Source organism: Coregonus clupeaformis, chromosome 21, assembly GCF_020615455.1.
Source record: "Coregonus clupeaformis isolate EN_2021a chromosome 21, ASM2061545v1, whole genome shotgun sequence".
Taxonomy (NCBI): domain Eukaryota; kingdom Metazoa; phylum Chordata; class Actinopteri; order Salmoniformes; family Salmonidae; genus Coregonus; species Coregonus clupeaformis.
In genome coordinates, this window is record NC_059212.1 from 54695806 (window position 1) to 54765945 (window position 70140).

The window sequence follows — 70140 nt, forward strand, 5'->3', positions numbered from 1 at the left end:
CTATTCTCTATGTAGGGCACTACTCTGGACCAGAAACCTATGGGCCTTGTTCAAAAGTAGTGCACTAAATTAGGGAATAGGGCCCTGGTCAAAAGTAGTGCACTAAATTAGGGAATAGGGCCCTGGTCAAAAGTAGTGCACTAAATTAGGGAATAGGGCCCTGGTCAAAAGTAGTGCACTAAATTAGGAAATAGGGCTCAAAAGTAGTGCACTAAATTAGGGAAAGTGTCCATGTCTAACCGACCCGATAATTCCCATTGTCATCCACTCACCTCTCCATTGAGATACAGAAGGTCGAAGGCATACACACACACTTGGACCTTGATATCAGCTGCATCGACATCCTGCAGAACATACAGCACAGATCACTCAACACCATCACCTACCCACCCACCCACACAGTAAAAGATCACTCAAACCTAGATCTTTTGGTCCCTGTACTCAGTATATTGTCACAATGAGAGTGCTATTCCGGGGGGAGGTCGAACCAAAACAGACTGGTCGAGGGGTTAGACAAAGAAGTCCACCTCTTGATCATAGAGCCTGGTAGGAAAACGATCTATGACCACCTGGGCTAATCACCCATCCAGCTGTTATGAAAATGATTAGAGAAACTGAAACCATGGATACTCAGCAGGAGGCACCCTCATTTCTTTCCTGTCACCTTTCTCTTCCGTGTGGTTAAAACCTGGAATGGTTGGATCTGTTGCTTCTCTCTGTCCCAAGCTACTGCCTCAGAGTCCAACACACAGGATACCACCGACTGCTTCTTTACCTGAGAGACAGAGAGAGAGAGACAAAGATGGAAAGAGAGACAGAGAGAGAGATATAGAGAGACAGATGGAAAGAGAGAGAGGGAGAGAGACATAGGGAATGAGATGGAAAGAGAGAGATGGAAAGAGAGAGATAGAAAGAGAGAGACAGAGAGGGAGAGAGACAGAGAGGGAGAGGGAGAGAGACAGAGAGGGAGAGAGACAGAGAGGGAGAGAGACAGAGAGGGAGAGAGACAGAGAGGGAGAGAGACAGAGAGGGAGAGAGACAGAGAGGGAGAGAGACAGAGAGGGAGAGATATGGAAAGAGAGAGACAGAGGGAGAGAGACAGAGAGGGAGAGAGACAGAGAGGGAGAGAGACAGAGAGGGAGAGAGACAGAGAGGGAGAGATATGGAAAGAGAGAGATATGGAAAGAGAGAGACAGAGATAATGGTATTATTCATACAGTGTGAAATGTGCTTATGTCCATGATAAAGGGGCTAAGATGCTCTCTGAGTTTGTCCCAAATGGTCCCCTATTCTCTATGTAGTGTACTCTGGACAATGGTAGTGCACTATATAGGGAATAGGTTGTCATTTGGGATGCACATTGAGTGTGCTAGTGTTGAAAGGGTCATTGTTACCGTAGGAATGCGAGAGATGATGTCAGGATATTTGGTTGTATTATCCTCCTGGTTGCGACTGAAAATACGCACTTCTCCGTTCTCCAAGATATGGATCTGCACAGAACATACAACTATCATTAGATGCCATTCAACCATTCAACAGTGAGTTTCCTATTGTATGTAGAGAGCAGAGCTGTGTGGCTCAGTTGGTAGAGCACGGCACCTAAAGACGCCAGGATAGTCGGTTCAATTCCCGCAGGGGCCACTGACACGAAAACGTATGCACACGCTACTGTACGTAGCTTTGAATAAGCATCTGCTAACCGTCATAATACATGTTATATTAGACAGAAACATGCAGGGTCCAACTGTAAAGATGGAACACAAGCTCCACGAGCCAGATGCACTTTAGAGCGCCATCTGGTGGCCATTTCAGGAGTCAGACAGCAGCTTAAATGGCCCAGAGGACGACACGTCACACAGTTCTCTGCAGCCTCCACTGGGAGGGCCTCGCATGGCTCTCTACAGCCGGAGGCACGATAGCATCATGTCTGCTTCCTAACCAGGACACACACACACACGGATGTAAGAAACATGAAGCTGACATATGTACAGTACACACAAAAGTGACCACGCACACACACACACACCTGTGCTCGTTCTCCGTCATACTTGTACTCGCAGGTGAAGGCGGCTTCATCGAACCTCTTCATCACCTCTCCTACACCTTTGGTGGGGTGAGCCAGCATGGGCCTCAGCGGTACACCTGAGGAAGAGGGAGGGGTCAGAAATACCACACTGAAACAATAACACTCTTTCCCCCACACACACACAGTATCTCATCTACTCGTGAATGGCTGTAATTTGTGCTTTGGGATTCTTTGTGTAATGAAAGCGCTATAAAAGTGAAATAAATTATTATTATTATTACCTGGAGTGAGTTTGCAGTGGTTGGGTAGTTCATCAATCCCCTCCTTCAGAATGACTGGGATGATGACATCATAGTTGGGCATCTCACTTGATGGGATAAAACAGAACTAAACCAGTAAGAAAATCTAATTCACATTTGTCCCAAATGGCACTACATTCCCTGCATAGTGCACTACATTGTGCAGAACCATATAGGCCCGGTCAAAAGTAGTGCACTATATAGTGAATAGGGTGCCATTTGGGACTCACCCAGTCAGAGTAATGAACACACTGACTCTAGCTGTATTTAGCAGGTTAGTACCAGTAAGTCTGTTTGAGGATAAGGCTTTTCTCTTCTATCCAAGCTTTCTGTTTTTCTGCACTCATTCCTTTCCCAGCGTCAATCACCGCCGGAGGGAAGTCTGGAATAAACATACAAAGGTCTCAGTTGCATCAAAGGCAGACAATGATAATAATAATAATAATAAGCCATTTAGCAGACGCTTTTATCCAAAGCGACTTACAGTCGTACAGTCGTGTATGCAGGGGTTACGTTGTGAAAAAACACGGTGATAATGTTGGGGGCACTGTTGTGAAAATGCCGTGACGATGTTGTGGTAATGTGAAAGTGATATTGAAGTAATGTTGTGAAAATGTTGGGGGTAATTTTGTGATAGTATTGTGAGAATGTGGTAAAAACTTTGAGGTAACATTGTGAAAACGTGATAAAGTTGGGAGGTAATGTTATGTAAACATTGTGATAACGTTGTGAAAATGTTGTAATAACGTTGGCTGGCAAACCTTGTCCCGGAGGAGTCAGACACACGGCGTGACTCAGGGCAGCCAGTACACTCTGTTCAGCCAAGCCAATCCTCAGCTTCCCTGCCAGCGACCTGTCAATCAATCAATCAATCAACCAATCCAGACATGCATTGATGATGTCCTGCTTTTTGTCTGATGTTGTGCATGTACTGGTGTAGCTGGTAAACAAACATTATTAAGTACTATCTTCATAGAATTACATATTAGAATTCCTAATTTAACAGGATCTCTGTGACCATCTTATTTGAATCCATTAACGTACTGACCAGCGGGGTGACTACTTAAGAATAGGCAGGCAGGCAGGCTCAACTATATCATCTTGTGTAAACCAATAACAGGTGCCAGGAAGCAAAAAAATCTATCACATATAAAATGAACAAAGGGCCAGAACTCAGTGAGTGCAGAAAGACAGGTCTTAAGTACGTCCAAAATGGCACCCACCCTGTTCCTCTTTTAGTGCATTTATGGCCAATAAGGCTCAGGTCAAAAGTATTGCATTATATAGGGAATAGGGTGGTATTGAGGAGACATCATCAGTTTGAGCAGTTGTAAAGTGAAGGAAGCGAGGCACCATTACCTGACTATGTATCTGGCTTCAGAGAAACGGCAGGCTACAAAAAGACCTTTGATGATGTCAATCTTCTTATTCATGGCCTGCAGAGAGAGAGAGAGAGCGAGAGAGCGAGAGAGAGCGAGAGAGAGCGAGAGAGAGCGAGAGAGAGAGAGAGAGAGAGAGAGAGAGAGAGAGAGAGAGAGAGAGAGAGAGAGAGAGAGAGAGAGAGAAAAAGGAATTAATGTATTTTCATCAAATTCTAGACTGATTACAAATCAATTCATCATCCTATTCCCAGTGAATTTATCAAAACGATTTGAGAATTTTAATGTGTTAAACTCCCCCTCACACACACTCACAGAGTTCCCACTCATGTTCCCGATGTCTTTCAGTTTGTTGAACACACCCCCTGCAATCAGATTGGCTGGCTGGAACATAATTCTCTGGTTGTTACGGGAACTCTCAGCCACCAACCCCAAGTCCCCCTTCTCTGCAGCCTCCGCCTTGATTTTGTCCAACTGTCGCCCTGGCAACAAGAATAACAATGTGAGAGATTCCTAAACCCAAAAGCAAAGGAAGAGAATTAATAACTAACAACAAAGCTGTGTGTGTGAGTGCCGCCTTACCAGTTGCTTGGGCGACAGCCTTCATCAGTACAGTTTCTCCCACTCCCAGCTCCAGCCCCATGTAAGCAGGACCCAGCTGATTGAGACACAGGTAGACGCAGCACAACAGGTCCTCTGAGGAAGAACAGCAAGAGACAAAACTCAGCACACTCCGTCTACACTCTTTCTGCATCCCAAATGGGGCACACTATTCCCTATATAACGTCCTACTTTTGACAAGGGCCCATAGGGAATCAGGTGGCATTTGGGACATATCCAGGGTATTTCACAGCGTTCACTTACAGATATTATCGTGCCGTAAGGGGTCTGGTCAAAAGTAGAGCACTAAATAGGGAATATTAGGATGCAATTTGGGACGCACCCCACCTGACGCATCTCAAGACGTTCATATCCTGCACCTGGGCTCACACAGCCATATCTAATGTAGTGGTAGTCAGCTCCACATGTACACACACTAGGGGAAAAACTAAAAAGCTATTTTACCTGGAGAGAGGACGATCACAGAGCGTAGGAGATTTGATAATGTTTCGATGTTCCTCAATCTAGCAAAAAATTAATGCAATTAGTATGTAAAACAATGTAAAAAGGGAAGATTATTATGCTACAATAAACCCAGGCTGTCCCAAATGGCACCCCCATTCCCTACGTAGTGCACTACTTTTTACCTGAGCCCTATGGGCCCTGTTCAAAAGTAGTGCCCTACATAGGGAATAGGGTGCCATTTGGGACTCTCCCAAGAACGAACAGTCACGACTTGGGAGGTATATTGAAATATCTTACCTGCCAGAATCTTCCTCAATCTTTTCAAAGGTGCGTGCAACAGCCAAATACGGGACCCTGCGTGGGAGAAAATTAGTCAAAGCATTGATAACAACTCCATTGAGAAATGTATCAAAACAACTCAACAGTATCAAAACAACTCAATTGAGACAGACTTATTCACAGTATCAAAACATTGAAAACAACTCCATTGAGAGACTTATTTACAATATATATATATATATATATATATATATATATATTCAGTGCAGGCTGGAATTCATTAGCACACACCGTAGCAAAACCATTTTGGAACAGGAAATGAAAACAAGTGTTTCTTATTGGACAAGTTCAGGTAGCCCCTCTCCGTTGCAGCCCGTTTGGTTTCTAGTGAATAGGACCCAGGTTGAGGTATCCAGCTGAGTCGTGTGGCTAGAGATGGGCAATACGGACAAAAATCCACATCGCAACAAATTGACTGAATTTGATCACGATAACGATAAATTGATCAGTGTCGATCATTTCCAGTTTATCGTCCCAGCTCTAGCTGTGATAAGGGGGTTGGATGTACCTCTGTCCCCGCCCCCAGCAGGCGTGGTCTACTGGGTGGTAGTTGGGTCTGGATGGGTCATACTGGGCCTGGTCCGTCTTCTCTCTGGTGGTCAAAGGTCAAAACCACTCACATTAATACAATATACTGCACTATTCAACTCACTGGAGAAAACATCCAGAACTGTACACATGTACAGCTACTCCTTCAAAGAGATAGGCCATGTCTCGATACTCCGCCGTTCTTCACCTGCACACTCAGTGATAGATTTAAAAGCAATGGATTATTGTAATCACTGGCTAGAGGGAGATTGCACCATTGACCAGAGTGCCAATTTTGGGAACAGGGTGGAGAATGGGATGTAGCCTTGGTGTAAATTAAACACTTTCATAGTCATCTGTGATTCTCTCTTACCCTTTCTCTTTAACGTCGTCAGTGGTACGGGCCACCTTCGCCCCCTCCTTTATATTCTCCCCGCTCTTCTTTCTGTCTCCCTCACTCTCCTCCTTCCTGTCTCCCTCGCTCTCCTCCTTTCTGTCTCCCTCGCTCTTCTCCTTTCTGTCTCCCTCGCTCTTCTCCTTTCTGTCTCCCTCGCTCTTCTCCTCTGGTCTCTCCATCTTTACAGCAGCCTTCCTGGGAGCTAGATAACAGAGAAGAAACCAACATTCAGACTTCAAGAGTTTGGAGCATAATGTTTATCAAACAAGCAAAGGATTTTACATTTCCTTGTTCCACTGCCATCTCTGCAGTTTACAAGTCTCTTACACTCCTTCAGATTTCTTCCAAACTTCCCAAAACAAATGTAGGTTGAATCCCAAATGGCACCCTATTCTTATGCCATCTGAGAAGCACTGTTACACTCTTTCAGGTTTCTTCTAAACAAACTGCAGAAAGCCAACTCATTCATAGAGATGTTCCTGTGCAAGGGAGGAAGTAAGTGGGGAAAAACCTCACCAAAGAAACTGCTGATGGTGGGGGCTTTTTTGGCTTGGGGGCTTTCTGACACTTTCATTTCTTTCTCCTCCTTTACTGCCTTCCTTTCATTTTTAGGACTTTCCTTTTCTTCCTTTACAGCCTTTTGACCCTTAGGACTTCTCTCTTTAGCGTTTTGACCCTTAGGACTTTTTCCTTTAGCCTCTTGACCCTTAGGACTTCTCTCTTTAGCGTTTTGACCCTTAGGACTTTTTCCTTTAGCCTCTTGACCCTTAGGACTTCTCTCTTTAGCCTCTTCACTTTTAGGACTTTTTCCCTCCTCCTCCGTCTCTTTCACATCAAGTGCTTTTTCCTTCTCTCCATCTTTGGTCTTCTCTTCATCGATCTCTTTCTGCTCTGGGTTGTTCTGCACCACCTCAGGCTTATCCACACTGTTCTCCTCTCCTCCCACCTCCATCGCTTCCTCTTCATTCTCTACAGAGAGAAAGAGAAATGGAGTGATGCAACAGAAGAGAGAAGGGGTAGGAAGGAACACTTGTAATGGAGGGAAACCTTACCGGTGCTGCCCTGTGTTTCCTCAACCTTTGCTCTTTTATTCTGCTGTTCTGGTTCTTCCTTCACCTCTTCCTCCTCCTTGTCACTGCCACTCCTGCTGTCCAGCTTTCTCTTGGGGAACTGCTTCCTCGCTACAGAGATGATAGAAACACAACTAGTTAGAGATGCATCACTACTCTACAGAGATGATAGAAACACAACTAGTTAGAGATGCATCACTAGTGAACACATTTATGTGGAATTAATACAATTGATGTAGTCCTTAGAAATATATTTTTTCTGTTCTCTGTGCATTTCTTTTTTCAAACAACTTGTGTCTTTTCTTTCTGTAATCATTGAATAATTCCCACGCACCTGCAACAAGTAAACCCTGATATGCGAATGCTTTTTTCCTATATTCAAACATCTTTTAAATGCATTCTGCATTAAATAACAGCCAACGTAGTTAACCGTGTGTTAGTAGAGGCTGTTGGACTTGTACAGCTAGAGACTGACCGGTGCGGCGTTTGGGAATTCCGGAGGGTGAGATGGAAGTGGGGGTGTCAGGGGTTCCAGTGGTGGCGGAGGTGGCTGGGGTCACTGGAGTGCCGGCTGGGGTCACTGGAGTGGCGGCTGGGGTCACTGGAGGGGCGGCTGGGGTCACTGGAGGGGCGGCTGGGGTCACTGGAGGGGCGGCTGGGGTCACTGGAGTGGCTGGAGTAACAGGGGTGGTGGGGGCAGCGGGGGACAGTGGGGTGGTAACAGCCTTGTATACTTCATCCTGTGGGGGAGAGACAAAGTTCAGATCTATATGCACAAACATCGTGGGTCACAAATGGCCACTATTTCCTAGATTTGTATTTGTTTACCCAGGTTCAGTTTCATTTAGGTCAAATCTGTTTTTCAAGCGAGACCTGGTCAAGACAGCCTCCCCTGCAATGTATTGGAAATATGGTGCCATTTGGGATGCAAACTCAGTCACATCTTTATGTACACCCACACCCCCCCCCCTTTGGCTTTACAGTGTTTAAAATGGTAAAGACCAGTGCAGAGTAGGGCGGTATCCAGATTTTCATACCGTCATAGTGTTCCTGTACCATACCGGGGTATTCAGTATTACCGGCAGTACACACAAGGGCTGCATTTTTTATTTTATAGTGTTGTTTTGACGCACAAATCTAATTTAGGCAGCAGGAATCTTGATCCAGGAGGGGATGGAATGTCTGCTGTAACCAAGAAGCTTGATCTTGACATCTAGCCACTTTGCTAGCAAGTTAGCAAACCAAATGCAAAGCTGGAGCCCTGAGCTGGAGATAATTTATTTGGCACATCTTAGATAGTGAACTTAGTTATAAGCAGTGTTGATGGTATTGAAAATCATACCGTCGGTACCCCGGTACCCAGCCCAAGCCTACTGCAGAGTATGCAAATAATTCCTGAGTCCCAAATTGCACCCTATTTCCTATAGTGTGCTACTTTTGACCAGGGTCCATAGGGCTCTGGTCAAAACTAGTGTACTGTGTAGGGAATAGGGTACCATTTGGGATGGATCCAATGTCCTGATTAGAGCTTGTTTACGTAGAGGAGGATGTGAGGTGGGAAATGTAAAACGCTACCTTGGGCTGAACAGTCTTGTCCCCTTGCTCCTGTTCTATTCTGGCTGGAGCCTCATCATCATCACTGTCCAAGATCTGACGACTGCGTTTAGTGAACTTCTTTACTGGCGAATCAGGCTCATTGTGGACCCCATTCTGAACTTTGAGAGGCCCTTTGACTGGTCTAGGATAGAACATAAAAAAGACATTATAGACAGACACTGCAAATACCTACTATTAGATCGTCCAATTGGTCATTCTACAGTCTGTTTGCTTTTGCTGTTGCTGATTGTTTTGCCATTCAGTCAAGTACTCTACCACAAACTCCATGGGTTATCAGTTTCCTGTATAGATAACTATACCCAGAGCCATGTATTTAACCTAAATATATGGCTCTGGCTACACCCGTGAAAACCCTGCCACCCTCACCCCCTGGCCTTAAACACTTACTCTGGTTTCTCCTTCACCGGTTTCTCCTTCACCGGTTTCTCCTTCACCGGTTTCTCCTTCACCGGTTTCTCCTTCACCGGTCCATCACTCTTTTCGCTCTCCTTTTCTTTGCCCGTTTTGGGCTGAAAGAAAGATCTTTAGGGCAAAAAAATGGTGAACAGACGTCAGAAACAAAACAAATATGTAGTTACTGTAAAGGCACATTTTACATTATGCATGACACAAACACGCTGAATTAAATGCTGTTGTGTCTCATGATTCGCTTTATATTAAGGCAGGTGTCAAGTAGAATTTTGAGACAGACACTAACGTTATATGATATTATCAACACAAAGTCCAAGGGGGTTTGACCTGGTGTGTGTTGTTCACGTCTTTGCAACCACAAACAAGCCAGCTAGCTAGTTTCAATGTACCTCAAGCTAGTTAGCTAGATGATCTGTAGCTGGCTAGCTAACTATCTAGCACCAAAGCACACAGGCTGAGTTGGCCAACCTAGCTAGCTAAAGTTAGCTACTTGGCTAGTGTTGCGGAGACTGACTGCCAGCAGAAACCAATACTAACTTTACTTACGATATGCTTCGCTGCATGCTGTCTTGCAGTTTTCTGATGTGGTAAATTGAATTGAAATGTAAATGACTGACTATACACTACAATTAAACTTGGTGTTCAACTAACAACACCAACATAAGGACATTACCCGCGCAGAAATGCGAATGAAACGTTCGGCGCCAAAATGACATCAAACGTTTCTCCAAGGGGGGGAGTCATTGTTGTCAGTGTGATGATGAGCTAACGGCATCTATGATACTGCCGCCTGCTGGAGTGGAGTTATATTGCAGCAGTATGGCTCTGATCGTGATTATGTTTCACATGAGTCTTTCAGGCCTATGTTCTGATAACATCATTGTCCACAAAATGGAAATGTGCCTTTTGTCATGCAAAGAAAATTTGCCTTATAATGCAGCACAACAGTTTGACAACTGAAATATTTTATTGTCATACACAACAAGTACTTCTCTGTTGAAGATTGATGAGAAAGTTGTGTACTGTTCATGTCACAGGTTGTACTATTAAACCTATTTATTTCATGAAATGTTGAATAAGTAAAAGCACATGCAATATAAAAAAGAATAAATATCAAAGTACACTGTAAACTCTGCGACATTCATATACAATTCATCATACGTATCACACAACTGCAATTGTCCTGTTCTATTCCCCCTCAGGAGACTGAAAAGATTCGGCATGGGTCCTCAGATCCTCAAAATATTCTACAGCTGCACCATCGAGAGCATCCTGACTGGTTGCATCACCGCCTGGTATGGCAACTGCTTGGCCTCCGACCGCAAGGCACTACAGAGGGTAGTGCGTACGGCCCAGTACATCACTGGGGCCAAGCTTCCTGCCATCCAGGACCTCTATACCAGGCGGTGTCAGAGGAAAGCCCTCAAAATTGTCAAAGACTCCAGCCACCCTAGTCATAGACTGTTCTCTCTGCTACCGCACGGCAAGCGGTACCGGAGTGCCAAGTCTAGGTCCAAAAGACTTCTCAACAGCTTCTACCCCCAAGCCATAAGACTCCTGAACAGCTAATCATGGCTACCCGGACTATTTGCACTGCCCCCCCACCCCATCTTTTTACGCTGCTGCTACTTTGTTAATTATTTATGCATAGTCACTTTAACTCTACCCACATGTACATATTACTTCAACTGCCTCAACTAGCCGGTGCCCCCGCACATTGACTCTGCACCGGTACCCCCCTGTATATATAGCCTCCCTACTGTTATTTTAGTTTACTTCTGCTCTTTTTTTCTCAACACTTTTTTGTTGTTGTTTTATTTTACTTTTTTATTAAAAATAAATGCACTGTTGGTTAAGGGCTGTAAGTAAGCATTTCACTGTAATGTCTGCACCTGTTGTATACGGCGCATGTGGCCAATAAAATTTGATTTGATTTGATTTATACACAAATGGATGATCAAACAACCTCAGTAGTATCCCCACTCAATCTGTGAGGAACAATAATATTATAACATTCTAATTTCAATAATAGCTTTTTTAGATGTATTCTGAGGACAACTTAAAGAGAGAGAGAGTAAAAACTACAGACAAAGACATCCCAAACAATAGGACATCTATTATAATGTCAAAAGAGGAAAGGCTCTCCCTTGCATTTCTCCTCCTTCTCCTTCTCCTCCTCCTCCTCTTCCTCTTCCTCCCCTTCCTCTTCCTCCTCCTCCTCTTCCTCTTCCTCTTCATCTTCCTCTTCCTCTTCCTCCTCCTCCTCCACTACTCTCCATCACCATTTCCCACTTTCCTTCCTCTCTCCTCCTCTGCTCCCACAAATAGTCAGTCAAATTTCTGCCCTGCTAGAGCTGCCCCGGTCAACTGCAAGTGCTGTTATTGTGAAGTGGAAATGTTTAGGAGCAACAACAGCTCAGTCGCAAAGTGCTGAAGCGCGTAGCGTGTAAAAATCGCCTGTCCTCGGTTGCAACACACTACCGAGTTCCAAACTGCCTCTGGAAGCAATGTCAGCACAATAACTGTTCGTCGGGAGCTTCCTGAAATGGGTTTCCATGGCCGAGTAGCCACACACAAGCCTAAGATCACCATGCGCAATGCCAAGCGTCCGCTGGAGTGGTGTAAAGCTCGCCGCCATTGTACTCTGGAGCATTGGAAACACGTTCTCTGGAGTGATGAATCATGCTTCACCATCTGGCAGTCCGACGGGTTTGGCGGATGCCAGGAGAACGCTACCTGCCCCAATGCATAGTGCCAACTATAAAGTTTGGTGGAGGAGGAATAACGGTCTGGGGCTGTTTTCGTGGTTCGGGCTAGGCCCCTTAGTTCCAGTAAATGAAAATCTTAATGCTACCGCATACAATGACATTCTAGACGATTCTGTGCTTCCAACTTTGTGGCAGCAGTTTGGGGAAGGCCCTTTCCTGTTTCAGCATGACAATGCCCCTGTGCACAAAGCGAGGTCCATACAGAAATGGTTTGTCGAGATCATTGTGGAAGAACTTGACTGGCCTGCACAGAGCCCTGACCTCAACCCCATCGAACACCTTTGGGATAAATTGGAACGCAGACTGCAAGTCAGGCCTAATCGCCCAACATCAGTGCCTGACCTCACTAATGGTCTTGTGGCTGAATGGAAGCAAGTCCCCGCAGCACAATGTTCCAACATCTAGTGGAAAGTCTTCCCAGATGAGTGGAGGTTGTTATAGCAGCAAAGGGGGGACCAACTCCTTATTAATGCCCATGATTTTGAAATGAGATGTTCGACAAGCAGGTGTCCACATACTTTTGGTCATGTAGTGTAAGTCTGGCTGCACATCTGACTGGCTGATTTACTGCAAATTGAGAAATGATGTGACTAAACTCAACAAAAAGAAGAAAAACTGTATTATGAAGCCAAGATCAATTATATAAAGAATGATGGGGGGAAAAAAACGTTAAATGAAATTATGGGCAGAAAGACAAATTCAACTCCATCTCTCATCAAATCAGATGGCTTATTCATCACAAAACCATTTGATGTTGCCAATTATTTTAATGATTATTTCATTGGCAAAATGGGCAGACTTAGGCAGGAAATGCCAACAACGAACAGTGAGCCATCGTACTCATGCATAAAAAACAAATAATGAAAGAAAAGCATTGTAAGTTAGAATTTTGCAAAGTTAGTGTAGGAGAGGTGGAAAAATTATTGTTATCGATCAATAATGACAAACCTCCTGGTATTGACAATTTAGATGTGGTCCCATGTGGACCAGTATGAAAATGTATGCACTCACTACTGTAAGTGGCTCTGGATAAGAGCGTCTGCTAAACGACTAAAATGTAGATGGGAAGCTACTGAGGATGGTAGCTGACTCTATAGCCATGCCTATCTGTCATATATTTAATCTGAGCCTAGAGGAAAGTCTTTGTCCTCAGGCCTGGAGGGAAGCCAAAGTCATTCCGCTACCCAAGAGCGGCCTTTACTGGTCCTAACAGCAGACCTATCGGCTTGCTGCCAGCTCGTAGCAAACTGTTGGAGTAAAATGGTGTTTGACCAAATACAATGCTATTTCTCTGTAAACAAATTAACAACAGACTTTCAGCACGCTTATAGAGAAGGGCACTCAAAATGTACTGCACTGACACAAATGACTGATGATTGGTTGAAAGAAATTGATAATAAAAAGATTGTGGGAGCTGTACTGTTAGATTTTAGTGCAGCCTTTGATGTTATTGACCATAACCTGTTGTTGAGAAAACGTATCTGTTATGGCTTTTCAACCTCTGCCATATTGTGGATTCAGAGCTATCTATCTAATAGCATTCAGAGGGTTTTCTTTAATGGAAGCTACTCTAATGTCAAACATGTAAAGTGTGGTATACCGCAGGGCAGCTCTCTAGGCCCTCTACTATTTTCTATTTTTACCAATGACCTGCCACTGGCATTAATTAAAGCATGTGTGTCCATGTACCGTATGCTGATGATTCAACCATATACGCATCAGCAACCACAGCTAATGAAGTCACTGAAACCCTTAACAAAGAGTTGCAGTCTGTTTTGAAATGGGTGGCCAGTAATAAACTGGTCCTGAACATCTCTAAAACTCAGAGCATTGTATTTGGTACAAATCATTCCGTACGTTCTAGACCTCAGCTGAATCTGGTAATGAATGGTGTGGTTGTTGAACAAGTTGAGGAGACTAAATTACTTGGTGTTACCTTAGATTGTAAACTGTCATGGTTAAAACATATAGATTCAATGGTTGTAAAGATGGGGAGAGGTCTGTCCGTAATAAAGAGATGCTCTGCTTTTTTGACACCACACTCCACAAAGCAAGTCCTGCAGGCTCTAGTTTTATCTCATATTTATTATTGTCCAGTCATATGGTCAAGTGCTGCAAAGAAAAAAAAACTAGTTAAGCTGCAGCTGACTCAGAACAGAGCGGCACATCTTGCTCTTCATTGTAATCAGAGGGCTAATACTAATACTATGCATGCCAGTGTCTCTTAGCTGAGAGTTGAGGAAAGACTGACTGTGTCACTTCTTGTTTTTAGAAGAAACATTAAAGTGTTGAAAATTCAAAATTGTTTGCATAGTCAACTCACACACAGCACTGACACACACACTTACCCCACCAGACATGCCACCAGGGGTCTTTTCACAGTCCGCAGGTCCAGAACAAATTCAAGGAAACATACAGTATTATACAGAGCCATGAGTGCATGGAACTCCCTTCCATCTTACATAGCTCAAGTAAACAGCAAACCTGGATTTAAAAAACAAATAAAGCAACACCTCATGTCATCACTCCTCTCCCCAATATGACCTACAGTGAGGGAAAAAAGTATTTGATCCCCTGCTGATTTTGTACGTTTGACCACTGACAAAGACATCAGTCTATAATTTTAATAGTAGGTTTATTTTAACAGTGAAAGACAGAATAACAACAAAAAAATACAGAAAAACGCATGTCAAAAATGTTATAAATTGATTAGCATTTTAATGAGGGAAATAAGTATTTGACCCCTCTGCAAAACATGACTTAGTACTTAGTGGCAAAACCCTTGTTGGCAATCACAGAGGTCAGACGTTTCTTGTAGTTGGCCACCAGGTTTGCACACATCTCAGGAGGGATTTTGTCCCACTCCTCTTTGCAGATCTTCTCCAGGTCATTAAGGTTTCGAGGCTGACGTTTGGCAACTCAAACCTTCAGCTCCCTCCACAGATTTTCTATGGGATTAAGGTCTGGAGACTGGCTAGGCCACTCCAGGACCTTAATGTGCTTCTTCTTGAGCCACTCCTTTGTTGCCTTGGCCGTGTGTTTTGGGTCATTGTCATGCTGGAATACCCATCCACAACCCATTTTGAATGCCCTGGCTGAGGGAAGGAGGTTCTCACCCAAGATTTGATGGTACATCGTCCCTTTGATGCGGTGAAGTTGTCCTGTCCCCTTAGCAGAAAAACACCCCCAAAGCACAATGTTTCCACCTCCATGTTTGACGGTGGGGATGGTGTTCTTGGGGTCATATATAGGCAGCATTCCTCCTCCTCCAAACACGGCGAGTTGAGTTGATGCCAAAGACCTCCATTTTGGTATCATCAGACCACAACACTTTCACCCAGTTCTCCTCTGAATCATTCAGATGTTCATTGGCAAACTTCAGACGGGCCTGTATATGTGCTTTCTTGAGCAGGGGGACCTTGGGGGTGCTGCAGGATTTCAGTCCTTCACGGCGTAGTGTGTTACCAATTGTTTTCTTGGTGACTATGGTCCCAGCTGCCTTGAGATCATTGACAAGATCCTCCCGTGTAGTTCTGGGCTGATTCCTCACCGTTCTCATGATCATTGCAACTCCACGAGGTGAGACCTTGCATGGAGCCCCAGGCTGAGGGAGATTGACAGTTATTTTGTGTTTCTTCCATTTGCGAATAATCGCACCAACTGTTGTCACCTTCTCACCAAGCTGCTTGGCGATGGTCTTGTAGCCCATTCCAGCCTTGTGTAGGTCTACAATCTTGTCCCTGACATCCTTGGAGAGCTCTTTGGTCTTGGCCATGGTGGAGAGTTTGGAATCTGATTGATTGATTGCTTCTGTGGACAGGTGTCTTTTATACAGGTAACAAGCTGAGATTAGGAGCACTCCCTTTAAGAGTGTGCTCCTAATCTCAGCTTGTTACCTGTATAAAAGACACCTGGGAGCCAGAAATCTTTCTGATTGAGAGGGGGTCAAATACTTTGTCTGTAATGTATTTTTCGTTATGTGTCTGACCCCAGTAAGACTAGCTGTCACCATTGGCATCGGATAATGTGGATCCTAATAAATACAAAAAAAAACATCTCAGAGCAGGAGTGTTGACCTAGGATCAAATGAGCCTGAAATGAGCACTATGTAACGTCTAACACATTGAAGAAGGATATGATCAATTATCAATATGGTGGAGTGTGTTGTCATGATGGGAGGGTTGGGTTCTTCTTACCTCTGGCCTCCATGGGCCCTCCCCCTCCTCCACACAGTGGTACCCCTCCCTCAGGGTGGAGGAGGGAGAACGGGAGAGGGACACTCTGGACCAGCTGGGAGTCAGAAAGTAAGAGGTGCATTTCAAAGCCCTACATCCTTATATGAGATGAGTGAGATAGTAAGAATAGGGTGCCATTTGGGATGTACACCTTGAGATAAACAGGTGACCTGGTGACAAGGTGGGTACCCTTGGTAGTTGACCAGGATCAGTTTACTGAAGTTAGACTTGTAGGTGAATCTCCCCACTGGGCACAGACGTCAATTCAACATCTATTCCACATTGTATCACCGTAATTTCATTGAAATAATTCGGAAACAACGTTGATTCAGCCAGTGTGAAAGGGTCTTCAGAGGGTCTTCCCTTTGGTCTTATGGAGGACTCTCTTATTGTAGTAGTACCTGTTGGCATTAAGGTTTAACAGTAGTATTGAGACTGTTCCGGAGTGTGTGTATCTATGGGAACAACAGTAGTATTGAGACTGTACCGGAGTGTGTGTATCTATGGGAACAACAGTAGTATTGAGACTGTACCAGAGTGTGTGTATCTATGGGAACAACAGTAGTATTGAGACTGTACCGGAGTGTGTGTATCTATGGGAACAACAGTAGTATTGAGACTGTACCTGAGCGTGTGTATCTATGGGAACAACAGTAGTATTGTGACTGTACCTGAGCATGTGTATCTATGGGAACAACAGTAGTATTGAGACTGTACCTGAGCATGTGTATCTATGGGAACAACAGTAGTATTGAGACTGTACCAGAGTGTGTGTATCTATGGGAACAACAGTAGTATTGTGACTGTACCTGAGCATGTGTATCTATGGGAACAACAGTAGTATTGAGACTGTACCTGAGCATGTGTATCTATGAGAACAACAGTAGTATTGAGACTGTACCGGAGTGTGTGTATATATGGGAACAACAGTAGTATTGAGACTGTACCTGAGCATGTGTATCTATGAGAACAACAGTAGTATTGAGACTGTACCTGAGCATGTGTATCTATGGGAACAACAGTAGTATTGAGACTGTACCTGAGCATGTGTATCTATGGGAACAACAGTAGTATTGAGACTGTACCTGAGCATGTGTATCTATGGGAACAACAGTAGTATTGAGACTGTACCTGAGCATGTGTATCTATGAGAACAACAATAGTATTGAGACTGTACCGGAGTGTGTGTATCTATGGGAACAACAGTAGTATTGAGACTGTACCTGAGTGTGTGTATCTATGGGAACAGCAGTAGTATTGAGACTGTACCTGAGCATGTGTATCTATGGGAACAACAGTAGTATTGAGACTGTACCTGAGCATGTGTATCTATGAGAACAACAATAGTATTGAGACTGTACCGGAGTGTGTGTATCTATGGGAACAACAGTAGTATTGAGACTGTACCTGAGTGTGTGTATCTATGGGAACAGCAGTAGTATTGAGACTGTACCTGAGTATGTGTATCTATGGGAACAACAGTAGTATTGAGACTGTACCGGAGTGTGTGTATCTATGGGAACAACAGTAGTATTGAGCCTGTACCGGAGTGTGTGTATCTATGGGAACAACAGTAGTATTGAGACTGTACCTGAGCACGTGTATCTATGGGAACAACAGTAGTATTGAGACTGTACCTGAGCATGTGTATCTATGGGAACAACAGTAGTATTGAGCCTTTCTCCATGTGGGTATAGTGAGTATGTCACCTCACCTCCGTGCTCTGTTCAGCTTTTCCTAGTTCATGTGGGGTTCCTCTTTTCCCACAGCCTCCCCCAAGCCGGCTTGTACAGTCAAAGTAAACATACAGACACAGGGTGAATCTCAATTGTATTGACTTGATTGCTTGCAGCTTCCTACTCGCCTCCTTCACAAAAGGAGAATATCTGAGAGGAGGAACCTCAGATCTTCTGCTCCAATGTACTTTGTGAAGAATGCGAGGAATCGAGGAAAGATGAATTGAGACAAAGCCAAAGTAAACACTGACACAAAGACAAATACATAGACACAGACAGCTACATATGAGAGCAAATACTTACTTTTGCTCCAATATGGTAATGAGAGGATCCTATGGAGGAAGTACAGTTACACTGCATCTGTAAAATATCCTCATCATCATCAACATCCTCATCATCACACTGAAGTCGGATATTCAGAAATATCCAACTTCAGTGTGGGATGGGGGGGTCATATATGATGGTGTGGGATGGGGGGTCATATATGATGGTGTGGGATGGGGTGGTCATATATGATGGTGTGGGATGGGGTGGTCATATATGATGGTGTGGGATGGGGGGTCATATATGATGGTGTGGGATGGGGGTCATATATGATGATGTGGGATGGGGGTCATATATGATGGTGTGGGATGGGGGTCATATATGATGGTGTGGGATGGGGGTCATATATGATGGTGTGGGATGGGGGTGATATATGATGGTGTGGGATGGGGGGTCATATATGATGGTGTGGGATGGGGGTCATATGATGATGGTGTGGGATGGGGGTCATATATGATGGTGTGGGATGGGGGGTCATATATGATGGTGTGGGATGGGGGTCATATATGATGGTGTGGGATGGGGGGTCATATATGATGGTGTGGGATGGGGGGTCATATATGATGGTGTGGGATGGGGGGTCATATATGATGATGTGGGATGGGGGGTCATATATGATGGTGTGGGATGGGGGGTCATATATGATGGTGTGGGATGGGGGTCATATATGATGATGTGGATGGGGGTCATATATGATGGTGTGGGATGGGGGGTCATATATGATGGTGTGGGATGGGATCATGTATGATGGTGTGGGATGGGGGGTCATATATGATGGTGTGGGATGGGGGGTCATATATGATGGTGTGGGATGGGGGGTCATATATGATGGTGTGGGATGGGGGGTCATATATGATGGTGTGGGATGGGATCATGTATGATGGTGTGGGATGGGGGGTCATATATGATGGTGTGGGATGGGGGGTCATATATGATGGTGTGGGATGGGGGGTCATATATGATGGTGTGGGATGGGGGGGTCATATATGATGGTGTGGGATGGGGGGTTATATATGATGGTGTGGGATGGGGGGGGGTTATATATGATGGTGTGGGATGGGGTCATGCTGCGGGTCTTAGGGTCAAATCCTGTAAGGGATGAAGATTTGAGTGTGTTTTTTCAGGGCCCAGTATTCAGTCCTGACTATGAGTTTAGTGGGACTATCAATTCTCATGTGTGTAAGGGAGGCAAAGTGCAAGTGAGAGTGTGTGTGTGAGTGAGAGAGTGTGTGTATGTGTGTGAGTGAGAGAGAGTTTTTGTGTGTTTAACAGGACCTAGATTACCGGCCTACTCTCTCTTGCAGAAGGGCTAGCAAGCTAAAGATAATGCCCTCTGAGCTAAAGATAATGCCCTCTGAGCTAAAGATAATGCCCTCTGAGCTAAAGCTAATGCCCTCTGAGCTAAAGATAATGCCATCTGAGCTAAAGATAATGCCCTCTGAGCTAAAGATAATGCCATCCGAGCTAAAGATAATGCCCTCTGAGCTAAAGATAATGCCCGCTGAGCTAAAGATAATGCACTCTGAGCTAAAGATAATGCCCCTGAGCTAAAGATAATGCCCTCTGAGCTAAAGATAATGCCCTCTGAGCTAAAGATAATGCCCCCTGAGCTAAAGATAATGCCCTCTGAGCTAAAGTCACTTAAAGCCAGAAGGTTTGAGGACTTCTCCTCCCGCTTTCCTTGGTCACGTCCCAAATGGCACCCTATTCCCTGTATAGTGCAGACCCCATAAGGCCCTGGTCAAAAGTAGTGCACTACATAGGGAATAGGGTGCCATTGGGGAAGGCCACCTTCTCTCCAGGGAGCAGTTTATTTATATATATTTTTAATGGTTTCTCAACATTACTAATCCTTCCATCTCATGTCGACGAAATACTAATCCTTCCATCTCATGTCGACGAAATAATGAAACCCGCATGAAACTCAAGAGCCCAAATGGAGCCAGGTTAGGTGTGCATGTGTGCGTGTGGTCATACAAATGTTTTGACACCTTTTGATCACTGGTGCACATCGCAAAACATAATGGACCCTCTTCAACTTTTCATTTGAATAGAATGTAACTTACACTAATTCCATTATAACAGCCTGTGAATGTGTCTGAGAATCTGTAATAACACTGTTTGGTCTTGTTTGGGTTTCATTAGTGTATCGTCTGGTATTGTGATTTATTATGTTGTAGTAAATGGTCTTAAAAGCAATAAAAACATTTGATTAAAAAAAAGAGCCTAAAAAGCATTCTGATATTTTCATACATCATGTCTTTATTGTGTGTAAACAAACTCTGATAAGAGCATCATCAGCCAGGTTGTTGATTATTGGCGTCATTAACATGATCAATATTGTACATAATATCATGATTAAAACATGATCATTATAATAAATAACATGATATTTTAAAATAACTATCACTGCTACTGTCACAGTTCTGTCAAGCAGGGTAAACCATCTCAAAGAGCTGTGTGTGTATCCATCCATTTGTCACTCTGTGTGTGTGTGTGTGTGTGTGTGTGTGTGTGTGTGTGTGTGTTTAAGTGATGCCATTTGTGGTTCAAATGTTTGATTGTCTATATGTAAATGATGAATGTGTGTGTGTGTTAGTGTGTTAGGTTAAGAATTGGACACATATTCCCGTGTCCAGAGGCTTAATGTGTTAGTAGGTAATCAAATAACTAACAACTTTGCAGATTCCCGTTAAAATAAATAACAAGGGTTGCAAAAATAACCCTATTAATTAACAAAACAACAAATAAAAGTGATCAAAGAATCAATCATGTAGTGTTATGCACACAAGTGCAATATCTGTTTAGTAATAATTACTCTTACATAAAACAACAACAAATATATGTACAATTAAAACAGAAATTAACGTAGCTGTAAAAAAAAAAATTACTATGACCCACATTCCGAACCACAGACAGGTTATATGGTTAGATGAAGTGTGTTTGAATATGCAGGTAGTCTGTATGAATTATCTTCACCAACAGTTTCCTCTTACCCTGACTGAATCCCAAACGGCACCCTAATCCCCATTTAGAGCACTACTAAAAGGAGTAAGAGGCCTACAACAACCACAGCCTGCCTCCGTCACCAAGGACTGCGTTTAGATGATGGTACATGTAGTGTAGTAAGACTGTAGAGTTGGATAGAGGGGCACACTTGGCCCAAAGCCCGTTTTTATAACATGGGCAGCGCCATCGAGGGCTTTCACCGCCTTGAAGCGCTCTAGTACATCTCTAGGAGTTCTACTGACAGCTCATGTTGACCTCACTTCTAAGCTATTAGATGGATAAGAATATAATATTAACCTAGAGCACAATAATTAGATGACTAGGAGATGACGTGTAACAAACTCTTGTATGAACAGAAGTCCTTGAGGAGAGATGCTTTCACGCTGGCTGCCTACGCCTACCACTACAGAGACTCTCACAATACCCATCTTTTGGTATGTATGTGTGGGATGAGAGTGTGTACGTACGTATACGTGTGTGTGTGTGTGTGTGTGTGTGTGTGTGTGTGTGTGTTTGTGTGTGTGTCCAGTCAAATTTAAATGAGGCTGTTGAATCTTTCTCTCCAACTTCTTTAAGGCTTCTAAGCTGCTTTGGATCAAAGACGAACACTCCCACAGACAGTTTATGCAGCATAAATATCGACTCCAACATACTGCCAGACCTCACTCTGACGATGCCCTAGCAAGTGGCCCAATAAGCACCCTCATTCCCTATATAGTACACTACTTCTGACCTTCGACCATACTGAGCCCTGGTCAAAAGTAGTGCACTATATAGGGAATAGGGTACCATTTGGGACACAGCCCTAACCTCCCTTCAAACCCAGCTCCATGTCTGGGAAAAGGAGGGTAATTTAGGTGGTATGCACCTTACACTGGCCTCAATTTAGCTGACTTTGCCTTTCAACAACGCTTCAAGGGTTTTCCAAAAAAACTAATAATTAAATCTCATGTCAAATGCCCAAAAACAGAACATAAAATCAGGGTTTGCGGAGGCGCTGTCTTATCCGAGGGCTATGTCATCATTTAAGACTGTGTTCCAATCTGCCATGCCATGATATGTGACCACCAACACCTGCAATAGACTGGCCTAAGCAACGATTAAAACAGGGAAGGGAAAGTAGTTGAACATGTTAAAGTGAACTACTCATCAATTTATAAGGTGGTCCTCTGTAGCTCAATTGGTAGAGCATGGTGCTTGTAACGCCAGGGTAGTGGGTTCGATCCCCGGGCCCACCCATACGTAAAAATTGTATGCACACATGACTAAGTCGCTTTGGATAAAAGCGTCTGTTAAATGGCATATTATTATTATTATTATTATTATTAGTAAATGTAGCAGTCAAGCTACTGCTCCTTCAGTAAATATTCTTCATCATCCAGTTTGGAAACACAATGAACAACAGACTAAAGCGAAGGAGGAGGGGAATGTCTTGTTTTGATCTTTCGTTTAATAAATAAAAGTCTCCAGGGTAGGGCTGGGAGATACGGCTTAAAAATCATAGCTTATGGACGATTCACAATATAGATCTACATATTTTTTTGTAATGTTTTCTCTAAATAAGCTTTGTTGTACAATTAATAGGTCAAATACTCCGCATTTCAAACAGTCAGCAATAATCTAGTAAATGCAGGGCTTGTGAAATTAAACCCAGGCTAAATATGAGCCGTCCACAACCATAAAGACCCACTAACAATTTAATCAAAATAGTTTAACCTGCTTTTTTGCAATAATCACTGATCTGATTTTCAAGTGATTTTCAAATGCCCTTTATCTTTTATAAATGGAACCAGAACCATGTGTAATGCACATTCACTAATAATGAACAACTTCTTGTAGCAGGCATTATAGAAAATGAACACAGGTCTCATTAATAATCTCTCAAGCACAAGCCCACGTGCTAGTGAGTAGCCAACTAATCTTTATGTTTCAAGTTTAGCCAACATGGATCTATTTGCTAGATAGCAAGGCAGAACAGTTGAATTGTTATGAACACACCCTTCTGTCCATCTCCAACTGTTTGAACAGAATGCTAGCCTGTCCACTTTCTTCAGATGTTGAAATCAAGTGACCTACCATATTTCTCAGAATGAGAACTAGTTGCCAATTACTTATATAAATTGTGTTTTTTTGCTTATTGCACATTTATAAAAGACAGACTAGACAGCTAGTATAACAGTAATGCTGCGCGCAACACCGAGCATGTATTTTCCAGAATGATACTCCTGTTTTAGTAGTGTCAATTTGAGTAGTTGAGACATAAAAAAGGGTATTGATAGAAAGGTTAACTTCTCCTCTATTACAGAGACAACAAAAGACAACATGAGAACAAGCGGACATAAACGCCTCATAAAAGCGATATAAAAATAATAATAAAAATAACTAGATTCTTGCGATACGGGCATTTGGAACGTCGCGCAAAAACATCAATTTGAATCAATCTAATTAATCTGATATATCGCCCAGCCCTACTTAAGGGTGATGTTTCCCATAGGTACAGATCTAGGATCAGCTTCCCTTCCCACAATCCTAACCTTAACCATTAGTGGAGGAAATGCTAAACTGACCTAAGATCAGCATCTAGGGGCAACTTCATCTTACGCCTGTGTGTGTGTGTGTGTCTATGTGAAGTTCTGTAGGGGCTCACTAACAGGCATGCAGGCCCAGTATAGAGCCCGGCCCAGGGTCAGGAGTACCAGCAGGATCAGCATGACCCAGGAGGCATAGATACCCCCGTAGGCCTGGGCCTTCACCCACGTACCAGCCTACAAACACAGAGAGGAAGAAGACTTAGAGATGCAGCATTTTACAAGGCTAAGGGTGGTGTGCTTGTGATAGGACTCTGACAGTGTGCACATGTAGAGTGCACAGTACCCGCCTACCGCACAGAACAGAGGGAGAGAGAACACAGAGAGCAGTAGATGCAAGAGACATTTTTTTTTCCTTAGCTAAAAAAAGGGCTTAGGTGATTAAGCGTGGCAGAGGGCGTGGTTGTGAAACATGACAATATTATGCTTTTTTTAAACAATGTGTTCTTAAGGGATGTGTTTTTATTGTGAGGTCATCACCTGGTGGACAGTATGGAGTAGACAGTATGGAGTGGACAGTATGGAGTGGACAGTATGGAGTGGACAGTATGGAGTGGACAGCATGGAGTGGACAGCATGGAGTGGACAGCATGGAGTGGACAGCATGGAGTGGACAGTATGGAGTGGACAGTATGGAGTGGACAGTATGGAGTGGACAGCATGGAGTGGACAGCATGGAGTGGACAGCATGGAGTGGACAGCATGGAGTGGACAGTATGGAGTGGACAGTATGGAGTGGACAGCATGGAGTGGACAGTATGGAGTGGACAGCATGGAGTGGACAGCATGGAGTGGACAGCATGGAGTGGACAGCATGGAGTGGACAGTATGGAGTGGACAGCATGGAGTGGACAGCATGGAGTAGACAGCATGGAGTGGACAGTATGGAGTGGACAGCATGGAGTGGACAGCATGGAGTGGACAGCATGGAGTGGACAGTATGGAGTGGACAGCATGGAGTGGACAGCATGGAGTGGACAGCATGGAGTGGACAGTATGGAGTGGACAGTATGGAGTGGACAGCATGGAGTGGACAGCATGGAGTGGACAGCATGGAGTGGGTACTCACCACCAGCCCAGCAGTGGAGATGCTGAAAAGCAAGCATAGTAGAAAACACCACAAGCTCCGCCTTTGAGGGTACCTCTGACCAATAGAGGAGCTGCATGTTGAAGGGAGTGGCAAAAGAGAAGGAGAAACGGTATTAAAAAATATATATTTTAGCATGAAATATAACTTGCTTCAGCTGTCCAAAAGTATTTTTTATGGTAATGTCAAGAACTTCATAGGTTTAAATAATGAGTTGATGAAGCAAGTCACACTAACAAGGTTGTGTAAGATTTGAGATGTTGCGCACAACAAGGCCGTAAAGAGCTTATCCTGAAGACTAATGCTACAGGCTTATGGTATGGGAATCTGACCCACTGCTGACAACTGCCTACAGCTCACAAGGGGTTGAATACATATTTAAGAAAAATATAGGATGAAGGACATCAGTGGAGGCTGGTGTGGAAAGGACGGCTCAAAATAATAGCTGGAATGGAATCAAACACATGGAAAGCATGCGTTTGACAAGTTCCATTAATGCCGTTCCAACCATTACTATGAGTCTGTCCTCCGATTTAATGTGCCACCAGCCACCACTGAAGGACTTCATCTTGAGCATAATTCTTGTATAACCACTTTGATGGACTCGGCTGTATTGACTGAGTAGCCTATGGACAGACAGAAGGTACTCACACTTTCCTGCAGTGGGGGCACCTGGCGAGTGTCCGGTCAGTAAACTCTGTCCACTGAAACACATTACAAGACACTCATCATATAAATATAAAAAATTAGTTCAGTAGAGTATTATCCATGTTAGCAATATTCAAGACTTCCTGGCCTTCATAACTGCTTTGGTGTACACTGTGGCTCTTTCTCAAATAATCTTTCCTTGATTCCTTTTCCTCACTCAATTCCTTTTCCTTCTGAAAACACATTGGACAAGAAGGTCAAAGAGGGAGGAACCTTCTCCTTCAATACAGTTGAGGAGAAGGCGAGGAGAGAGGATGTGAGGAATCATGGAATGACTCATTGAGATAGAGCCTATATACTGGCTTTGAGAGAGGTGAAGGGTCGTACCAGGAAAGTGTTGTTGCAGTGTCCACAGGAGACCCGAGCTCCGGCTGGCTGGGGTTCAGGGCTGGCTGGACCAGGATGGACTGGACCCAGGTTTATTATCCTCTTACTGGGGAGCACAACCACAGAACTCACTGTTCAGTCTACAAGCCAATATACTAGACAACCACAGAACTGACTGGTCAGTCTACAAGCCAATATACTAGACAACCACAGAACTGACTGGTCAGTCTACAAGCCAATATACTAGACAACCACAGAACTGACTGGTCAGTCTACAAGCCAATATACTAGACAACCACAGAACTGACTGGTCAGTCTACAAGCCAATATACTAGACAACCACAGAACTGACTGGTCAGTCTACAAGCCAATATACTAGACAACCACAGAACTCACTGTTCAGTCTACAAGCCAATATACTAGACAACCACAGAACTGACTGGTCAGTCTACAAGCCAATATACTAGACAACCACAGAACTGACTGGTCAGTCTACAAGTCAATATACTAGACAACCACAGAACTGACTGGTCAGTCTACAAGCCAATATACTAGACAACCACAGAACTGACTGGTCAGTCTACAAGTCAATATACTAGACAACCACAGAACTGACTGGTCAGTCTACAAGTCAATATACTAGACAACCACAGAACTGACTGGTCAGTCTACAAGCCAATATACTAGACAACCATATAGCTCACTGTTCAGTCTACAAGCCAATATACTGGACAACCATATAGCTCACTGTTCAGTCTACAAGTCAATATACTGGACAAACAACCACAGAACTCACTGTTCAGTCTACAAGTCAATATACTGGAAAAACAACCACATAGCTCACTGTTCAGTCTACAAGTCAATATACTAGACAACCACAGAACTCACTGGTCAGTCTACAAGTCAATATACTGGACAAACAACCACAGAACTCACTGTTCAGTCTACAAGTCAATATACTGGACAAACAACAATATAACTCACTGTTCAGTCTACAAGTCAATATACTGGACAAACACAGAACTCAATGTTCAGTCTACAAGTCAAAATACTAGACAACCATATACAGTGGGGAAAAAAAGTATTTAGTCAGCCACCAATTGTGCAAGTTCTCCCACTTAAAAAGATGAGAGAGGCCTGTAATTTTCCTCATAGGTACACGTCAACTATGACAGACAAAATGAGAATTTTTTTCTCCAGAAAATCACATTGTAGGATTTTTTATGAATTTATTTGCAAATTATGGTGGAAAATAAGTATTTGGTCACCTACAAACAAGCAAGATTTCTGGCTCTCACAGACCTGTAACTTCTTCTTTAAGAGGCTCCTCTGTCCTCCACTCGTTACCTGTATTAATAGCACCTGTTTGAACTTGTTATCAGTATAAAAGACACCTGTCCACAACCTCAAACAGTCACACTCCAAACTCCACTATGGCCAAGACCAAAGAGCTGTCAAAGGACACCAGAAACAAAATTGTAGACCTGCACCAGGCTGGGAAGACTGAATATGCAATAGGTAAGCAGCTTGGTTTGAAGAAATCAACTGTGGGAGCAATTATTAGGAAATGGAAGACATACAAGACCACTGATAATCTCCCTCGATCTGGGGCTCCACGCAAGATCTCACCCCGTGGGGTCAAAATGATCACAAGAACGGTGAGCAAAAATCCCAGAACCACACGGGGGACCTAGTGAATGACCTGCAGAGAGCTGGGACCAAAGTAACAAAGCCTACCATCAGTAACACACTACGCCGACAGGGACTCAAATCCTGCAGTGCCAGACGTGTCCCCCTGCTTAAGCCAGTACATGTCCAGGCCCGTCTGAAGTTTGCTAGAGTGCATTTGGATGATCCAGAAGAGGATTGGGAGAATGTCATATGGTCAGATGAAACCAAAATAGAACTTTTTTGGGTAAAAACTCAACTCGTCGTGTTTGGAGGACAAAGAATGCTGAGTTGCATCCAAAGAACACCATACCTACTGTGAAGCATGGGGGTGGAAACATCATGCTTTGGGGCTGTTTTTCTGCAAAGGGACCAGGACGACTGATCCGTGTAAAGGAAAGAATGAATGGGGCCATGTATCGTGAGATTTTGAGTGAAAACCTCCTTCCATCAGCAAGGGCATTGAAGATGAAACGTGGCTGGGTCTTTCAGCATGACAATGATCCCAAACACACCGCCCGGGCAACGAAGGAGTGGCTTCGTAAGAAGCATTTCAAGGTCCTGGAGTGGCCTAGCCAGTCTCCAGATCTCAACCCCATAGAAAATCTTTGGAGGGAGTTGAAAGTCTGTGTTGCCCAGCGACAGCCCCAAAACATCACTGCTCTAGAGGAGATCTGCATGGAGGAATGGGCCAAAATACCAGCAACAGTGTGTGAAAACCTTGTGAAGACTTACAGAAAACGTTTGACCTGTGTCATTGCCAACAAAGGGTATATAACAAAGTATTGAGAAACTTTTGTTATTGACCAAATACTTATTTTCCACCATCATTTGCAAATAAATTCATAGAAAATCCTACAATGAGATTTTCTGGATTTTTATTTCTCATTTTGTCTGTCATAGTTGACGTGTACCTATGATGAAAATTACAGGCCTCTCTCATCTTTTTAAGTGGGAGAACTTGCACAATTGGTGGCTGACTAAATACTTTTTTCCCCCACTGTAGCTCACTGTTCAGTCTACAAGCCAATATACTGGACAACCATATAGCTCACTGTTCAGTCTACAAGCCAATATACTAGACAACCACAGAACTCACTGTTCAGTCTACAAGTCAATATACTAGACAGCCATATAGCTCACTGTTCAGTCTACAAGTCAATATACTGGACAAACAACCACAGAACTCACTGTTCAGTCTACAAGTCAATATACTGGACAAACAACCACAGAACTCACTGTTCAGTCTACAAGTCAATATACTAGACAAACAACCACAGAACTCACTGTTCAGTCTATGTTAGATTAATTTGTATTTTAAGAATAATGACTAAAGGATTTCACCCCAAATACAGTATAAATGTGTAAACTGTGTTATAATTAGAATGTAGTATCAACCCACTAACAGAGGGGGGCGAGACTAAACATTCCAGGGTGAAGGAGAAAGGTGGAAACTGTTTAAGAAAGCCTCCTAAAGGTGGGTGGAGCAAAGTGCCTTTGTGTGTCAAGGGGTATAAAACAGGAGTGTATGGGTTTTGGCGCCAGAGCTCTCCATGAATAAAAAGACAGATCATTATTGTTGGTTGTGGACCTTGAATCATTTATGATTAAAACCAGAGCCTTACAACCTCTGGTAATGATTCAAGCTTAGGTTGAATTAGAGATAGAAATTATCTTAACAGTCTACAAGTCAATATACTGGACAAACAACCACATAGCTCACTGTTCAGTCTACAAGTCAATATACTGGACAAACAACCACATAGCTCACTGTTCAATATACTAGACAACCACAGAACTCACTGTTCAGTCTAAGTCGGTAATACTAGCTAAGTTTAAATGCAACTGAGCGCAAGTTCCATACAAGTCAACTAACTTATGTAGGGGCCTGGGTTAGCCTAACGCAGTCCTTGATGCACTAGTATCAGTGTGAATGAAGTGTGATTTAAGGGGTTTCACATGCTGTATCAACTGTATTCACCAAGTAGACAACATGCCACCTGGACAAAATCTTCATATATGACAGTGTCTGCGTCTGAAATAATAATAATAATAATATGCCATTTAGCAGACGCTTTTATCCAAAGCGACTTACAGTCATGCGTGCATACATTTTTGTGTATGGGTGGTCCCGGGGATCGAACCCACTACCTTGGCGTTACAAGCGCCGTGCTCTACCAGCTGAGCTACAGAGGACCACAAATGGCACCCTATTCACTATATAGTACACTACTGTTGACCAGGGCCCATACAGTGAGGGAAAAAAGTATTTGATCCCCTGCTGATTTTGTACGTTCGCCCACTGACAAAGAAATTAAAAAAAATCCAGAAAAACATGTCAAAAATGTAATAAATTGATTTGCATTTTAATGAGGGAAATAAGTATTTGACCCCCTCTCAATCAGAAAGATTTCTGGCTCCCAGGTGTCTTTTATACAGGTAACGAGCTGAGATTAGGAGCACACTCAGAGTGCTCCTAATCTCAGCTCGTTACCTGTATAAAAGACACCTGTCCACAGAAGCAATCAATCAATCAGATTCCAAACTCTCCACCATGGCCAAGACTAAAGAGCTCTCCAAGGATGTCAGGGACAAGATTGTAGACCTACACAAGGCTGGAATGGGCTACAAGACCATCGCCAAGCAGCTGGGTGAGAAGGTGACAACAGTTGGTGCGATTATTCGCAAATGGAAGAAACACAAAATAACTGTCAATCTCCCTCGACCTGGGGCTCCATGCAAGATCTCACCTCGTGGAGTTGCAATGATCATGAGAACGGTGAGGAATCAGCCCAGAACTACATGGGAGGATCTTGTCATTGATCTCAAGGCAGCTGGGACAATAGTCACCAAGAAAATAATTGGTAAAACACTACGCCGTGAAGGACTGAAATCCTGCAGCGCCCGCAAGGTCCCCCTGCTCAAGAAAGCACATATACAGGGCCATCTGAAGTTTGCCAATGAACATCTGAATGATTCAGAGGAGAAGTGTTGTGGTCAGATGAGACCAAAATCGAGCTCTTTGGCATCAACTCAACTCGCCGTGTTTGGAGGAGGAGGAATGCTGCCTATGACCCCAAGAACACCATCCCCACCGTCGCGCAGTGGTCTAAGGCACTGCATCGCAGTGCTAACTGTGCCACTAGAGATCCTGATTCGAATCCAGGCTCTGTCGCAGCCGGCCGCGACCGGGAGACTCATGGGCGTCGCACAATTGGCCCAGCGTCGGCAGGGATGTAGCTCAGTTGATAGAGCATGGCGTTTGCAACGCCAGGGATGTGGGTTCGATTCCCACGGGGGGCCAGTATAAAAAAAATAATCTATTCACTAACTGTAAGTCGCTCTGGATAAGAGCGTCTGCTAAATGACTAAAATGTAAATGTAAATGTCAAACATGGAGGTGGAAACATTATGCTTTGGGGGTATTTTTCTGCTAAGAGGACAGGACAACTTCACCGCATCAAAAAGGGACGATGGACGGGGCCATGTACCGTCAAATCTTGGGTGAGAACCTCCTTCCCTCAGCCAGGGAATTGAAAATGGGTCGTGGATGGGTATTCCAGCATGACAATGACCCAAAACATACGGCCAAGGCAACAAAGGAGTGGCTCAAGAAGAAGCACATTAAGGTCCTGGAGTGGCCTAGCTAGTCTCCAGACCTTAATACCATAGAAAATATGTGGAGGGAGCTGAAGGTTCGAGTTGCCAAACGTCAGCCTCGAAACCTTAATGACCTGGAGAAGATCTGCAAAGAGGAGTGGGACAAAATCCCTCCTGAGATGTGTGCAAACCTGGTGGCCAACAACAAGAAACGTCTGACCTCTGATTGCCAACAAGGGTTTTGCCACCAAGTACTAAGTCATGTTTTGCAGAGGGGTCAAATAATTATTTCCCTCATTAAAATGCTAATCAATTTATAACATTTTTGACATGCGTTTTTCTGGATATTTTTGTTGTTATTCTGTCTCTCACTGTTCAAATAAACCTACCATTAAAATTATAGACTGATCATTTCTTTGTCAGTGGGCAAACGTACAAAATCAGCAGGGGATCAAATACTTTTTTCCCTCACTGTATGTCTCTGGTTAAAAGTAGTGTACTATTATAGGGAATAGGGCTCCATTTGGGACATACAGTGCATTCGGAAAGTATTCAGACCCCTTCCCTTTCTCCACATTTTGTTACGTTACAGCCTTATTCTAAAATGGATTAAATGCTTTTTTTCCCTCATCAATCTACACACAATACCCCATAATGACAAAGCAAAAACAGTTTTGATTTCTATTTGCCATATATTTCTTAACTGTGCTGTGATGATTTTTAACAAAAATTCTGAACCTTTCTATTCTCATAGTTTCTACAGATTGTAAATTAAAAGATAAACATTTTTGCTAAAAGCATTATTATTATTACTTTTCAAATCACTCCGCAGCGCTATTTGCAGAGTTAGCACCAGGTAAATGTTGCAATTTGTCTGCCATTCCTGAACCTGCGACCAAAAACAAGTGCATTCGGAAAGTATTCAGACCCCTTGACTATTTCCACATTTTGTTACGTTACAGCCTTATTCTAAAAAGTATTACATTGTTTTTTCCCCTAATCAATCTAGACACAAACCCCTTAATAACAAAGCGAAAACAGGTTTTTAGTAATTTCTGCAAATATATAATAAACAAAACTGAAACACCTTATTTACATAAGTATTCAGACCTTTGCAATGAGACTCGAAATTGAAATCAGGTGCATCCTGTGTCCATTGATCAACCTTGAGATGTTTCTACAACTTGATTGGAGTCCACCTATGGTAAATTCAATTTATTGGACATGATTTGGAAAGGCACACACCTGTCTATATAAAGTCCCACAGTTGACAGTGCATATCAGAGCAAAAACCAAGCCACAAGGTCGAAAGAATTGTGCGTAGAGCTCCGAGGCAGGATTGTGTCGAGGTACAGATCTGGGGAAGGGTACCAAAAGAACTCTGGAGCAGGTTTTCATCAAGGATCTCTCTGTACTTTGCTCTGTTCATCTTTCCCTTGATCCTGACTAGTCTCCCAGTCCCTGCCGCTGAAAAACATCCCCTCAGCATGATGCTGCCACCACCATGCTTCACCGTAGGATGGTGCCAGGTTTCCTCCAGACGTGACGCTTGGCATTCAGGCCAAAGAGTTCAATCTTGGTTTCATCAGACCAGAGAATCTTGTTTCTCATGGTCTGAGAGTCTTTTAGGTGCCTTTTGGCAAACTCCAAGCGGGCTGTCATGTGCCTTTTACTGATGAGTGGCTTCCGTTTGGCCACTCTACCATAAAGGCCTGATTGGTGGAGTGCTGCAGAGATGGTTGTCCTTCTGGAAGGTTCTCCCATCTCCACAGAGGAACTCTGGAGTTCTGTCAGAGTGACCATAGGGTTCTTGGTCACTTACTTGACCAAGGCCCTTCTCCCCCGATTGCTCCGTTTGGCCGGGCGGCGAGCTTTAGGAAGTGTCTTGGTGGTTCCAAACTTCTTCCATTTAAGAATGATGGAGGCCACTGTGTTCTTGGGGACCTTCAATGCTGCAGACAATTTTTGATACCCTTGCCCAGATCTGTGCCTCGACACAACCCTGTCTCGGAGCTCTACGTACAATTCCTTCGACCTCATGGCTTGGTTTTTGCTCCAATATGCACTGTGAACTGTGGGACCTTATATAGACAGGTGTGTGCCTTTCCAAATCATGTCCAATCAATTGAATTTACCACAGGTGGACTCCAATCAAGTTGCAGAAACATCTCAAGGATGACCAATAGAAACAGGACGCACCTGAGCTCAATTTTGAGTCTCATATCAAAGGGTATAAATACTTATGTAAATAAGGTATCTGTTTTTTGCATTTGCAAAAAATTCTCAAATCTTGTTTTCGCTTTGTCATTATGGGGTATTATGTGTAGATTGATGAGGATAAAAAAAAAATCATTTTAGAATGACAAAATGTGGAAAAATTGAAGGGGTCTGAATACTTTCCGAATGCACTGTATATCAATTATTTGATGATCTGACTGCATTCTGTCCACTATCAATTCTGTCCACTATCAATACTATTTAAACATTTGGTGCCAGCGAGAATGCCATAAGAAAGTAGTCAAGACGACTAGCTTGATTGAGTCTCCGCCATGTATATCTCACTAGGTCAGGATATTTAAGCCTCCACATACGCACTAGTTCCAATATGTCCACAATATTTGTTATTTCCTGAAGTGCATCATTTGTAGTGTGATTTCCTTTACGGTCCATTGAGGTACTTCAAACCGTATTATAATCTCCCACCATAATACTTGAGTCATGTATTGCTTGTAAGCTCGATAAATTATTATATATATTTTAAAAGAAGCGTGGATCACCATTATTTGGACAATATAGATTAATGAGCCAAATCTGTTTATGGTCCAATAGCATATTTAAAAGGATCCACCTTATTTGCGGATCTGTTTGAACAGTTTGCACATTCGGATCGAAATGATTGTTAATTAATGTTGTCACCCCTTTTTAGTTTCTGTGCCCATGGGAGAAATATATTTCCACTCCCCCTCCCTCTTACCAGTAGGGGCGGGGACAGGCAATCCTCTGAGAGGTGACTTTGCAGATGAGCAGACAGTTACAGGGGCAGCGGACATACTTCTTCCCTGCTGGTGCATTCTTGATGGGCTACAGAGGGAGACAGAGAGACACAAGAGGAGGAATAGGAAGAGGAGAGGGAGAGGGAGGATGAGGAGAGGGTGGAAGAGGAGAGGGGGAGGGAGGAAGAGGAGAGGGAGAGGGAGGAAGAGGAGAGGGAGAAAGAGGAGAGGGAAAGGGAGGAAGAGGAGAGGGAAAGGGAGAGGGAGGAAGAGGAGAGGGAGAGGGAGGAAGAGGAGAGGGAGAGGGAGGAAGAGGAGAGGGAGAGGAAGAGGAGAAGAAGAGGGAGGAAGAGGAGAGGGAGAGGGAGGAAGAGGAGAGGGAGAGGGAGGAAGAGGAGAGGGAGAGGGAGGAAGAGGAGAGGGAGAGGGAGGAAGAGGAGAGGGAGAGGGAGGAAGAGGAGAGGGAAAGGGAGGAAAAGGAGAGGGAAAGGGAGAGGGAGGAAGAGGAGAGGGAAAGGGAGAGGGAGGAAGAGGAGAGGGAGAGGGAGGAAGAGGAGAGGGAGAGGGAGGAAGAGGAGAGGGAGAGGGAGGAAGAGGAGAGGGAGAGGGAGGAAGAGGAGAGGGAGAGGGAGGAAGAGGAGAGGGAAAGGGAGAGGGAGGAAGAGGAGAGGGAAAGGGAGGGAGGAAGAGGGAGGAAGAGGAGAGGGAGGATGAGGAAGAAGAGAGGGAGGATGAGGAAGAAGAGAGGGAGGATGAGGAAGAAGAGAGGGAGGATGAGGAAGAAGAGAGGGAGGATGAAGAGAGGGAGAGGGAGGAAGAGGAGAGGGAGGAAGAGGAGAGGGAGGAAGAGGAGAGGGAGAGGGAGGAAGAGGAGAGGGAGGAAGAGGAGAGGGAGAGGGAGGAAGAGGAGAGGGAGGGGGAGGAAGAGGGAGGGGGAGGAAGAGGGAGAGGGAGGAAGAGGAGAGGGAGGAAGAGGAGAGGGAGGAAGAGGAGAGGGAGGATGAGGGAGGAAGAGGAGAGGGAGGAAGAGGAGAGAGAGAGAGGGAGGATGAGGAGACGGAGAGGGAGGATGAGGAGACAGAGGGAGGATGAGGAGACGGAGAGGGAGGAAGGAGGGAGGAAGAGGAGAGGACACAGAGGGGGAACAAGCCAAACAAGATGAACAAGAAGTCATTATCAGATCCAAGAAAAGTGAGAGAGGGGGTTGCACATAGAGTGTCAGTCGTGTTTTTCTTGACAATGACAGCAATGGAGTAGACCAGACCAGAGCACAAACAGATCTTAGACCAGGCTAGGTTGCCCACTTTTATATGGGATGAAAAATCAATGTAATTTTTTTTTTTTAATCAATGTGTTGTATGTTATGGCGTTTACTGTGGCCTCATGAGCTACCACTGTATGCAACTTGTATGACTAATGTCTATAAATGTGACACCAACCAGTTGTATAAGATTGTGACACCAACCAGTTGTATAAGATTGTGTCCCAAATGGCACCCTATTCCCTATATAGTGCACTACTTTTGACAAGATCAAAAGGGGTCCCTGCTCAAAAGTAGTGCACTATATAGGGAATAGTATGAAAAATGTATGCACTCACTAACTGTAAGTCGCTCTGGATAAGAGCGTCTGCTAAATGACTAAAATGTAAAAGAATAGGGTACCATTTTGCAACGCAACCTAAATTAACATGCAGGTAGATGTAAGGTATGCATAGGGCTCTATTCAAAAGTAGTGCACTATACAGTAAACATTAGAGACACGACCTAAATGAACATGCAGGAAGTAAACACTAAACAGGTGACCCACCGTAGCCTCGTTGCAGACCCCACACTTGACCACATGCTGGTGGAGCTTCCCCTCCACGCTGATGAGGCTCTGACACACCCTACAGCTGATGACTGGCGCGCTGCCACTCTCTGGGGAGGTGAGGGGGGAGTAAGGAGGAGGGTCCTCCCCCAGGAGCACTGAGGGCTGGGTGGGGCTGGGGAAGGGAGGGAAGCCTGAAATACAGAGAGAGGGAGGCACATTTACATCTTATTCAGAGCGACTTAGTCAGTGCATTCAACTAACTAAGGCCTCAACACAATAACACAATGTACACATAGTGTGGCAGATTAGTGCACTGCCACTGAAACAAGAAAGGGTTAAACACGGAAAATACTGTTCTGTTTTTTAACCTTTTAAATAAGGATTAACAAGAAAATGAGATTTGAGGCTCGAGTTCCAACTGAAAAGGAGCTTTATAAAAGGACTGCAGGAATGCAGGGACTTATCGCTCTGTGTGTGTGTGTGTGTGTGTGTGTGTGTGGAATCAGCAGTTACCACTGTACCAACAACTTCAAATAAATAAGTTGTTTGTAAATAAATACATTGGTAAATAAATACATTTAAAGGCATCATATTATGTGTACCCTCGACTCACGCCATTTTTCTAATATGTAGTTAAGTACAGTAGCCCCTCCCAATGGAGACAGTAATTGGTCGTCGTCTTATATTGCAGTAATTATGAGCTTCCCGAGAGGCCCAGGGCGGTGCCAATCAAATCAGGTGTTTTGGTTTCGAGATTTGCAAACTAGCTAGCTAGACTAGAGATCACTGACGGTAGATCTTGAAATAGCGGTAGAAATATTACACTACTAGCTATAATTTTATAATACATCTCAGAATTACCAAAAATAATATTATAACACGTGGATAATCTGGTATCTTGTATACTATACTGAGCAATTAGCTAGCCATCTTTTTGGGTAGACAACTTCCAAGTTCTAGCTAGTTCCATACATAAAACCCAACACATCATCGGTGTTTCTGTTTAGTACATCCCTTCAACTATGATGACTAGCCGACAAATGTAGAAAATGCCAAAAGGTTACAACATTCTAGCCAATTAGCTAGCTAGGTGACTAGCCAGCTAACCACTAGTTAGCTAACTAACCGGCATGCTTGCATCAACAGCTAGCTAGCTGACTAGCAACCACGATTTACTCCCCAGATACTAACTATCCATGTAGATAGCTAGATACCAAGAAAGCAACCTTTCGTGCTCTTAGCAATCTGAAAATCATAGGGACCGATGCTTTGTCAGCTATCTTTGCTTTGGCTAGGTAGGAGAACATCCATGGATACTCACTTTGTGGTTTATCTGGTAAACCATAGGGAGCCGAGCCTGGTGACACTCCGCCGTTACCGCCGACAAGAGCACCATCTCCAAGATCTGCTAGTAACGGGGACCTCTCACCGTCCGCCATACCGAGAGCAAAGGCGTGGGGGAGTAGGACGGTGCAACGCAATGATATGGAGCCGTTGTATTGTTGTGTCTGAAACGTATGCGTCACATGATCAGACGTTCGCTGCTGTGACTGTCAGACCATGCACACTCCCCCATAATTGGTTAACACAGCATATTGCATAGTAACAAACAAGATTGGTAACGCTAAAATATAGCAAAGAGGGTGTTGGTGAATATAGCACAAAGATGAAAATAAACCAAACCATTTTATTTATTGAAATGCAGACAATATATTCCATGAACAGAGTAAATGGTCAGACTTTATAATGAAAACCATGGAACTCTTCAAACAAACAAGTAATCCATAGCGGCAGAAATGGACAATACCCATCTCTTCTGCATCATGACAGAAGACGGAGGCTCTGCTCTCACCTGTGCACAGGTGAGGTAGGTAGGAACTGAAGGAACCCATAGGTAGGTAGGAACCCATAACCACATTCACGTGTCCTCCAAGATTAGCTTAATTTCCTCTTGAGTTCAGTTTGCTCCTCAATCATTTTTCCTTTCTCCTAACTTTCTCTCAACGTTGCAGGTTGATTTGATCCATGAGGCGGTTCATTGGTAGCGTGACCTCCAGCTCCTGTCTTTCACTGTAGAACTGGGCTTTTCCCTCCTGACTGTGGACCGGGTGAGGAAGGTGTAGGCCCAGTTTACTGTGTAGAGAGAGAAGAAAGGATTTGAAGCTAGAATCCTTAGTTGCTACATCTATTTTTGGACTTACAAATTAATGATATAAACCCATCGATTCTTGAAGAATATAACTTATAAATGCCTCATGATCTTAGTTAAACTGTTGTACCCCATCAGAACCTAACATGTAAACAATGTAAATGTAAACAAACACTGTATAGCCTCAAAAGATGGTTAAAACTATAATTTGTATATCATGGATGGTCAGTCCTTGCATCCATAGCCCTGTCTATTAATTGGAGAGTTCTTACATTTTTTCCAGGCCCATTATTTTTTTTACCAAAACAGAGGTGGGGTGTCCGCTTTGTTATGGTTTCAATTAAGGATTATAGCTTTAATGAGTAAAATAGATATGAGAGAAAGGGAAACAGCGAGCGAGAGACAGAGAAATTGTGTGTGTGTGTGTGTGTGAAAAAAGAGAGACAGAGAGAAATTGTGTGTGTGAGAGAGAGAGAGAGAGAGAGAAATGGTCTGTGTGTGTGAGAGAGAGAGAGCGAGAGAGAGAGAGACAGAGAGAAATTGTGTGTGTGTGTGAGAGAGAGCGAGCGAGAGAGACCGAGATAAATTGTGTGTGTGTGTGAGAGAGCGAGAGAGACCGAGATAAATTGTGTGTGTGTGTGTGTGTGTGAGAGAGATTTTCAGCCATGGCTGAGACGACACATGCTTTAGATAGAGATAAAACAATATTTATGAAGAAAAATTGAGCAAGAGAGGAGGTCAGCAAATAGTAGCAAATCGTTTTCTGGCTGTGGATAGAATGCCTGGAACTCTTTATAGATAATTTTCTGGCTGTGGATAGAACGCCTGGAACTCTTCACAGAAGGATGACAGGCAGGCAACATTCTAAAGAATCTTACAAGTTTGGCGTTCGCAGATCAAGGAATTTCTCCTTCACATCCAAGACTACATCTGTTGCTTTGGTGTCTGGCAGTTTGATTTTCACCTGAGGAGATAAAGTTAATATTATTATGATATTATTGTTCTGTACTATAATTTCACATGGGTGTAATAGACTCCACCTCAACTGGTGAAAAACTTGCCATCAACCCAGTTGGAGGACATTCTATTCATCTATTCAAGCCAAGTCAGTCAAGTAATAGATGCAAGAAGATGTAACATTGCAGAACACTGTAGCTATATGGTTAACAACAGCATAGAGTTACGTATAGAATCCTATAGAATTACATATAGAATTAATTATAGGATCTCTATGGTTACCAGCATGCTGTCACAGCACATGGAAGAGGGATCCTTTCTGCTCATCCCAAGAAACACATCCTCTGTCCCAACATTCTGCTTCAGCAATATGTCATACCTGAACACACACACGTTCCCCAGCCAACAGCAATGAGGAAGAAATTAGATGTGAAGGATGGGAGTACCAATAGCCTTGTCTGGAATGTTGTTTTCTTTTTCATGGTGTTAAGACTGCAAACTTGACTTACTCAGGCTTTGGCCGGGTGTCTGTGAGGTCATCAAACTGCGACCCCTCTGTCACCTCCTCCTCACTCCAGATGGCTTTACTGTCCTTCTTGGTGTAGGCTGTTGTAACCATAGAATTAGTAATTTAATAGGATCTCTATGGTTGTAACTACATATACAGCTTGTTACTGTTTGCATCCAAAATGGCACCCTATTCCCTATTTAATCCACTACTTTTTTGGTACAAGCCACCTGAGAAAACAGACCTGATTTGTTGGCAGCAGGTGATGGGAGACCAATATCTCCAGGTCCCATTACGGCTGAGGATGTCATATTCTGTTCAGGAAATATTTTAAAGAATAAATCACTTTCAAAGACTGATATAGAAAGCAAGTGCAAACTAGCTGTTGTCACATATCTAACGTTAGCTAGCTACATGATCATCATGTTTTTGCTAGCATGCTAACTGGACAAGTTATCACATTTTTGTTTGCCAAAACAGTTTTATTAGCTAGCTTGTTTACACAAAACTAACGTTGGAGAAGTGCAACTTATCTCAATGATTAACGGTAGCAATGCCTTACTTTAAAATTATATTCATCATCCTCGTCCTGCGTGGATAAGAGGGCAGAGAGCGCTTGTAGATTCTGGAATGATGACAACCCCTCCATTGACATTGTGAAATAATATTCACTTGCTCGAGCAAAGGCTTCCTGGCAAAGTCAGCTAGCAACAGCAAAGGCTTCCTGGCAAAGTCAGCTAGCAACAAACAATATGGCTGGATACGTCAATTCTCGCGCTAAACCTAATGTCTAATATATCTCTGTGTACCTAAAATAGGCGAATCGAGATTGTCTAAACAAAATAAATTCACCGCGACAGCATATATTCCAGTCCCAAAGGGGAACGTCAAATATTTTTTATAACTAACCCTATCTGTGGGAATGTGTTGGGCAGCTGTTTCCAGGGAGATGGTCGCTATGCTTTTTTCGATGCTATGGAGACCGCGCCTACGTCAGCTCCTTGTGGGAGTGGCGAGAACCAGATACGTTTAAATAGAACCACAGAACATGTCAGACTGGCGCTCATGTACTCAGATCTGAAATGACAGGATGTGTAAACAATATAGGGAAAAACTCCTGCCAGCTAATCAGAAGGCGAGGTGAAGCAATTACCATATTTGTTAAACGTATTAATTATTTTCAGATCTACAGGAGTGCCTAAGGGTTTGGGGGAATTCAGCACATCTCTCTTTGATCCTCTGGTCCTCAGAATTCATTGAACCTTTGATCCTTTCCCAGTCCCTGCCCACTCCCTGCATTTTGCCGCATTCATGTGCTAGCCAGAACTAGGAAAATCGGACATTTCAGACTTGCTAACTCCTTGTAGCTACGTGCTCAGGCTGTTCAACCAGTTAGCAAGTCGGACATTCCTGAGTTTCCTAGTTCCGACTTGCAATTGAACGCGGCATTAGACCTGTTACCTAGGAGACGGAGGGAGGGGACCCCTCACTGTGCCAGGCAACAGGCCTGAACTCTTTAGTGCCACCCTGTGGACAAAATAGTTTATTCTCACAGATGCTGTGCCACATGAGTGACCTAGCAACTTCTGATTTGTCAAGTATTGCCAGTGCCCAGACCAATCATTTCTCTACACCCGCAATAACATCTGCTAAACATGTGTATGTGACAAAAAAATGTGATTTGATGTCTCAACCAAAAAAACACATTTGGACAACTGGATAGATTTTCAGTGAAACAGTGAATACTCCCAAGGATAAATAGTGCAAATTGCAGATCACCACAATGATACAAGTCAGAGCAGAGGAAGAAGGTTGGTGTGGAATATAGTTTATTAATTTTGATAGATAATAATTCAGATTTTTTAATATTAAAAACATCAAGTAAAAATGCTCATATGTACACAGCAGCAGAAGCAGGATGTTGGGCTGAGCAGAGCAGAGCAGGACACAGATGTGCTTAAATCCTAAGAGGCTATAGAAAGAAAATATTTAATTGTGCTACTTACTTTCTACATGAAAGCGCACAGAAATATTCCCAAGAGAGAAAATACTTGGTTTTATCTCAAAGCTTGTTAGATGAATACTTCCACTATTCACCAGTTAGGACATTGTCAGTGATAAGCTACAGTACTTGTGATGTGAACATTTAAATGAACACAGTAATGATTCTACATCTAAATTAATCACAAAATGGTGGTTGTTTTAATGTAATCTTAATGTACACGTCTATATATATATATATATATATATATTTTAAAACAATCCTGTTTTTTTTTTAAAGATTACAAAGAGATTTAGAGATACAATTTCAATCGAAAATTGTATTTGATCCCCTGCTGATTTTGTACGTTTGCCCACTGACAAAGAAATGATCAGTCTATAATTTTAATGGTAGGTTTATTTGAACAGTGAGAGACAGAATAACAACAAAAAAATCCAGAAAAACACATGTCAAAAATTTTATAAATTGATTTTCATTTTAACGAGGGAAATTAGTATTTGACCCCTCTGCAAAACATGAATTAGTACTTGATGGCAAAACTCTTATAATAATAATAATATGCCATTTAGCAGACGCTTTTATCCAAAGCGACTTACAGTCATGCGTGCATACATATATTTTTTTTTTGTGTATGGGTGGTCCCGGTGATCGAACTGTTTGCAATCACAGAGGTCAGACGTTTCTGGGAGTTGTCATGCTGGAATACCCATCCACGACCCATTTTCAATGCCCTGGCTGAGGGAAGGAGGTTCTCACCCAAGATTTGACGGTACATGGTCCCGTCCATCATCCCTTTGATGCGGTGAAGTTGTCCTGTCCCCTTAGCAGAAAAACACCCCCAAAGCATAATGTTTCCACCTCCATGTTTGACGGTGGGGATGGTGTTCTTGGGGTCATAGGCAGCATTCCTCCTCCTCCAAACACGGCGAGTTGAGTTGATTCCAAAGAGCTCGATTTTGGTCTCATCTGACCACAACACTTCTCCTCTGAATCATTCAGATGTTCATTGGCAAACTTCAGACGGACCTGTATATGTGCTTTCTTGAGCAGGGGAACCTTGCGGGCGCTGCAGGATTTCAGTCCTTCACGGCGTAGTATGTTACCAATTGTTTTCTTGGTGACTATGGTCCCAGCTGCCTTGAGATCATTGACAAGATCCTCCCGTGTAGTTCTGGGCTGATTCCTCACCGTTCTCATGATCATTGCAACTCCACAAGGTGAGATCTTGCATGGAGCCCCAGGCCGAGGGAGATTGACAGTTATTTTGTGTTTCTTCCATTTGCGAATAATCGCACCAACTGTTGTCACCTTCTCACCAAGCTGCTTGGCGATGGTCTTGTAGCCCATTCCAGCCTTGTGTAGGTCTACAATCTTGTCCCTGACATCCTTGGAGAGCTCTTTAGTCTTGGCCATGGTGGAGAGTTTGGAATCTGATTGATTGATTGCTTCTGTGGAAAGGTGTATTTTATACAGGTAACAAACTGAGATTAGGAGCACTCCCTTTAAGAGTGTGCTCCTAATCTCAGCTCGTTACCTGTATAAAAAGACACCTGGGAGCCAGAAATCTTTCTGATTGAGAGGGGGTCAAATACTTATTTCCCTCATTAAAATGCAAATCAATTTATAACATTTCTGACATGCGTTTTTCAGGATTTTTTTGTTGTTATTCTGTCTCTCACTGTTCAAATAAACCTACCATTAAAATTATAGACTGATCATTTCTTTGTCAGTGGGCAAACGTACAAAATCAGCAGGGGATCAAATACTTTTTTCCCTCACTGTAAATGCTAGTGAAACACCATACATGTTCTCTTCTATCACACTACCCATAATACATCTTTCATTTTATACATCGACTCCCCCATTCAGCCTACACATGACATGCTTCTCTTTCGATGTCTCTGAACATTCCAAAACAGTTCTCTTTCTATGTCTCTGAACATTCCATTATCTTACCTGGCTGAACAACATCCTCTTTCCAGACAAAGAATTGTCAATACTTAATAAAAATAGTGTATTAATTAATGTATGTTGGCAGAGGAGATCGGAGCTATTACAACAGAATATAATTATAGTAAAGCACAGACATTCATGGTAATAATCAAATATCACCCGAGAAATTAAAGACAAAATGTAATTGATATAATTTGTCATGTCCAAGTCAGTGTTATCCAACACAGCAATGAAGGAGCAAAATCGACCATTTAAACCACCCAACTCTCCCTTGGGGAAAAATGTACTATGGCTATATGTTATACATGAACTAAAAGTAATTTACAGTACTGTAGTTGTGGCTCATCCTGTCATGACATTTATAGTGCTGTGGACCAGGGCTCTGCTCAAAAGAAGTACACTGTGTAGGAGATAGGGTGCCATTTTGGAACTCGGCCCCAATCTACTTTAGGCCTCTGATTCTGATTGGTCAGTGGTGACACTTCCATTCAACTCCCCTGGTCCAGTTTGTTCTTCTATACCAGTGATCTCACCAACAATAAATGAAACGGGGCCAACGACCCCTCCTTTCCAATTGTCTAGCTGCTTCCCTGATTGGTTGGTCAGAGAAGATCCCTCCCATTTCTCTTCGTCCAATTTACTGGAGATCGACCAATAGAGATGAGCCTCCAGTCGGGCCGCAGCCAATGAGAGTTCGTGTGCTGAGCAGGACGGAGTGTCCACCTACGGAAGAGAGGGGTATTGGTGGTAGTTACTGTATCAGACAACTTGGAAAAGTACTTGTCCGTTCATTTCCACATGTTGAATTGCCACTGCTCGACGTCGTCACCCAGCAGGTGATAGCTAACACAGCACCCCTGCTGCTTTAAGCCTTTCCTCTTTCTGGAGTGTGTGTGTGTGTGTGTTTTTTTACCTCAAAGGTTTGATGGAAGGCGCCATAGTCGATGTCAAAGAAGCCTTCGGCCAGTGACATCATCGGACTGAACCTGTGACCCCACTGGACCTCGTCTGCCAGGTAAGAGCTCCGCGCCTGGCACGTCATACCTGGGGGTACCAACACACACACACTTTGTAAGAACAGATTAACCTCCCCTGGCAGCTCCCCTTCAGCTGCTATGATGACTAAGCACATCTTTTCTCAGTGGGCAAGGAAGCCACTTCCACTTCCAAGGCATGGTGCACCCATAGAGATCCTATAATTGGCCTATTCTGGTCACACCACTTTGACCAGAGACTTATGGGAACCTGAAGAAACTAGGTGAAATGCGTCGTTGATTCACTGCAAATTAAAAACTAATCTATAGTCAGTTGCCTGTCTTTCGTAGTGTGCGGTTTAAAAACTTGTTTTTGAATAAGTTGCCATTTGGGACCAAGGAAATTGAGCTGGCCTCCACCATTGCCTCCAGGATGACCACCCTATTGCCTATGTAGTGCACCCTACGTGTCCTGATCAAAAGTAACACACTATAAAGGGAATAGGGTGCCATTTAGGACACAGGCCTGGACTAACCAGTGGCCTCCACCATTCCCTCCAGGATGACCACCATCTCGAAGTCGTCCTTCTCCAGCTGGCCCTGAGACATGTCCCAGAAGGGCGAGCGGCAGTCGATCTCGTGGGAGATGACCAGTGGAGACACCAGGAAAAGACGGTCGTCCCCAGTCTCAAAACCCACACTGATGTCTGTCTGGTCCAGAGGGATAAACTCACCTGGAGAGGGGGAGAAAGATGGATGGGAGAGAAGTGAGTTATAAAACATTGAGGGCCGGTTTCCTGGATACAGATTAAGCCTAGTCCTGAGGGACGTCCCAATCCACTTTACTTGCGACCTCTTCCCTCCTCCACTCCCCCTCGCTCGGGAAAGGCTCCCTCGGGGAAACGTTATACATACGTCACCGAGTGTTCACTCCAAGTGAAGGGAGGAAGGGAAGATGATAATTTGGAACGGAATGCAGCCCTGGACAAAAAAAAATACTCAATCAATCATCAAATCTATAAAGCCCTTTTTACATCAGCAGTTGTCACAAAGTGCTTTACAGATCCCCAGCCTAAAACCTCAGAGAGCAAGCAATGCAGATGCAGAAGCACAGTGGCTAGGAGAAAGTAAGGACCAGGCTCCGAGGGGTGGCTAGTCCTCTTCTGGGTGTACCGGGTAGAGATTTAAGAGTACCTGTGGCCATTAAGGTCAGATCGGTTTTCAATACTCAATGCTTCCCACAGTTGTGTCAAGTTGGCTGGATGTCCTTTGGGTGGTGGACCATTCTCGATACACACAGGAAACTGTGAAGCGTGAAAAACCCAGGAGTGTTGCAATTCTTGACACAAACCAGTGCGCCTGGCACCTACTACCATACCCCATTCAAAGGCACTTAAATATTTTGTCTTGCCCATTCAACCTCTGAATGGCACATATACACAATCCATGTCTCAAGGCTTATAAAATCATTCTTTAACCTGTCTCCACCCCTTCATTTACACTGATTTAAGTGGATTTAACAAGTGACATCAATATGGGCTCATACAGTGCATTTGGAAAGTATTCAGACCCCTTCTCCACATTTTGTTCCATTACAGCCTTATTCTAAAATGGATTAAATTAGTTTTTTTCCCATCATCAATTCCCTACACACAATACCCCATTATGTCAAAGCAAAAACAGGTTTTTAGAAATTGTAGCTAATTTATTAAAAATAAAATACAGAAATAACTTATTTACATCAGTATTCAGACCCTTTGCTATGAGACTCAAAATTGAACTGAGGTGCATCCTGTTTCCATTGATCATCCTTGAGATGTTTCTACAACTTGATTGGAGTCAGAGCAAAAACCAAGCCATGAGGTCGAAGGAATGTGGCCTCCATCATTCTTAAATGGAAGAAGTTTGGAACCACCAAGACTCTTCCTAGAGCTGGCCGCCTGGCCAAACTGAGCAATCGGGGGAGAAGGGCCTTGGTCAGGGAGGTGACCAAGAACCCGATGGTCACTCTAACATAGCTCCAGAGTTCCTCTGTGGAGATGGGAGAACCTTCCAGAAGGACAACCATCTCTGCAGCACTCCACCAAATCAGGCCTTTATGGTAGAGCGGCCAGACGGAAGAGCCATTCCTCAGTAAAAGGCACACGACAGCCCGCTTGGAGTTTGCCAAAAGGCACCTAACTGACTCTCAGATCATGAGAAACAAGATTCTCTGGTCTGGTGAAACCAAGATTGAACTCTTTGGCCTGAATGCCAAGCGTCACATCTGGAGGAAACCTGGCCCCATCCCTACGGTGAAGCATGGTGGTGGCAGCATCATGCTGTTAGGATGTTTTTCAGCAGCAGGGACTGGGAGACTAGTCAGGATAGAGGGAAAGATGAATGGAGCAACGTACAGAGAGATCCTTGATGAAAACCTGCTCCAGAGTGCTCAGGACCTCAGAATGGGGCGAAGGTTCACTTTCCAACAGGATAACGACCCTAAGCACACAGCCAAGACAACGCAGGAGTGGCTTCGGGAGAAGTCTCTGAATGTCCTTGAGTGGCCCAGCCAGTGCCCGGACTTGAACCCAATCGAACATCGCTGGAGAGACCTGAAAATAGCTGTGCAGCGACTCTGCAGAGAAGAATGGGAGAAACTCCTCACATACATTTACATTTTAGTCATTTAGCAGACGCTCTTATCCAGAGTGACTTACAGTTAGTGCATACATTATTTAATTTTTTTCATACTTGCCTCCCGTGGGAATCAAACCCACAACCCTGGCGTTGCAAACGCCATGCTCTACCAACTGAGCTACATCCCTGCCGGCCATTCCCTCCCCTACCCTGGACGACGCTGGGCCAATTGTGCGCCGCCCCATGGGACTCCCGGTCGCGGTCAGCTACGACAGAGCCTGGATTCTAACCAGGATCTCTAGTGGCACAGCTAGCACTGCGATGCAGTGCCTTAGACCACTGCGCCACTCGGGAGTACATACAGGTGTGCCAAGCTTGTAGCGTCATACCCAAGAAGACTCAAGGCTGTAATCGCTGCCAAAGGTGCTTCAACAAAGTACTGAGTAAAGGGTCTGAATACTTATGTAAATGTCATATTTCAGGTTTTCTTTTTAAAATACATTTGCAAAAATTTCTAAAAACCTGCTTTTGCTTTGTCATTATGGGGTATTGTGTGTATATTGATGAGGGGGGAAAAACAATTTAATCCATTTTAGAATAAGGCTGTAACCTAACAAAATGTGGAAAAAGGGAAGGGGTCTGAATACTTTCCGAATGCACCTGGCTTTCACCTGGATTCACCTGGGGGTCGGTCTATGTCATGGAAAGAGCAGATGTCCTTAATGTTTTGTACACTCAGTGTATATCGCTTCCATAGTAGAAAATAACATATGTGGAATGTTCTTGCCTGCATCCCAAATGGCACCCTATTCCCTATATAGTGCACTACTTTTGACCAATGCCCATACTCTGGTCAAAAGTAGTGCACTTTATAGGGAATAGGGTGCCATTTGGAATGCAGTCCTTGTATAGCGAGTGATGGTATATTAGCCTCACCTTCCTGAGTCTGTTTAGACTTGATGAGTTTGGCCCTCATGTTGGCTCCTACAATGTGCGAGCTGCGCAGGTCTCCCACCCGGAACATCAGACACAGTCTGTCGTCTCTCAGAGAGATCACTGCATTCTTAGAAAACACCAGGGTCTCTGCACGCTTATTGGGCTGAGAGATCTTCACAAACATACAGCCCACCTGAGGAGAAGAAGATCACTTCATTGTCCAATGTCCAAACACAAAGGACCAACGGAAATTTGAGTTCCACTTCATCCCAAACGCTCCAAAAGGCACAGACGGAGAAGGGGACAGAAGGGCTATTGTCATTTTTAAGGGGCAGAGCTTTTTGATATGATGACACAAGTTCTTCAAACAATTTGTATGATGGAGAAAAACATATATGCAATTATAATAGTGTCAGAATATATCCTTAGGGTAAATGGAGATTGTGTAGAGTGTAGAGTTAGTACTGACATCTCATAGATTTGATATTAGAATAATCTAGTATGCCGTTTATCATGATCATCATGTACAGTAAAAATACAGTAGGGACTGTACGGCCTGCATCTCAAATGGCACCCTATTCCGCATATAGTGCACTACTTTGACCAGAACACTATGGCCCTGGTCAAAAGTAGTGCACTACATAGGGAATAGGGAGCCATTAGGGTCGCAGGCCATGAGTCTCACCATGAAGGCATTGACCATAGATCCCAGTATGGCCTGGAGCAGGAGCAGCATGGTGCCCACTGGACACTGGTCAGTGATGACACGGTGGCCGTAACCAATGGTGGTCTCTGTCTCGATAGAGAAGAGGAAGGCAGAGATGAAGCCGTTCACGTTGTTGACGCACGGTGTCCATGTCTCATCTTCCAGATGATCTAGATCCCCTCTGGGAGGGGAGAAACAACATTTTGTATTATGTTGTTTTTGTAAATTGTGTATATGCAGGGCTCCCTTGTAAAAGAGACTTTGGTCTCAATGGGACTCTGCTAAAATAAAGGTTAAATAAATAATAACAGGGGGAGAAGGGAGCAGTGGAGAGAGAGAAAGTACAGAAGGGAGGAGAGAGGGAGTGGAGAGAGAGGGAGTGGAGAGAGAGGGGAGTGGAGAGAGAGAGGGAGTGGAGAGAGAGAGAGAGAGAGAGAGAGGGAGAGAGAGAGGGGGGGAGTGGAGAGAGAGAGGGAGAGGGAGTGGAGAGAAAGAGGGAGAGAGGGAGTGGAGAGAGAGAGGGAGTGGAGAGAGAGGGGGAGTGGAGAGAGAGGGGGAGTGGAGAGAGAGAGAGAGAGAGAGAGAGAGGGGAGTGGAGAGGGAGAGAGAGACAGAGAGGAGAGAGAGAGACAGAGAGAGAGAGAAGAGACAGAGAGAGAGAGAAGAGACAGAGAGAGAGAGAAGAGACAGAGAGAGAGAGAGAGACAGAGAGAGAGAGAGAGAGGGGGGAGTGGAGAGAGAGAGGGAGAGAGAGAGAGAGAGAGAGAGAGGGGAGGAGGGAGAGAGAGACAGATAGGAGAGAGAGAGACAGAGAGAGAGAGAAGAGACAGAGAGAGAGAGAAGAGACAGAGAGAGAGAGAGAGAGAGAGACAGAGAGAGAGAGAGAGAGACAGAGACAGAGAGAGACAGAGACAGAGAGAGGAGCAAAGAGGCAACAACAATATAGGTTGTGAAAAACTATCCATTTACTAATATACTTGCTCTACAGAGAAGAAATTGCATCATCTAGAGCAAGGTTTCCCAAACTCGGTCCTTGGGCCACCCCTGGGTGCACGTTTTGGTTTTTGCCCTAGCACTATACAGCTAATTCAAATAATCAAAACTTGATGAGTTGGTTATTTGAATCAGCTGTGTAGTGCTAGGGAAAAAAACAAAACGTGCACCCAGGGAGGACCCCAGGACCGAGTTTGGGAAACCCTGATCTAGAGTGATTCTCTCTGACAGTGATACCATGGATGCATCTGAAATGCCATCATATTCCCTATATAGTACACTACTTTTAACCAGGGCCCATAGGAGACTAGGGTGTATAGAGAATAGGCTGCCATTTGGGAAGCATCCTAAAAAGTGTGACTATATTAATGAAAGTAGTACTGTGGGACTGAGCGGATAATAGGGAATAGGGTGTCATTTGGGACAATCCCAAGTGTCCCCTTGCCTGCTGTCTGTCTGTCTGTCTGTCTGTCTGTCTGTCTGTCTCGCTCACCGGAGGTAGGCTATCAGGTACCAGATGGCCCCGAAGAAGAGCCAGGTGATGGCGTAGGCCATGACAAAGACGAAGAGTGAGCAGCGCCAGTTGAGGTCCACCAGCGTGGTGAAGATATCTGTCAGATAACGGTATGTCTCCCTCATGTTACCATGTGAAACGTTACAGCGGCCATTCTTCTCCACATAGCGCTGCGTCTTACGTCTCTTGGCTGCAGGCAGGAAACCAGGCCAGGGAGGGAGGGAGGGGAGAGAGAGAGAGAGAGAGCGAGAGAGAGAGCGAGAGAAAGAAAGAGTGAGACAGGGAAACACTACAGTGACATATCGGCAGTAGAAATATGGGACTAAGGGAATGAGCAATAGGAAGACAGGGGTTGGGGGTGATGTCCAAATCACTGAGGAACAGGCATTTTACACGGGGGGGGGGTAGACGTGGAGGAGAAGGGGGGGTAGACGTGGAGGAGAAGTGGGGGTAGAGGTGGAGGAGGAGGGAGGGTAGACGTGGAGGAGAAGGGGGGTAGAGGTGGGGGGTAGAGGTGGAGGGGGGTAGACGTGGAGGAGAAGGGGGGTAGAGGTGGAGGGGGGTAGAGGTGGAGGAGGAGGGGGGAGTAGAGGTGGAGGAGGAGGGGGGTAGACGTGGAGGAGAAGGGGGGTAGACGTGGAGGAGAAGGGGGGTAGACGTGGAGGAGAAGGGGGTAGAGGTGGAGGAGGTGGAGGAGGGGGGGTAGACGTGGAGGAGGAGGGGGGGTAGAGGTGGAGGAGGAGGGGGAGTAGAGGTGGAGGAGAAGGGGGGGTAGAGGTGGAGGAGAAGGGGGTAGACGTGGAGGAGGAGGGGGGTAGACGTGGAGGAGGAGGGGGGTAGAGGTGGAGGAGGAGGGTAGAGGTGGGAGGAGAAGGGGGGTAGAGGTGGAGGAGAAGGGGGGTAGACGTGGAGGAGGAGGGGGGTAGACGTGGAGGAGGAGGGGGGGTAGAGGTGGAGGAGGAGGGGGGTAGAGGTGGAGGAGGGGGTAGACGTGGAGGAGAAGGGGGGTAGAGGTGGAGGAGGGGGGGGTAGACGTGGAGGAGAAGGGGGGTAGAGGTGGAGGAGGAGGGGGGTAGACGTGGAGGAGAAGGGGGGTAGACGTGGAGGAGAAGGGGGGTAGAGGTGGAGGGGGGGTAGAGGTGGAGGAGGAGGGGGGTAGAGGTGGAGGGGGGTAGAGGTGGAGGAGAAGGGGGGGTAGAGGTGGAGGGGGGTAGAGGTGGAGGAGAAGGGGGGTAGAGGTGGAGGGGGGTAGAGGTGGAGGAGGAGGGGGGTAGACGTGGAGGAGAAGGGGGGTAGACGTGGAGGAGAAGGGGGGTAGACGTGGAGGAGAAGGGGGGTAGAGGTGGAGGAGGAGGGGGGTAGACGTGGAGGAGAAGGGGGGATAGAGGTGGGGGGTAGAGGTGGCGGAGGAGGGGGGGGGTAGACGTGGAGGAGAAGGGGGTAGAGGTAGAGGAGGAGGAGGGAGAGAGAAGATGCAGTCAATAACCTCCTTTCTGCAGAATGTTGAGAGCCAGAGAGAACACAGTGGTTGCGTCCCAAATGGCACCCTAATATATAGGGAATAGGGTGCCATCTGGGAATAAGCCTGTCTGTCAGTGGAAATCATTTAAAGCCAAACACAAAACCTTACATTGGTCACCGAACACTGTCAGACGGTCGCTTAGTAACCTCTCGTTCTAGATAGATTCACTCTCGTGGCGCCAACAATGTCTTAGGGCAGAAAAGAACAGTCCTGGGAGAGAAAGTGTCCGTCCCAAATGGAACCTTATTCACTACATAGTGCACTACTTTTTACCAGAGCTCTATGCGATGCCAATAGGGTGCCAATTTAGGACACCGATAAAGGCAACAGCACTACTACTCACCCCAGCCAAATCTACCCCTCTCCTTCTCCACCACCCGGGGCAGCTTCTTAACGTACTCCTCAGATGCTGCATTGGCCTGCCTCTCTGCCAACTTGGACTTCCACGATCTGTTAACGCTAGGCTGGGCGGTATCCGTGGTAACCACATGGCCCAGATCCTCAGACACATCAAACACTCCGATGGAGGCCGTCACCTCGGTAACCGCTTCCACTAGTCCCTCCCCTTTCTCCACCACGGGCAGAGAGAGGGACTCCGGCCGCGAGGTGAAGGCACAGTCTTCAAGCGCCATCGGGAATGATGGTGTGTGTGTGTGTTACTGAGTTTTTGAGGTCTCCCCTATGGCAGACTCTGTCCAACGGTTATTGACTGTTTCATCCGGTTCTTTACGTCAAGGTCCTAGGATACAAAACAAAGAGGGGGAAATTGATCCAAATGATTATTGTGAGGTCATAGAAGAGTGGGGTATTTAGATGGCTCTGCATGCTGCAAATATGTTCTACAGGGAGTGTAGTAGGGCTACTGTTGAGCAGAACTGATGCCCTTCACTATACTGAATAACACTATGTTTTCGTCCCAAATGGCAACCTATTCCCTTTATAGTATGCTACTTTTGAACAGAGCCCTATGGACAAAATAAGTGCACTATAGGAATTAGGGTGCCATTTGGGAAGCAGTCTTCTGTCCCTCAAGAAATTGTCCTGACTCAATACCCATGTCTCTATCTGTCCTTGACACAACTTTCTCTGAACAACCCCTCCTATTTCCTTCAGTACAGTCTAATCTATATTAATGGAATAGGCCAGATTTTACAGGGAGGAATGAGTGAAGCCCTAATCTACGTCCCAAATTGCACCCCATTTCCTATGTAGTGCACTACTGTTGACCAGGGCCCATAGTGCTCTGGTCAACAGTAATGAAGGGGATAGGGTGCTATTTGGGAGTTTGCACTGAATAGTTCCACTGACAAGGACAGATTGGTTATTTCTCCTGTCTGACTGTGGGGGATGGGGAAAGTGAATTTGGTCCGAGAAAGAGTCACATATTGCCGAGACAAAACCATATGCTGTACATATAGCCTTAAGAATAAAGTCATGAGATTGGTCATGCATAGCCTGTGTGTGTGTTATGGGAGCACAATGAATTACAGGAATCTTTTCACGGAGTAAGGAGGCTATTCTTTATCAGAAAATGTACAATGCCACTTTTAACGTATTCTGTAATATAGGCCTATAACAACACAAAACAGCATTAAGACAGGTTCCATTCTAATAATGTGAATAATCACCGTGTTACGTATAAAATGGAGCCCGGTTTCCTCCAGTGATATAAAACACTACCTGGATAGCATATTCGGGTAACTAAACGCGTGGGGTGATGGAATAGCCTATAGCCTACGATGCTGACTATTCAACAATGACGCATTAAACATTTCTTAATGTATTCGATCAGAAAATGCACATTTATCAATCATAATCACTGAAAAAGAAAACAACAGTGATTTACCTTACCTGTAGTGGGTTTTGTCCCGCTTTCATGTGGTGATTGCCTTATCCTATTATATAATTTCCCGTCCCCTTATTTATTTATTTATTTATAAGGACCTTACAGATGAGTGGATGGACCAAGAGTGAGCCTCGGAGATCGTCGGCTCAGGTTCGACCATCCGACAAATGTTTTATGTTTACCTTCGGCTCTGCTGAACAGGAGGGTGTTCGACGCAGCATCAGTTCAGTCCTCTCCTCTCAACAGGAAACAAAGGCAAGCCCAAGCAAACGACTCTGCTTTTTAGACGTCTGTAATCCTCAATGAACAGCGGGCTGATTATAGAAAAAGCCGTTAAGTATTGACAAATAGCATATTCTTATATTTTCCAAGTTTGTCTGCAAAGAGTTTAAAATGGTGGCAGTTCGTCCGTACAGACCATTGGGTACAGACAGTGCAGCGAGCAGCAGCACCGATCCGCATCCGATAAAATTGTATGAATCACCTGCAGCTGTGCAGGTGTTAGATCATGGGAGCGACAGTCGAGGGGGATGCTGTCATCACCATCACCCATAAACCATCACCCAGATTCATGATCATTACAGGCATTAGAGATTTAAACCATTGTGCTGTTTTGCCAACTGTTTTACACAGATGGGAAAGTCTGGACATTTTAGATGAAGATGATTTGAGGAGGCATTTACAACCGGAGGTTGTCAGGTATATACCATTTTATGATCCAGTAGACCTATTCTTCAATAGGCTTGCAGGAGGTCATAATGATATTCGGGCTGTGGAGGATGACGTTTTGAAAATAAATGAATTAATATCCATGTGAAACAACCAGTTTCTGAACAGCCAAATAGCCTAACATCATTGACAATAAACGAATTCATAATGTTTTTCAGAAAGAATTGGTCTTCTGATGCATTCAATGGTTAATCACATTTAGGCTACTATTTTTTATTATAAGGGTTTATTTTTGTAATTATTGGGTCGCCTCTGTGTGCAATACCACTTCCAATGCACCAGGTGACGCACCTTTTCTGTACTTGTCACATGCCGATAACGCGACCGGAAGCGTACATTTTTTTCCTTTTTCAAGATGTCGGTGTATGGCCCCGTGGTGAAAATTCACCCTGTTGTTCTCGCCTCCATCGGCGACTCTTACGAAAGGAGAAATGAGGGAGCGAGTCGTGTGATCGGAACCCTGCTTGGTAATTTACTCCTAAACTTACTTTAGCTCTAAAGAAAATTGATTAGAAGCGCAGGGTGTCTACCTGCATGTCTCGGCTAGCTAGCTAGCTACGGCTAACTTAGCTTGCATCACTTTGCTGATGCATTGCCAGGCTCTCACATCCTCTTGATTCGAGAATATACTAAAGCTCCTCTGATTATAAAGGTTTGACCAAGTATTAAAATGTTTTTAGCTTGCCTAGACTACTGTGGAATGTTTTTGTTGTTGAAACTTTGCTTGCTAGCCATAGGAGTAGTTGAATTTGTCCCCATAACATAGGCCCAACACGATTATCATAACTTATTGCATTCCTTGTCTTCCTCAGGTACAATTGACAAGCACTCTGTTGAGGTCACCAACTGTTTCTCCGTCCCCCACAATGAGTCTGAAGATGAGGTGATGAGAACTGTCACTGATGCAACTATATATCTATCTGTCCTATCTATATCCTATCTATCTAACGTTATCTATCGCTGTAGTGTAGAAATTAGGATAGCTTGCACATGTAGTCCTATAATTGACACTGGTGTCTTTGTGATGGGGGACAGGTTGCTGTGGACATGGAGTTTGCCAAGAACATGTATGAGCTTCATAAGAGGGTGTCACCCAGCGAGGTCATCGTTGGATGGTGAGTTGGCTTATATTCTTCCCTAGTCCATTAGATAAAGCTTTTGTCCCACACCGGTACTAACAATTCATTACAACTTATTCAATTAACTAGAAAAAAAGGTACATTTCTTAAAAGTAAATGTGTGTGCTTGTCAGCTGTCCAAAAGCCTGTGGTGGAGTCAGAACACTGCCCTAAAGGGAAACCGTTCTTCTTCAACAGGTATGCCACTGGCTTTGAGATCACTGAGCACTCAGTGTTGATCCATGAGTATTACAGCCGAGAGGCCACAAACCCCATTCACATGACCATGGACACCGCCCTGCAGAGTGGCAAGATGAACATCCGTGCCTACGTCAGGTCAGTGACTTCCCCCACAACCTCTCACTTTAACCAGTCTCTCTTCTGTCTCAGTATTTTAGTTTGTCCGTTGCAAAGCTATTGTTGACTCCATCCCAAGCAAAGTTCCTTCAACTCCCTGTGACTTCCTGATCTCATATTTCATTTTTTTTTGTTTGTTTGCATTTGCTGTTTCATTACTTTGCTTTTTAAGCACTTTGGCATTCCTTATGATGGGTTAAATAAATTAGTATTGTTTTTTCCATTGCTTTGTTTGCCCTGACAGTGCCCAGATGGGTGTGCCGGGAAAGACTGTCGGTGTGATGTTCACCCCCCTGAGTGTGAAATACAAGTATTACGACACAGAGAGGATAGGTGGTAAGAACCTTCATTATTTTCTTGCCTTGTTTTCTGTCCGTTTAACAATTCTCTATGTCCCCTTTGTGCCTTGCTTGGACATTGTATTATTTGTTACGCCATGTCCCACGGGGGGCCAGTATGATTTTTTTTATTTTTTATAAATGTATGAACTCACTAACTGTAAGTAACGTCTGCTAAATTACTAAAATGTAAAAATGTATTTTTGTTGGGGGGGGGAGCCTTAATAAAAATGATAAAATAATTATTGTATTCTAGTTGACCTTCTCCAGAGAACGAGAGATGCTCCTAACACCACCAATGGGCTGACCTCTGACCTCTGCCAGGTGGGCGGGGCAGCAGGCCGCGTTCAGGACATGCTGGCCACTGTACTGACCTACATTGAGGATGTGTTGGTGAGTAGCCTGCACACACAGAGCCTATATATGGCTGCGTCCAAAATGGCATCCTATTCCATTACAGAGTCGTCCGTTATGTCAACCATTTTACCGTATGCAGCTCATCTGAAAAGAGTTGATTTTAGTTGAGTTACGACTTCATTCGTGTTTATGCGTCTCTGTGGCCATAACTTAAGCCTTTCTTTCTGTATGTTTCTCAGTCTGGTAAGCAGACGGCAGATAACAGTGTTGGACGGTACCTGATGGATCTGGTCAACAAGGTTCCTAAGATCACAGCAGAGGACTTTGAGACCATGCTCAACTCCAACATCAATGTAAGTAATTATGCCTCTTTTGGATTTGGGCCTGTAATAATCAAGCGTCTCAGAGTAGGAGTGTTGATCTAGGATCAGTTTAGCCTTTTAGATCACAATGATTAAGATTACATGGACAGGGAGGACCTGATCCTAGATCAGTACTCCTACTCTGAGATGCTTGATACATAAGGCCCCAGATCTGTGGAATTGATTCAGTTGAACAGCTATAGTAAATATTTGTCCCTTGCACTCATGACATTTGTGTAAATGTATACCTTTTGTCTTTCACAGGACCTGTTGATGGTGACCTATCTATCTAACCTGACTCAAGCACAGATCGCCCTGAATGAGAAGATCGTGGTACTCTGAGCATTGAGGGATCAGGATAGTTTAAATCAAAATCAAATCACATTTTATTTGTCACAACACATGTTTAGCAGATATTATTGCGGATGTAGCGAAATGCTTGTGTTTCTAGCTCCCAACAGTGCAGTATATCTAACAATTCGGTTAGATATAACAATTTAGTTCTTAATAAAGAGTGATGGATATTGAATTTTTTGGTATACGTCTTTAGCTCAAATGAATAAAGGTGATATACAGTAAAGTGTGTAATTGCAATGTTTTTGCTTTCTACAACTGAAGTGTTTTCTAGCTAAACCAATTTATTTGCAGATTCCACAATGTGTTCTTGAATGGCGCAATGCATGCATAGTAAACATTTTTTTTTTTTCTTCTGGAAAAGCAGTATGAATATAAATTAAAGCTCAGAAGCATTTGGTTGAGTGAGTACTCTCTCCCCCTATGGGTGGTGTCCTATGGGTGGTTTCACAAGTAATACAAACAGGCCTCATATGTAGGGCCCTGTGTTTTCTGCAATCATGTGACATGGCAAGATTTTATCCTGTGTTTTAAGCCTCATCCAGAAATGAAAATTGCACCAAAAATTAAAGATTGTGCGAAATACATGGCCCTACTCATACAGTATGATGACTACGCAGATTAGTTACCAGTTCAAGTCCCTAGGATGAAATCCCTATTTGGTCCACAGGGTGGCACCAAAGAGCTCAGGTCTGTTGCCTGGCACTGTGAGGGGTCTCCTAGGCAACAGGGGTCATAGATGGAGAGAGGGCAGGGACTGGGAGAAGAGCAAAGGTCCAATTAATTCTGATGACCAGAGGGTCAAAGAGATGTGCTGTATACCCCTATGGACCCTGGTCAAAAGTGGTGCACTTTATAGGGAATAGGGTCCCATTTGGGATGCACATTTGACAGAGCATACCCTACATATAATAGTCATCTTTTGTATCCTCTTTCTGGGTGGAGTCAACAGTTATGTACACCATATTTACCTTCCTGGTCCCATGTGGCTCAGTACGGGGGACCAGTACGGAAATGTATGCACTCACTACTGTAAGTTTCTCTGGATAAGAGCATCTGCTAAATGACTAAAATGTGACTGAGACACTTAAATGAAACCTGATTCATGCATCCCATTCATTTCTTTGAATCTTGATTTAAAAATAGTTTAATGAAATATGCAAAGTTCTGTCTTTTCCCCCTGTTGCTACCATGAATAGAGTTACAGTATCAAGGGGTAACAGAGTACATTGACCAAGCGTTACAGTATCGAGGGGGTTAACAGAGTACATTGACCAAGCGTTACAGTATCAAGGGGTAACAGAGTACATTGATCAAGTGTTACAGTGTCGAGGGGTAACGAGTACATTGACCCAGCGTTACGGTATCGAAGGGTAGCAGAGTACATTGACCAAGCGTTACAGTATCGAGGGGTAACAGAGTACATTGACCAAGCGTTACAGTATCAAGGGGTAACAGAGTACATTGATCAAGTGTTACAGTGTCGAGGGGTAACGAGTACATTGACCCAGCGTTACGGTATCGAAGGGTAGCAGAGTACATTGACCAAGCGTTACAGTATCAAGGGGTAACAGAGTACATTGACCAAGCGTTACAGTGTTGAGGGTAACAGAGTACATTGACCAAGCGTTACAGTGTCGAGGGGTAACAGAGTACATTGACCAAGTGTTACAGTATCGAGGGGTAACAGAGTACATTGACCAAGCGTTACAGTATCGAGGGGTTACAGAGTACATTGACCTAGCATTACAGTATCGAGGGGTAACAGAGTACATTGACCTAGCATTACAGTATCGAGGGGTAACAGAGTACATTGACCAAGCGTTACAGTATTGAAGGGTAACAGAGTACATTGACCAAGCGTTACAGTATCGGGGTGAAACAGAGTACATTGACCAAGCGTTACAGTATCGAGGGGTTACAGAGTACATTGACCTAGCATTACAGTATCGAGGGGTAACAGAGTACATTGACCAAGCGTTACAGTATTGAAGGGTAACAGAGTACATTGACCAAGCGTTACAGTATTGAAGGGTTAACTGAGTACATTGACCAAGCGTTACAGTATCGGGGTGAAACAGAGTACATTGACCAAGCGTTACAGTATCGAGGGGTTACAGAGTACATTGACCAAGCGTTACAGTATTGAAGGGTAACAGAGTACATTGACCAAGCGTTACAGTATCGGGGTGAAACAGAGTACATTGACCAAGCGTTACGGTATCGAGGGGTTACAGAGTACATTGACCTAGCATTACAGTATCGAGGGGTAACAGAGTACATTGACCAAACATTGACAATTTCATCCTATGTGTAGGATCAAGGCAGCTGTGTTGCAAAGAGACTCATTTAATTCTCACATAACAAACTAGTTAGAGAAATAATATATTGCTGTCATTATCTAATCAAAACTATTATAGCATTATGATCTGTGGTACTGGGGTTCGCTGATTTTGTCTGCGTCCAAAATGGCACCATATTCCCTATGTACCGCTGCTGACCAGAGCCCTATGCACTATAGGGAATAGGGTGCCATTTGGGATGTACAGTGGGGGAAAAAAAGTATTTAGTCAGCCACCAATTGTGCAAGTTCTCCCACTTAAAAAGATGAGAGAGGCCTGTAATTTTCATCATAGGTACACGTCAACTATGACAGACAAAATGAGGAAAAGAAATCCAGAAAATCACATTGTAGGATTTCTAATGAATTTATTTGCAAATTATGGTGGAAAATAAGTATTTGGTCACCTACAAACAAGCAAGATTTCTGGCTCTCACAGACCTGTAACTTCTTCTTTAAGAGGCTCCTCTGTCCTCCACTAGTTACCTGTATTAATGGCACCTGTTTGAACTTGTTATCAGTATAAAAGACACCTGTCCACAACCTCAAACAGTCACACTCCAAACTCCACTATGGCCAAGACCAAAGAGCTGTCAAAGGACACCAGAAACAAAATTGTAGACCTGCACCAGGCTGGGAAGGCTGAATCTGCAATAGGTAAGCAGCTTGGTTTGAAGAAATCAACTGTGGGAGCAATTATTAGGAAATGGAAGACATACAAGACCACTGATAATCTCCCTCGATCTGGGGCTCCACACAAGATCTCACCCCCGTGGGGTCAAAATGATCACAAGAACGGTGAGCAAAAATCCCAGAACCACATGGGGGACCTAGTGAATGACCTGCAGAGAGCTGGGACCAAAGTAACAAAGCCTACCATCAATAACACACTACGCCGACAGGGACTCAAATCCTGCAGTGCCAGACGTGTCCCCCCTGCTTAAGCCAGTACATGTCCAGGCCCGTCTGAAGTTTGCTAGAGTGCATTTGGATGATCCAGAAGAGGATTGGGAGAATGTCATATGGTCAGATGAAACCAAAATAGAACTTTTTGGTAAAAACTCAACTCGTCGTGTTTGGAGGACAAAGAATGCTGAGTTGCATCCAAAGAACACCATACCTACTGTGAAGCATGGGGGTGGAAACATCATGCTTTGGGGCTGTTTTTCTGCAAAGGGACCAGGATGACTGATCCGTGTAAAGGAAAGAATGAATGGGGCCATGTATCGTGAGATTTTGAGTGAAAACCTCCTTCCATCAGCAAGGGCATTGAAGATGAAACGTGGCTGGGTCTTTCAGCATGACAATGATCCCAAACACACCGCCCGGGCAACGAAGGAGTGGCTTCGTAAGAAGCATTTCAAGGTCCTGGAGTGGCCTAGCCAGTCTCCAGATCTCAACCCCATAGAAAATCTTTGGAGGGAGTTGAAAGTCTGTGTTGCCCAGCGACAGCCCCAAAACATCACTGCTCTAGAGGAGATCTGCATGGAGGAATGGGCCAAAATACCAGCAACAGTGTGTGAAAACCTTGTGAAGACTTACAGAAAACGTTTGACCTGTGTCATTGCCAACAAAGGGTATATAACAAAGTATTGAGAAACTTTTGTTATTGACCAAATACTTATTTTCCACCATAATTTGCAAATAAATTCATAAAAAATCCTACAATGTGATTTTCTGGATTTTTTAAAACATTTTGTCTGTCATAGTTGACGTGTACCTATGATGAAAATTACAGGCATCTCTCATCTTTTTAAGTGGGAGAACTTGCACAATTGGTGGCTGACTAAATACTTTTTTCCCCCACTGTAACTATTCCCCCCCCCCCCCCCCCCTTACTTTGTAGACCCACCTTTTGCAGCAATTACAGCTGCAAGTCTCTTGGGGTATGTCTCTATAAGCTTGGCACATCTAGCCACTGGGATTTTTGCCCATTCAGCAAAACTGCTCCAGCTCCTTCAAGTTGGATGGGTTCCACTTGTGTACAGCAATCTTTAAGTCATACCACAGATTCTCAATTGGATTGAGGTCAGGGCTTTGACTAGGCCATTCCAAGACATTTAAATGTTTCCCCTTTAACCACTCTAGTGTTGCTTTAGCAGTATGCTTAGGGTCATTGTCCTGCTGGAAGGTGAACCTCCGTCCCAGTCTCAAATCTCTGGAAGACTGAAACATGTTTCCCTCAAGAAATTCTCTGTATTTAGCGCCATCCATCATTCCTTCAATTCTGACCAGTTTCCCAGTCCCTGCCGATGAAAAACATCCCCACAGCATCATGCTTCACTATAGGGATGGTGTTCTCGGGGTGATGAGAGGTGTTGGGTTTGCGCCAGACAATGCGTTTTCCTTGATGGCCAAAAAGCTACATTTTAGTCTCATCTGACCAGATTACCTTCTTCCATATGTTTGAGGAGTCTCCCACATGCCTTTTGGCGAACACCAAACGTGTTTGCTTATTTTTTTCTATAAGCAATGGCTTTTTTCTGGCCACTCTTCCATAAAGCCCAGCTCTGTGGAGTGTACGGCTTAAAGTGGACCCATGTACAGACACTCCAATCTCTGTTATTTATTTGTTCAAAATTTTTGAAACAAGTAATTTTTTTAATTCCACTTCACCAATTTGGACTATTTTGTGTATGTCCATTACATGAAATCCAAATAACAATCCATTTAAATTACAAGTTGTAATGCAACAAAATAGGAAAAACACCAAGGGGGATGAATACTTTTGCAAGGCACTGTATGGTTGAACTGGGAAGCATACAGTGGGAAAATACTATAAACTACCGGCACTTGGGCTTTAATTTTCTAAAAGGAATTGGGCTGTGAGATCTTTTGTATTGTGGCATTACCTAAAGAGTGTCAAGATTAAATATCGTGCATGAATGAATTCTTAATGTAGATCATCTCACGAATTGCAAAGACCCAGAGCTACTATAGGTAAGATTGACCTTAGAACTACAGTACTGTTCTCTAAAGGGAGGCTTTTTTTGTGGGTTTCATTAGCCTTTATATGCTCAAGGCTCATTAAGACAGTCCATAAGGCTCTTGTCAAAAGTAGTGCACTATATAAGGAATAGGGTGCCATTTTGGATGCACACAGCATATATGCACACTGGTCTATGACCAAACTAATGAGGAGTTTAATGCTGTATGAAGACACATGGCCATTGTGTTCTTGTGTTAGAGCAGTTCCCTTTCAGCGCTCCACAAAGGGACAGGCAGTCTCCATGGAGAAATGCAGAACTCCTTTTGTTGTTGTTTTGCATTTGTTACTGACCATAACTAACTTCGGCTACACAATTCTACTGCTGCTGACTACCCTGACCTTCTATCCACTTCCAGCTTCTGTCTCGAAGGATACATACAGTGGGGAAAAAAAGTATTTAGTCAGCCACCAATTGTGCAAGTTCTCCCACTTAAAAAGATGAGAGAGGCCTGTAATTTTCATCATAGGTACACGTCAACTATGACAGACAAAATTAGATTAGGATTTTTAATGAATTTATTTGCAAATTATGGTGGAAAATAAGTATTTGGTCAATAACAAAAGTTTCTCAATACTTTGTTATATACCCTTTGTTGGCAATGACACAGGTCAAACGTTTTCTGTAAGTCTTCACAAGGTTTTCACACACTGTTGCTGGTATTTTGGCCCATTCCTCCATGCAGATCTCCTCTAGAGCAGTGATGTTTTGGGACTGTCGCTGGGCAACACGGACTTTCAACTCCCTCCAAAGATTTTCTATGGGTTTGAGATCTGGAGACTGGCTAGGCCACTCCAGGACCTTGAAATGCTTCTTACGAAGCCACTCCTTCGTTGCCCGGGCGGTGTGTTTGGGATCATTGTCATGCTGAAAGACCCAGCCACGTTTCATCTTCAATGCCCTTGCTGATGGAAGGAGGTTTTCACTCAAAATCTCACGATACATGGCCCCATTCATTCTTTCCTTTACACCAGGGGTGTCAAACTCATTTTAGCTCAGGGGCCACATAGAGGAAAATCTATTCCCAAGTGGGCCGGACCGGAAAAATCATGGTATATATAACTTAAAAACAACAACTTCAGATTGTTTTCTTTGTTTTAATACGATCAACATACAACATAAAGCTGGAGCCTGAGGACAGTGTGTCCAAAATAGTACAAGCACAACATCACTATTAATCATAAAACACATCAAGTTTATTTGAAAATTCTAAAGAAAAAGAACACACAAACACACAATGCCTCAGTGATTAACAGAACTGTTTCACAGATCACAGAACTATATCAGGGTGTCATTTCTCAGGCAGAAATGTAGATAAAAATAATGAAATCCTGTTCCCCAAACAAGTGCAAGAACCACAGAGTCAAGAATAGGTTAAATATACAAATAAAATAAAATCAATTATAAACAATAGCACATCAACATAAAAACATATAAACATAAATCTGAAAGCGTTGCTCAAACTCCCGTAACAGTCCCGTTATTTTATCTTTGAACCGCTTCATGTCTGCCACATGTTGGGTCGTGCACACATTTTTCAGACAGGGGAAGTGAGCTGCATCACCACCGGCAAGTTGCGTCTCCCACAATGACAGCTTCAACTTGAAAGAACGTATGCTGTCACAATACTGCGTGACAACTTTGTTGCGCCCTTGCAGCTGTTTGTTCAAGTTATTCAGGTGCTCTGTAACATCCACCATAAATGCAAGGTCCTGCATCCATTCTGCGGAATGAAATTCTAACACTGGTTTGCCCTTTTCTTCCATGAACTGTTCAATTTATTCTCGTAAATCAAAGAAACGCCTCAGCACAGCACCTCGGCTTAACCATCTTACCTCAGTGTGGTATGGCAGGCCATAGATGTGGTCTTTCTCTCTGAGAAGGCTGTCAAACTGACGGTGATTCAGGCTTCTGGATCGGATGAAATTAACAGTTTGGATGACCACCTTCATGACGTTATCCATCTTTAATGACTTGCAACACAAAGCCTCCTGGTGCAAAATACAGTGAAAAGTCAAAAAATCACGTCCTCCATTTGCAGATTGCACTTTCTCTCTGAACTTTGTCACAACGCCTGCTTTTTTCCCGATCATTGAGGGCGCACCATCTGTAGCCAGGCTGACAGCGGGGACCAGTCCACTCCGACCCTGTCCAGCGCGCCCGACGAGTGCGGTAAAAATATCAGCTGCTGTCGTTGTATCTGTCATCGGCACCAACTCCACGAACTCCTCGGTGACGGTCAATGTGTCATCAACTCCGCGGATGAAAATGGCCAGTTGTGCAACATCTGTAATGTCCGTGCTTTCATCAATTGCAACCGAAACGCAATAAATGACTTTACTTTTTGCTTCAACTGGCTGTCCAAATCCACTGAAAGATCGGAAATCCTGTCTGCAACTGTGTTTCTTGTCAGGCTGATATTTGCAAAAGCCTGCCGCTTTCAGGGCACACAATCTCCGCTGCCTTCATCATGCATGTTTTTACAAATTCACCCTCACTAAATGGTTTTGAAGCCACTGCGATTTCATTAGCAATGAGGTAGCTAGCTTTCACTGCAGCGTCACTGATGTCTCGGCTGTGAGTAAACACAGACTGCTGTTTCTTCAGACCCGCCAACAGTTCATTCACCTTCTCTCATCTCCGCTGTCCTTGAAAGTTGTCATATTTGTCGGCATGAAGACTCACATAGTGGCGACGAAGGTTATATTCTTTCAGCACTGCAACATGCTCTGAACACACCAAACATACAGCTTTCCCATTCAATTCCGTGAATAAATAGGATGACCAGTTTTCTTGGAACACTCTGCACTCTGCGTCCACTTTTCTCTTTTTTGACAGAGACATATTGGGGCAATGAGGGTGCCAAAGCACATAATGTTAAAAGTAGAAGCCGTAATAAATATCGCGGGCAAAACAAAGTAGCTCATTGGCTGCACGTGCTTGACCTACTTGCTCTGCCCCGGTATAAACAGTTTGCTTGCTTAACACAATTGCTATTGCGCCATCCAGTGGATGCAATTGGAACAGCAGTTTATTTTATTGAAAAATTGCAGCGCATTTTTATACTTTACAAAAAATATATATTTTTTTATTTATTTTTTCAAAATCATCTCGCGGGCCAGATTAAACCCGTTTGCGGGCCTGATCCGGCCTGTGGGCCGGACGTTTGACACCCCTGCTTTACACGGATCAGTCGTCCTGGTCCCTTTGCAGAAAAACAGCCCCAAAGCATGATGTTTCCACCCCCATGCTTCACAGTAGGTATGGTGTTCTTTGGATGCAACTCAGCATTCTTTGTCCTCCAAACACGACGAGTTGAGTTTTTACCAAAAAGTTCTATTTTGGTTTCATCTGACCATATGACATTCTCCCAATCCTCTTCTGGATTTTCCAAATGCACTCTAGCAAACTTCAGACGGGCCTGGACATGTACTGGCTTAAGCAGGGGGACACGTCTGACACTGCAGGATTTGAGTCCCTGTCGGCGTAGTGTGTTACTGATGGTAGGCTTTGTTACTTTGGTCCCAGCTCTCTGCAGGTCATTCACTAGGTCCCCCCATGTGGTTCTGGGATTTTTGCTCACCGTTCTTGTGATCATTTTGACCCCACGGGGTGAGATCTTGCGTGGAGCCCCAGATCGAGGGAGATTATCAGTGGTCTTGTATGTCTTCCATTTCCTAATAATTGCTCCCACAGTTGATTTCTTCAAACCAAGCTGCTTACCTATTGCAGATTCAGTCTTCCCAGCCTGGTGCAGGTCTACAATTTTGTTTCTGGTGTCCTTTGACAGCTCTTTGGTCTTGGCCATAGTGGAGTTTGGAGTGTGACTGTTTAAGGTTGTGGACCGGTGTCTTTTATACTGATAACAAGTTCAAACAGGTGCCATTAATACAGGTAACGAGTGGAGGACAGAGGAGCCTCTTAAAGAAGAAGTTACAGGTCTGTGAGAGCCAGAAATCTTGCTTGTTTGTAGGTGACCAAATACTTATTTTCCACCATCATTTACAAATAAATTCATTAAAAATCCTACAATGTGATTTTCTGGATTTTTTTTCCTCAATTTGTCTGTCATAGTTGACGTGTACCTATGATGAAAATTACAGGCCTCTCTCATCTTTTTAAGTGGGAGAACTTGCACAATTGGTGGCTGACTAAATACTTTTTTCCCCCACTGTATGCGCGCTAAAAATGTTTTGTCTAATTTCTTGTTTGTTTCACAACAGAAAATATTTGGCATCTTCAAAGTGGTAGGCATGTTGTGTGAATCAAATGATACAAACCCCCCCAAAATCTATTTTAATTCCAGGTTGTAAGGCAACAAAATAGGAAAAATGCCAAGGGGGTTAATACTTTCGCAAGCCACTGTATGTTTGGTTCACAAGCACTAATTATAGTTTTTAATTAGAGGCCATTGTGTGTAAACCCTGCCAAGCCAAAATCATAGGCGAATGGAAATGCATGCTTCCGTTCGTGGAATGAAGTCATGAATTTGGGATTCTGTCGCGGATTCAGCCGAGGCTGCTTCTCCTCCTTGCTCGGGCAGGCTTCGGCGTTCGTCGTCACCGGAGTACTGGCTACCACCGATCTATGTTTCTGTGTTCTACTTGTTTTGTCTTCATTGTACACACCTGGTTCCCATTATGTCTATGATTTGTTTTCCTATTCAACCCTCTGGCTCCCACTGTGTTGTGTGCATGTTTGTTCATGTTTGGTTGTCGTCTGGTGAGCGGGTTTGTTTCCTCCCTGCGTGGAGGTTATGTTCTTTACGTTACCTACGAGTAAAGTACGTTTTCGATTAGCTCTGTGTCCTGCGCCTGACTTCGTCCTACCGCATCACACTGACACCCTGACAGATTCTGCGAGAAAGTCATGAATTTGGGATTCTTCGAGATTAAGTCACGAATTTGAGATTGTGGCTGTCGTTCCCTTTGTTTAGTTGTTGACATGAACATAAATGCATCTCTTCTGGGGATGTATTAATGTTTGTTTTCACAGGTATGTCAACCCCTATCACTTTTTGTGTCCCAAATGGCACCCTATTAAATATGTACTGCACTACTTTTGACCAGGGCCCATAGGGCTTTGGTCAAAAGTAGCGAATGATATAGTAAATAGGGTGCCATTTGGGACACTGATACTATCTGGCCCTCCCATGGCTTATCTCCAAGGAATGCCAGTGTGTCACAGCATTCCAACTGGGAACAGAACATTGGCCTTCTGGTTTGTTTGTTGGAGAACTGTACAGTACTCTACATGGAATACTATAAACCAATCACTCATTCTTTGATTAACTATGTCGTGAAAATTAGGTCTTGCAGACATACACTACCGGTCCAAAGTTTCAGAACACCTACTCATTCAAGGGTTTTTCTTTATTTGCACTATTTTCTACATTGTAGAATAGTAGTGAAGAGATCAAAACTATGAAATAATACATATCGAATCACGTAGTAACCAAAAAAGTGTTTAACAAATCAAAATATATTTGAGATTCTTCAAATAGCCACCCTTTGCCTTGATGACAGCTTTGAACACTCTTGGCATTCTCTCAACCAGCTTCATGAGGTAGTCACCTGGAATGCATTTCAATGAACAGGTGTGCCTTCCTAAAAGTTAATTTGTGGAATTTCTTTCCTTCTTAATGCATTTGAGCCAATCAGTTGTGTTGTGACAAGGTAGGAGGGGTAAACAGAAAATAGCACTATTTGGTAAAAGACCAAATCCATATTATGGCAAGAACAGCTCAAATAAGCAAAGAGAAACGACAGTCCATCATTATTTTAAGACATGAAGGTTAGTCAATACGGAACATTTCAAGAACTTTGAACGTTTCTTCAAGTGCAGTCGCAAAAACCATTAAGCGCTATGATGAAACTGGCTCTCATGAGGACCACCACAGGAATGGAAGACCCAGAGTTACCTCTGCTGCAGAGGATAAGTTCATTAGAGTTACCAGCCTCAGAAATCGCAGCCCAAATAAATGCTTCACAGAGTTCAAGTCACAGACACATCTCAACATCAACTGTTCAGAGGAGACTGTGTGAATCAGGCCTTCATGGTTTCCCCGTGAGTTCGGGAACTGTAGTGTACTTTATTTTGCCTGGGACATTTCTCCACATTTCTAGCAGCGAGCATTCATTTGAGTAGGATTCGACAAAGTCCCAAATGGCACCCTATTCGCTATACAGTGCACTACTTTTGACCAGGGTCCATAGGTCTCTGGTTTCCACATTATGGTACTTATCGGACAGTTTCTCTCTCATTTTACAGTCTGTCCAGGGTCCTGAATTGTCCGGCAGCAAGATGAACCACAAGGCTCCACCACAAGTCTTTGTGGCAAAACCCAAAACAGCATCCCTATTTCTATGGTCTTCTTATATCTTCTAGATCTATGATGAGAAAAGCATATGTTTTATGGAATATTTCACTTTCTGAGGGCCCACACTGGTAGTTCAATTCAGATGACAGTGTTAGAGGATGTGGGTGCGTCTCAAATGGTACCCTATTCCCTTTATAGTGCACTTATTTTGACCAGAGCCCTATGGGCGTTTGTCAAGTGTAGCGCACTATATAGGGGATAGGGTGCCATTAGGGTCGCATCCTGGGTCTCCAGTCTGATCCAACTTCCATAATAACTAAATGCTACTTCTGGCTTTTCATTTGACTGCTTTTCCGTTACACTCCTCTGTAATAATCTGAGTATTAATCAAAAGTTGTAATTTTTTTGTATAAAAAGGATTTTATTACCCAGTGAGTCAACCCTCTGTTCTGAAATAGGCCCAACATGGCTTCAGTTAGGGTTGGGGTCAGACAAGCCCAACATGGCTTCAGTTAGGGGAAGATCACCCATGGACTGCCAGACAGTGGGCCACATGGCAGGAAATGGGTAAAAATTACGATACACTAGCATTTTATTTCTGGCAATATTGCTGAGCAATATTGCTGACAACGGAGTGGGGTATGAGACACTGGAGCAACGATGAGCAATGAGAACATGGACATGAATAATAGATTTCATATGAAGCAGATATGAATTTAAAACTTAATTTCCCCATTTATTAACTCATCTCTTACAGCTTGTTGCTGTCTGTTGACTGCCACATCTTTACTGACCTCCAAAATTGCAAATGTATCACGGCCTTAAGGCTGAATTATTTCCCCTCTGTCATTTAATGATATGTTCCTAATACAGTGGCAGGAAAACACTTCTAGCTAGTGTGGAAAACACTTCTAGCTAGTACTGTAATTCCTGCAATGCCACCCTATTCCCTATATAGTGTACTACTTTTGACCATAGCCCATAGGGACGTGCACTATATAGGGAATAGGGTGCCATTTGGGACGATCGTCACTGAGTGTCCAGCCTTGTCTCATCAGGGAGGCAGCAGTCCTGGAAAAGATGATGCAGCACTCACTGGCAGGATCTGTAATCTGATTGGACGTCAAACACAAGGCCGGAGCCTCTGCATTCCTGTGCCGGGAGATACTGCTGTCATCGCCTAAAGCAGTGGGGCTGCATGCCAAATGGCACTC

General features: G+C 43.9%; 5 protein-coding genes and 1 pseudogene across 9 annotated transcripts in view; 1 reads left to right on the top strand and 5 right to left on the bottom strand.

Moving 5' to 3' along the window:
• The window catches only part of LOC121535440 (DNA ligase 1), a 21697-nt gene extending 11843 nt beyond the window's left edge, over positions 1-9854 (bottom strand). The window contains exons 1-21 of one of the 2 annotated variants that reach the window (XM_041842513.2): positions 9678-9854; positions 9108-9242; positions 8679-8841; positions 7579-7843; positions 7086-7214; positions 6799-7002; positions 6550-6738; positions 6010-6235; positions 5617-5700; positions 5067-5123; positions 4770-4828; positions 4287-4400; positions 4020-4186; positions 3685-3761; positions 3087-3178; positions 2608-2707; positions 2308-2393; positions 2027-2142; positions 1395-1490; positions 665-775; positions 273-344 (exon numbers count right to left, since the gene is read on the bottom strand). In XM_041842513.2, the coding sequence (XP_041698447.2) occupies positions 273-344; positions 665-775; positions 1395-1490; positions 2027-2142; positions 2308-2393; positions 2608-2707; positions 3087-3178; positions 3685-3761; positions 4020-4186; positions 4287-4400; positions 4770-4828; positions 5067-5123; positions 5617-5700; positions 6010-6235; positions 6550-6738; positions 6799-7002; positions 7086-7214; positions 7579-7843; positions 8679-8841; positions 9108-9242; positions 9678-9694 (2559 nt within the window). In that variant the 5' untranslated portion in view covers positions 9695-9854. Of the gene's footprint in view, positions 1-272; positions 345-664; positions 776-1394; positions 1491-2026; positions 2143-2307; positions 2394-2607; positions 2708-3086; positions 3179-3684; positions 3762-4019; positions 4187-4286; positions 4401-4769; positions 4829-5066; positions 5124-5616; positions 5701-6009; positions 6236-6549; positions 7003-7085; positions 7215-7578; positions 7844-8678; positions 8842-9107; positions 9243-9677 lie in introns of both variants that reach the window. The other variant, XM_041842512.2, reaches the window with a different exon arrangement.
• A 13902-nt stretch (positions 9855-23756) lies between these two features.
• Positions 23757-37484, bottom strand: LOC121534682 (type I phosphatidylinositol 4,5-bisphosphate 4-phosphatase-A-like). Its single transcript, XM_041841268.1, has 7 exons — positions 37307-37484; positions 35983-36176; positions 34156-34262; positions 25914-26019; positions 25530-25582; positions 24861-24951; positions 23757-23968 (listed from the first exon to the last, which is right to left on the bottom strand). Exons 1-7 carry the CDS (start codon positions 37422-37424, stop codon positions 23825-23827), a joined length of 813 nt encoding a protein of 270 aa, XP_041697202.1. The 5' UTR covers positions 37425-37484; the 3' UTR covers positions 23757-23824.
• A 168-nt stretch (positions 37485-37652) lies between these two features.
• Positions 37653-40573, bottom strand: dnaaf6 (dynein axonemal assembly factor 6). Its single transcript, XM_041841269.2, has 6 exons — positions 40162-40573; positions 39844-39913; positions 39601-39697; positions 39374-39470; positions 39013-39098; positions 37653-38118 (listed from the first exon to the last, which is right to left on the bottom strand). Exons 1-6 carry the CDS (start codon positions 40252-40254, stop codon positions 37986-37988), a joined length of 576 nt encoding a protein of 191 aa, XP_041697203.1. The 5' UTR covers positions 40255-40573; the 3' UTR covers positions 37653-37985.
• A 2745-nt stretch (positions 40574-43318) lies between these two features.
• On the bottom strand, positions 43319-54286 carry LOC121535441 (G protein-activated inward rectifier potassium channel 3). 4 transcript variants are annotated; one of them, XM_041842516.2, is made up of 8 exons: positions 53847-54282; positions 52162-52557; positions 50276-50486; positions 48769-48970; positions 48084-48276; positions 45065-45262; positions 44468-44598; positions 43319-44277 (listed from the first exon to the last, which is right to left on the bottom strand). In XM_041842516.2, exons 2-8 carry the CDS (start codon positions 52448-52450, stop codon positions 44002-44004), a joined length of 1500 nt encoding a protein of 499 aa, XP_041698450.1. In that variant the 5' UTR covers positions 52451-52557; positions 53847-54282; the 3' UTR covers positions 43319-44001. The 4 variants fall into 4 exon arrangements, with proteins under 4 accessions (XP_041698450.1, XP_041698448.1, XP_041698449.1 ...); XM_041842514.2 differs by having other exon boundaries at positions 53670-54282; XM_041842515.2 differs by having other exon boundaries at positions 53665-54282.
• Positions 54287-54731: 445 nt separating this feature from the next.
• LOC121535443 (eukaryotic translation initiation factor 3 subunit F) lies at positions 54732-57505 on the top strand. Its single transcript, XM_041842518.2, has 8 exons — positions 54732-54860; positions 55206-55276; positions 55429-55508; positions 55710-55847; positions 56113-56204; positions 56463-56599; positions 56803-56916; positions 57190-57505. Exons 1-8 carry the CDS (start codon positions 54749-54751, stop codon positions 57265-57267), a joined length of 822 nt encoding a protein of 273 aa, XP_041698452.2. The 5' UTR covers positions 54732-54748; the 3' UTR covers positions 57268-57505.
• A 6652-nt stretch (positions 57506-64157) lies between these two features.
• Positions 64158-65430, bottom strand: LOC123481594 (annotated as a pseudogene).
• Between the last annotated feature and the right edge of the window lie 4710 nt (positions 65431-70140).

Coding starts and splice junctions, on each gene's coding strand:
- LOC121534682 (XM_041841268.1), bottom strand. CDS start 37,424: ATGGCGGACGGTGAGAGGTCCCCGTTACTAGCAGATCTTGGAGATGGT. Junction 25,583..25,913: donor ACTGCAACAACACTTTCCTG/GTACGACCCTTC, acceptor AATGTGTTTCAG/TGGACAGAGTTTACTGACCG. Junction 23,969..24,860: donor TCTCCACTGCTGGGCTGGTG/GTGAGTACCCAC, acceptor CTGTGTTTGTAG/GCTGGTACGTGGGTGAAGGC.
- dnaaf6 (XM_041841269.2), bottom strand. CDS start 40,254: ATGTCAATGGAGGGGTTGTCATCATTCCAGAATCTACAAGCGCTCTCT. Junction 39,698..39,843: donor ACCTGCTGCCAACAAATCAG/GTCTGTTTTCTC, acceptor TGGTTACAACAG/CCTACACCAAGAAGGACAGT. Junction 38,119..39,012: donor GATCTGCGAACGCCAAACTT/GTAAGATTCTTT, acceptor CTCTCTACACAG/TAAACTGGGCCTACACCTTC.
- LOC121535441 (XM_041842516.2), bottom strand. CDS start 52,450: ATGGCGCTTGAAGACTGTGCCTTCACCTCGCGGCCGGAGTCCCTCTCT. Junction 48,277..48,768: donor CTATGGTCAATGCCTTCATG/GTGAGACTCATG, acceptor TCTTCTCCTCAG/GTGGGCTGTATGTTTGTGAA. Junction 44,599..45,064: donor GGGAATGGTGGAGGCCACTG/GTTAGTCCAGGC, acceptor TGGTACCCCCAG/GTATGACGTGCCAGGCGCGG.
- LOC121535443 (XM_041842518.2), top strand. CDS start 54,749: ATGTCGGTGTATGGCCCCGTGGTGAAAATTCACCCTGTTGTTCTCGCC. Junction 55,277..55,428: donor ACAATGAGTCTGAAGATGAG/GTGATGAGAACT, acceptor GATGGGGGACAG/GTTGCTGTGGACATGGAGTT. Junction 55,509..55,709: donor AGCGAGGTCATCGTTGGATG/GTGAGTTGGCTT, acceptor CTTCTTCAACAG/GTATGCCACTGGCTTTGAGA.